This window comes from Panthera tigris, chromosome A1 (assembly GCF_018350195.1).
Source record: "Panthera tigris isolate Pti1 chromosome A1, P.tigris_Pti1_mat1.1, whole genome shotgun sequence".
In the NCBI taxonomy this organism is placed as follows: Eukaryota; Metazoa; Chordata; class Mammalia; order Carnivora; family Felidae; genus Panthera; species Panthera tigris.
Genome location: NC_056660.1, coordinates 138,095,306 through 138,156,253, shown reverse-complemented (window position 1 = coordinate 138,156,253; position 60,948 = coordinate 138,095,306). Strand labels below are relative to the sequence as shown.

The 60,948-nt window shown below is 43.0% G+C and overlaps 2 long non-coding RNA genes across 2 annotated transcripts; one reads left to right on the top strand and one right to left on the bottom strand.

Moving 5' to 3' along the window:
• Nucleotides 1-286: 286 nt before the first annotated feature.
• LOC122239414 lies at nt 287-31,658 on the bottom strand. Its single transcript, XR_006218475.1, has 3 exons — nt 31,565-31,658; nt 29,444-29,663; nt 287-1,363 (listed from the first exon to the last, which is right to left on the bottom strand). It is a non-coding gene; the product is annotated as an uncharacterized LOC122239414 (long non-coding RNA).
• Nucleotides 24,153-28,175, top strand: LOC122239418. The gene is made up of 3 exons (XR_006218476.1): nt 24,153-24,363; nt 27,372-27,666; nt 28,048-28,175. It is a non-coding gene; the product is annotated as an uncharacterized LOC122239418 (long non-coding RNA).
• Nucleotides 31,659-60,948: the final 29,290 nt, after the last annotated feature.

Here is a 60,948-nt window from a genome sequence, read left to right as displayed (position 1 = left end):
TTCTTTACGGGCCAATGAGCGTACAAATATGGCACGGTCAGAAAAATGTGAAAATTCTCAATTTTGCGTGAGTGATGCCTGTGACTCAGCCTCCCAGCCTTTCTTGGGGTGGCTCCAGCCCACTGACTGCTGGGCTGAGCTCGCAAGTCTGTGTCTAGATGGCGAGCCCAGCCCTTTCCTCGGTGTCTTCAGCGATGTCTTATGCTCATGCTGAAAAGGGCGAAGGTTGCTAGCTCAGCTTCCTCCTTCAACTCTCACATATTTAGATAATAAATATCCTAATCAATGGATGTTGATGTAGTATTTATTTTAGCATGATTACTGTATGGCCAAAGATTACCTTTGATACTGGCTCCTGTTTTGTTCCGTACATATTACTTTTCAGCTCAAGGTCGAGAACATTGGGGTCATTTTTTCCATCCGAGTTAGTGGGAAGGATGAACTTTCCATCGAAGACTCACTGGACGCCTACCTGGAAGTTCGTGAATCCACTTTTACAAGCAGGCTGTGCCTTTGGGCCTGAGTGTGGTGGGAAGGGACTATGCTTCTATTTTCCTTGATGTTTATTGCTCTGCATTAAAAAAAAAAAAAATGCCTCTTGACCCCTTTGACCAGAAAGTGGTGTTTCATTAAGACGGAGCACATATTGATTAGGCCAGCAGCAACCAGCTTAGGCCACACCAAATCGCTAGCTGCTCTGTGAGGGGACAAATGGCCTTACATCCCTTCCTGCTGGATATTCTCTCCCTGCCTACTTTACTCACCACTTCTGCTTCTATCCCCATTTGCTTGTTTGGTTCAGAAGAAGATGGCCACCCCACTTCTGTGAGACATGAATGGGAAGACCATGGAGGTGGCCAGGAAGCTAAAAATCACAGGGTAGCAAGTAGCATAGGGAGGCAGGGATATCAGAATGGTCTTGGGACCCCACATGGAAGACTGAGGTGTGAGGAAAGCTGAAATAAGTAAGTGCCGTGGTCCTTCCTTAGCTAAACTTTTGATCTGTGATGGGAGGGTGACCACGAGTTTCTGGGTGGTATGGAAAGGCCCATTCTGGAGGTTCCTTGGTATTATTTGCCCACTGCCGGAGACGATACCTAAGCTTTGGGGGTGTGTCTGCTAAGGAGTCCCTATGTAGGGGATGCTCTCTTTGGTGGCCAGATCCAACAAGGCACTGGTGTATCAGCCATATTGTCCTCCTCTCCCCCAGCTCAGAAAGGCTGAAGGAAAACAGCTCCTCAGGGTGTTTAAGCAGGTCTGATTCCATAAGGGTATGTGTTGGCCTTGCCTCAGACCGAGTCCTCTGGGAGCCAGAAGTCCTGAATGATGGTATTGTTGCATTTGAATACCTCTGAGAAGCTGTCTGAAAGAAAAGAAGAGATAAAGTTGAAATGTTAAACGTTTCCAACAAAAGCTATTAGGGGAGAATTTCCTGACTCAGCACTTGTTGACATTTTTTTGAGGGTTTCACAGACAACAGAAAGTTACTCTTTTTTTGCGTGTGGTTTTGTTGTTGTTGTTGTTGTTTAGGATTTTTTTTTTCCGTTTTTAAAGCTTATTGGTTTTCATTGATGAGAGGGTTGTGCAACCCAGTGCCCAAGGCACTGCCAGGAAATGCCAGTAATCAGTGGGTGAGTGCTCATTCTTGGTGCCAGAGAAAGCCTGAGCTGGCCTTTCCTTCAGCCTCTGCTGAAGTTTGACCCACCCTTATCTGAAGACACCAGAGCTGTTCTCCAGGTAGCTCTGAGTCTCACCTCTCAGGAATTCATTTCCTCCCTACTCCTGTGGAGCTCTGGCTTCTTAACCAACAGGCCGTGTGGCCCTAAACTTGTGTTATGGGATGAATTATGTCCCCTTCCCACATTCATATGTTGAAGTCCTAACTGCCAGTCCCTCAGATTGGGACTTTATTTGGACACAGGGTTTTGGGAAAGGAAAAAAATTGTCCCTGCCCTTCAAGATTTTCCTGGCTGGTCCAAGAATCAAATTGACATAAAACAGATTAACAGGAGAAAAGGAAATTTAATTAGGTATGTGCAGGAGCTCCATAAGAATATAAGGCCCACAGACAGTCAGGCAATTAAGGCTTAGAAGGAGAGAAGGGTGTAGGGATTTGGGAAGGAAGACGATCCACAGAAAGATGAAAAAGAGTAAATGTTTGGTGAACAAATGTTGGCTGGGCCGTACAGACACAATGGGGCAAAGAGAGGAATTCACAGACTTGGCTATGTTCCTCCCTGTCTACTGCCCCTAGTTCATGTTATACTGTACTTATATCTGTGGTGATAGCTCCCTTCCTGGAGCAGGACTTCTATCTATGTTCTTTCAGGCAGTTAGGAGGAAAGTCGAAGTTTCTTCCTGAGTATTTTGTTTCTTAAAAATAACCAGCCTAAAATAGTCCACATGACAGAGAGACATATTTGAGGGTGGCAAATTTTGCTCATCTACAGGGTCTTTATAAGAGGTAATCGAGTTAAAATGAAGTCGTGAGGGTGGGCCCTAATCCAATGTGACCGGTATCCTTATAAAAAGGGGAAGTTTGGAGACTGACCCACACACAGGGCAGAATCCGTGTGGAAGATAAATGCAGAGATCAGGAAGACAAATGCAAGATAAATGGTGTTTCTACATGCCAAGGAACGCCAAAGACTTCCACCACACTGCTAGAAGTGGGTGAGAGGCCCGGAATAGATTCTTCCTCACAGGCTGGGAAGAAAGTACGCTGCCATCTTTGACCCTGTTAGGTCAAAGGACGTTGACCTTGGACTTCTAGACTCCAGATCTGTGAGACAACAGACTTCTGTGGTTTAAGCCACCCGATCTGTGGCACTTGGATACAGCAGTCCTAGAAAACTAACGTTTTTCTCCATCTTCCTACTTATGGTTTTTCCCTCTGTCCCTCCTTTTCCCTCCCTCTTCTCCCCAACTCCTATTACATCATAATAAATTAGACCATGCTCTGGAATCAGACTGTGTTCAATTCAGAGCTCTGCCATTTACTAGTATTGTGTCCCTAGACTCTTGTCTGCCCGTGTTTCCTCGGCTGTAAAATGGAAATAATCATAGTAATACTGACTTCATAGAATAAATGGAAGAATTGACGGAAAGCCTGCTTTAAACATGAGAAGAGTCCAATCACTGTGCGGAATCCTAGTCTGAAGACTTCACGTCTTTTATCACTCCTGGGACTTTATACTGTGATCAGAGACATAAAACATTTGTGTGTGTTTGGGGGGGGGGGGGAGGGGAAACAGGCACCAAAAGCACATTTGTGGGGGAACAGTTCATGAAGCAAGGCTTTATGTGATGATGGGGTCACAGGATCTTTGTGCCGGCTCCATCAAGAAGTTCTTGATCACAAGACCCCACGGGTTGTGCTTTGAAAACAGACTGCTGCCCGGGCCCTTTCCCCAGACCGGCGACAGAGTTTCCGAACCTTAAGCGAATTGACTGATGAGCCTTCGGAGCTTCAGTTTCCTCATCCGCAAAATTAGGGTGACACGTGTAGCCCGGTTTCTGAGGGCTGGGGTGATAAGCCGTGGGCGTGTGCGGCTGGTTGTGGTGCTGTCACAGGGCAAACACTCAGTCACATGCGCTCCTCTTGGTGAATAAACGTTCAAATATTCTCCCTGGTAGCCTGTGCCCCAGCTTGACAACATGTCTGTGATTCCTGCCGGTTTGACAAACTCTGGCGTCTCTGTCTCGTAAAGGCTGTGGCACTTTCAGAGTGCTTAACACCGAGCGTGTGGGCCGGGGGGGTCGCCTGGCTAGAGGGTTTGTCCTCAGGAGCAAAAATGGGACAACAACCTGTGGGTCACTATTGAGGAGCTCCATTCTCTTTTTTTTTTTTTTTTAATTTTTTTTTTAACATTTATTTATTTTTGAGACAGAGAGAGAGCATGAACAGGGGAGGGTCAGAGAAAGGGGGAGACACAGAATCTGAAATAGGCTCCAGGCTCTGAGCTGTCAGCACAGAGCCCGACGCGGGGCTCGAACCCACGGACCGCAAGATCATGACCTGAGCCGAAGTTGGGCGCTTAACCGACTGAGCCACCCAGGCGCCCCGAGGCTCTCCATTCTTTAGCACGTTCCAAGGCAGCACAGAGTTCCGGATCTTAATTTTCGGTCTTGTTCCCCATCTCTTGTCTCCTTCTTCTTCCTCACTTTCTGGGCCTCCTTTTTTTTTTTTTTTTTTTTTTTTTTTTTTTTTTTGTCTCTTCATTCTCCAGCAACATGGCTAGAGGCTGAGAGAAAGACCTAGGCTCCAATTCTGACTCCTACCTACTCCGATCCTACCAGCTGTACAGTGGAAAGTGAGGCTCCCAGTGGCTCTCAGCTTCCTTGCCCTTATGAATGAGGAATTTCAAGTCGCACGTTAAATGCCTCTCTTTTGATATTGAAATGAAAGGCTGAGAAGCCCTGTTAACCTAGTGGACACTGCTCCGTCAGTGTCATTCACGATCACTCATGTGGCCTAACTCTGGTGGGGACATTTGAGGCCAAAAGGTGCTGCTCTTGGTGGCTGGGGCTCAGAGGCTATCTTTGGATAAGGTGGGTCAGCTCTGCTAAGGTGGCAAGGAGGGACTGAGCCTTCAGGAGGCTGGCTTTTGTGAGACTCCGGCTGAGGTATCTCTTTCCCAAGAATCTGAAGCGCTCAGTCCGGCACGGCCTGTGGATTCATGCTTTGAAAGAGATACAGCAACAACAGCTTGTTTGGGCCCACATCTTACTCCCGTATCTCCCACCGCTGGCCTGTGCCAGTACGATCAATTGTCCCTCTGTCTCGTTTGGTAACTTGGAAACTGTGCTGGGCATCTACGATAACCATTTTGGCTGGAACTAATGTCCTTTTGGAGGTGAGGAGGGAAAAAAGGAAAGCGATGTGACATAGACAAGGGACAGACGATTCCGTAAATGTTGGCAGGAGGGGACCAAGTTTTTAAAAGCAAGCCACTAGAAAGAGAATATTGTTCTACTTCATTCTTTTTTCTTCCTTCTCTGGGCTCACATTTCTAGGAGCTTTAATTTTCAAAACTTGAACAAGAAAGTGTATTATCTTAAATGTCTCCCATTAATCACCAAGTCCAGCCCAGTGGCGAGAGAAAGATGACTCATTTCCACAGTTGATTTCTTGGTAATGGTGGGTCAAGGCTTGCCCTTACATTTCCCCCTCCTGTCTAGCTAATGGGGAAAGCTTCCCCTTAGGAAGTACCCATCCTGGAGCAATTTTTCAAAGGAAAATTGCAGACGGGAATAGCCACTGACATGAAAATATTTCTCATAGGGAAACAAGGTGAGCAGGGTAGCACAGTGATTATAAATACGGCCTTACCTTAGAGACTTATAGGATTAAATTGGAGGACCAAATAAAGTGCAGAAAGTCTCATTTAGCAAGGTGGGATATGTTGAGTAGGTCTCAATAAGCAGTACATACTTACCATTCCCCTTCTATGTGCCAGACCCTGTGCTAAACATGTAACTTTTGGCATTATATGATCCTCATTATATTTTATGTGACAGGTGTCATTTCCCCCTAGTTTATAGAGAGGGAAAGCAAGATGCTAAGTGAGCTGTTTAAGGTCACTTATCTAGTAACCTATGGAATCAGCATCTTTTCCCATATTGTCACACTATGTTATTGTAGAATTATGTACCTTCTTCTACTCCAGTGGCTCTGGGATCCCTGGGAGCAGAATAGCAGACATCGACCCGTGAGGAAATTAATTGATCCTCCCTTCCCCGACAATGCTGACCAATATGGAGGTCTTCTCTAGAAACTTCTCTAGAAACCAATATGGAGGTCTTCTCTAGAAACTTCTCTAGAAACCAATATGGAGGTCTTCTCTAGAAACTTCTCTAGAAACCAATATGGAGGTCTTCTCTAGAAACTTCTCTAGAAACCAATATGGAGGTCTTCTCTAGAAACTTAGAGTTCTACAACACTGGTGAGTCAGAGTACAGGGGTTGCTTTTAGCCCCCCCAGGAAGCATTGCAGGGGTTAAGATGCTCTTTAAATGATTTTAAAGGGATGCCCTTTCTGGCCCTGGCGAATTTCATCTCATAAATGTCAGAGAAGCTGCTCTGTCACCCTGCAGGCCGTCTGTCCCGACTCCTTGTCAGTGCTGAGTCCTGGTGGGGCAGGGGGATGGGGTGTGGGTTCTACAGAGTGCCCGGTCCAGATGTGTGCGCCCTGGGGGCCTGGGGGAGGGCTCCCTGAATGTGGGGGTGGGAGGTAGTCCTGAAGGGCTACTTCAGACTCTGGGAATACAATGAGCAGTGAAAAGGCAAGTTCATTTTTATATGGGTGAAGAGAGCCATGCCTCTAAGAACGTTGGCAGAGATGCGAGTCTAGCGGTTTCTTGAAGTGACTGTGTTCCCAACTGGCAGAATCTAGAAAAACCCCATGGGGTTGGAACGGCCCAATCTGGTGACTCTTAAGCCAGGCTTTGGTCACCCTACAAGCCATTCTGTCTGCACGCGGTTGCATGGGGGTGAGGCTGCGAGGGGAGAGCGTGTTCGGGAACACCTTAATGATGTCAGGATGCTTTTCATTGCTCATTTATCACTTAACAGCTCAGATTTGTAATGTGCTACCCGCGTTCTCCCTTTAGCCCAGACAATGCATTCTTTCAACAGTGTGCGGCTCAGGGGGAAGAGCCCTGCTGAAAGCAAAGCGGGGATGCCTGCAGCCTGCCCCCTCGGGGAGGAGGGGCGTGTGGGGGGCAGGTGGGGACCAGATGCCTGGCTGCAGCCGGGCTGGGGGATGAGCACATGGAACAGCCACTTCTGGTTCCACTTATTCATTTCTCTGTGCTGAAAGGTGTCATATAAATGCTAAATAGGACAGAGAGAGATGGGGGCCTATCTATTTGCATTTTGTCTAATGTGAGCAGAGGCAGAGAGAAAAGCGGCTTAGCCGCGCGGCTGTTCACCTGCCCCGCCAGGCTAAAACATCTTCAGTTCCTTTCAATGCAGCCCACGGCAGTTCCGCTCCGGTGCCGCGGCAGACGTGGTGCGGGACACAAAGGGCCGCACGCCCTCTGTCCTCAGTGGGTTTACGAGACCGGTGGGGGGAGGCAAGTTTCACCGCAGGAACCATCCGAACACAATACAACCCAGCATGTGGCTAAGTGGGAAGTCACGGGAAACAGATGAGGTGCCGCGGGAGGCTGCGGAAAAGGGAGGACCACGCTTGCGGGCCGGGCGGGAAGCCTTCCTAGGGGCAAAAGGACTGGACTTGCCCGGTGACCGCTGGCCGGAGGGCAGATGGGCAGACGCGGCCGTGGAGATGGTCTGAGCATTCCGCAGGATCTCGTCATCTGCTGTTCTCCCGATACGTCCCCTCAATACCCCTTCTCTCTCGAATGCTGGGTCCTCCTCCTCTTTTAGGACTTGGCTCCCATGTGACGCTTCCAAGAGGTCTACCTCAGCCATTGTGGCAAAGTGGCAGCACTCTCCGCTGCACCACCCTCTCTCAGCGTCTCCTCCTTCTTCCTACCCCCACTTAACACAAGGGGCAATTAGGGATTTGTTCGCCACTGTCTCCCCCATTGGATCGCGCCATCACCCAGGAAGGGACTCCGCACATCAGTTTCACTCACCCTTGTATTCAGAGACCAGCACGGTGCCTACAGCCTGCGGGGCTCAGTAAATACCCGTCGAATGACAGAGTGACACTTGAGAAAAGTCTCCTTTAGCAGACGTATTTGTGGGCCAATTGAATCGGAGCTCTTGTTTTCCATACCGGGAGGAAAATCTATAGATTCCGTAGGTTTGGCATGCAGCCGGATGTCTTTCAGGAGGAAGGGTTTTCATTAAAACAACCACAACAAAGCAAGAAAAACAGAGCAATTGATGTAAGCATGCCAGTCAGGGCTGCGTGTTAAGAAGTAGGCTAAAAAGAAATAAAAATTTATGAAGAATTGCAATAGGGCCCTGCACAAACATGACCCACGATTATGCATAATTCAACGCATGGCATTTTAGTCTTGGACCCTGTCCCAGGTGGTTTATTCCTGGAGGAAGCAGGAGAATCTTGTGAAAACACAGCTTTACCTAAAACATGGTCCCAGCCATGGATCCAGGGAACAATGTCTCAGGGAGGCTCCAGGATAGTTGTAAGACAGGGATAGAGTTCTGATTTCATTCTCTGCTCAACTTGGGGCAGTGAAGAGATGAGTAGCCTGGATTATTCCCCTTTTTAAAACCAATTGTTTTGTTTGGTGAAGATGAAAAGAGCCATGTCAGCTCGAATACGGAACAAAAATTTTTAAAGGGAAATTTCCTTGGGTATACGGTGGCTGCTCTTTTATTTAAATTTAAACCGAGAAATACTTCATTTTAATTGTAGAAATTGGAGGCCACGAAATCAAAAATATCCTCAAGTTTCCTTAAATTATTAAAAATGGTCTCTCTTCCCTTTGGTAAAATTTTATTTGGGAAAAGACAGGGGTGGGGAAGGGAAGAGGGGGACGATGGAGGGAGGATGATCAGAAAATAGAGAGACTGAATTTTGAATGTTGGCTTTGTGCAATGAACATCATGCCATTTCTTATGCAACTTCAGCGGTAGAACCGGAAAGTTAGCATGTCTGTAGAGATTACTCCTCTCCACTCCCCCACCCCCACCTTCCACTGGCCCATGAAAGTCAAATTGTTGGGAGAAATACATTCTCATATTGAAAACAATATTCTGGTTGGCCTGTGGCTGATTGTCGAAGCTGCCATCCCGCGGTCTTTTGCAGGAGCTTTGAGATTCTACAGATCAGGTAATTTATGGTTTATAGAATACGAAAAATAAAGCTGTTGGTTTGAGTTAAAAAAAAATTTTTTTTTTATCAGGCCTGCCTACGATCTTCTTAACATTAACTGAGAAGAAGGCCGTGTTTTTAACCATTATGTTTGGGTTGAGGTGATGATCCAAAGTTACGCTCCATGAGATGCCGGTTCTTGGACTGGCCCCGCCCTTCCCAATCCCACCCCTCCCCCATCCTCCCCGCCCCCTACTCCCAGGCCTGAGGTGGGTTTCTCAGAGATGCTGCTACAGCCAATCTCAGGATGACTGTGAGGGATCTATTTCATCCTTGCTCATTTGTACTTCAGAGTGTTGTGTGCAGGACATCGATCCATCCTCACATTCTGTCTATGGTGTTTGTAACTGTTCCAGAAGAGAACTTTTCCCAAGTCAAATTCTACGCCATAAATATATAGAGACAGCCGAACCCTGAAAAGTACTATAAACTACAGGTCATTATATAGTTTGGATAGTCATTTACAAAAAGCAATGCAATTTAAAAATTTGTTCTCTAAGCTCTGAAACTGATTCCACACCCCCCCAACCCCCCCCCCCCAGCCCCGCCAGTCTTCTTTATACATTTGTCCTTTCAAAAACTGGGATATTTGGTCCATCTAAATTAATAAGAATGTTGATTATGAATGATGCATGGTCACTGGGATTTACTCAGAAGATGTTAGAGAATGGGTATCAACAGTGAGGTATCTCTATTGATGGAGAAATCAAGACTCATCCCTTTTTACTCACTGTACTTAGAATTTATTTTTCCTTTAACTGTACTCCAAATACCTAGATCCGTCTGCAGTGCAAGTGGGATCTCCAACATAGAAACCAAAGGCACCATATGCCTTCTAGCCTACCTTCCTAAAGAACCATAAGGCGCTTACCAAACTTGTAGGCTTGTGTTTCTCATCAGGACGATAAAAAATGTATAAGTAGATAGAATGTATTAGGCTCAGTGATGCATTATTTCTAAGCTAGAGAATTAAAATGAAAAAACTGAGAATAGAGAAATAGATCAGTGCAGTGGTATAGAAAACAAATGGCTCAGTGTATATATGGAACTTGGTTGTTTATGTTAGAAGTGGTACTAAAAAATCAGTGGGGAAAAGGTAACTTATTAAATTAATGGTGTTGGAATGATTTCCAAGTAGGAAAATTCAACTGTATTCCTTCCTCATATCATACAGAGAGGTAAATTCAAGAAATAAAATTATAAAACTATTAGAAGAAAACCTAGAATTTCTCTACTACCTCAAAAGTGAGAAGGCTTTCCTTAAAGTACCAGAAGTGCGTCCTATAAAGAAAAAGATTTATAGATTTGACAACATTGAATCGAAAACTCCTACATGACAGAAGACAAAGATAGGGTCAGAGGCAAGAAGTGATTGGAAGTGATTGGGGGAGGGTGGGAAGGGGCAGGGAATTTGCACCAGATATAATGGGCACAAGATTAATGTCCCAATTATATCAAGAAAAAAAGTGCATAAAAGAAAATAGAAGCCACTTTAAAAATGAGCAAAGAGAAAGGCAATTCAGATCAGACTAAACCTAAATAGCTAATAAATATATATACATGTTTATTATATTTATATATATAAAACCTTTTCTACCTTACTAGTAATCAGCAACATGCAAATAAAGACAAGGAGATACCACGTCACATCCAACAAACTGGCAAAATTAAGAAGACTAATGATAGACAGCATTTGTGAAGAATACACAAATTACATAAGTGTATTAGTATAGTTTATTAGTTCATTAGTTTAACAATCGAGAGCAATCACCAGTTTTTAGTAAAACCTTTGGTGCATATAATCTAAGACTTAGCATTTCTATATCTAGGTTCTCTTCTTGGTAGGGGTGAAGAATTGAAAACCTATGTTCCAGTCAATATAGAACAGGAGGGATTTTCAAAATACTTAGCCATAGAGTAGATACAGGCTCCAACCATTCAGAACAGACGCTGGCCATCGACCCGAGGAGAGTCCTACTAGGTGACGGCAGGGCTCTGAGGACAGTATTTGCACAACAGGTATGGCTGTACTGGTAGGGATGCATGAGCATTAAGCCCAAGTAATGTAGAGTAGAAGTCGAGGGTAGGGGTTCCAGAATCATCTCCTCTGGGGTTGAATTCCGGATCTGTTGCTTATCAGCTGTGAAACCTTGGATAAATTCCTTATCTGTGGCTGTAGTTTCCTCATTGTGTACAACAGGGGTTATAACAACCCATTTCTCATGGATTTGTTACAAAGATTAAGGGAGCTAATACATAAAAATCTCCTAGAATACTTCCCCACATGCTTATTGAGTAAGCACTCAATATATACAGTAGGAAAATGGAAACAAATAAATAGAAGGTACTGTATATTTATATAAGAGAATATCACATAGCAGTTAAAATGATTGAACTTTATGCACTAACCTAGATAGAGCTCAAAAAACATGTTGAGTGAAAAAAAAATCTGCAAAAACAATTTATTTATGGATGCAAATCGGAAGTTAAAATGGAAAGGTCTGGACCGGGAGGATACCCACCAAATGAATACCGATTATCTCTGGGGAGTCTGTAGGGTACCAAATGGATTTCAACTAATTTTTTTTTAATCTAAATGAAGAAAATTCTCAAAAAAAAGACAAAAATTCAACATTTGTTAATTCTGAGTTTGTGGCTAGACATTTGGAATATTCTCTGAACTTTTCTGTATTTCAAAATTTTTGAAAAGACATGAACAAAAGTAGGGCCAGGTGTCAGGAGATCTGAGTGCTAGGACCAATTTTCCTCTAATTGACTTTGAGCCAATTGACTTAAACCTTTCAAGATCTTAGTTTCCTCCTCTGAAAAATCAAGTTAAGAATACTATTTATTTCAAGGGAGAGGGGGTTGAGAATTAAATGATATTTGGGGGAAGTTCTATAAATGTTAAGGCTCTATTCACATGTTAAGTAAAATAAAATTGAGTTGTTGGCTTGATAATTCCTAAGACTTCCCTAACTCTAATGGCATAAAGCTAGTAGAGGTGTTTTGAGGAAGAAGCAAGATAATGTATACAAAGCTATTAGCCCAGGAGCTGACACATAGCTTGTAGCAGAGACTGCTGGATGCCTATTCAGCAAAGAGTGTTTCCTTTTCCTCACCAGTCGAGTCTGAATTTATTCTGGGTGGTGATGTGCCTGGATAAAGAAATACTTTGCCAAGTCTCCTATGAAAAGGAGTTGTTGATTGGGCTTCTCGAAATTTTTAAGAATGCTCCCTCAGCTGGGAGAAGTTTCTTTTTGCCCTTTTTCTACTTCCCTTTTCTGTCTCAGAAAGTAAAGATGATGGCTGACATTCCAACAGCCATCTTGAATCCTGGAGTGACCTTGAACATGTAAGACATATGCTCGGCCTGATGGAGAAGAAAGACAAAAAGTGTCTGAATCCCTGATGGCTGTGGAGCTGCCATTACAGCCTTGGGCTGCCCACTTGAGGACTTCTTTTACATGAGGGAAAAGAAATGTGTATATTATTAAGTCACTTATTTGAGTTTTTGTTAAAAGCAGCCGAACCTAATCCTACCTGATATATTTTTGTCATTCTGAAGCTGTTTGCTTTCCTCCAATGCATTTTGAATAGGTAAACTAATAAAGAGGAAAATAAGGGCACAACACCTGTCCCTCTGCTATATGGAAAGGACAGGAAGCCCTCAATCACTCTCCTTGTTCCTCACTCACCTGTCTCTTTGCAATGAAGGCTCTCAAGGGTGTGCCTCCAGAGGAGACAAAGCTCAGGGAAGACTGTGTCAGGCCCAGTGTACCTCAGCTGGGCACATTAGTTCCCACTAGACCATTCTTGGCCTGTTGGTGAGTGAGGAGGAACCCTTCTCCCAGGAGTCTGAGGTGGTCAGTGTTTTATTTGTTTTTCTAGGTCATACTCAAGGGTAAGACAATAGGAGACAAGATAGCTCTCCCTGGAAGTGTAAAGGTGAGGAGAGACTATGATTACAGGTTCATTTTTGTCAAATCTTACACTTCTGTGATCCAAAGCTTTCTGTGACCTGATTCTGGAAATGGCAATAATGTACCCTGTAGGGAGCTATAAAGGAATACTAATCAATATTAACCAATAGGCAAGACCTCAGCTATACTCAGGACATATGGAGAGCTAGATTATCATTTTTTAATATAGTAGGAAGAAGAAAGAGAGACACAAGATATTTCCCTAAGCGTTAGTAATAAAGAGGACATAAAAAAGATCCATCAGCTCTTTGGACATGTGTGTAATATGCAAGGTCTCCTGTGAGCAATTCTCTGGAACCAAATGCAATAGCTCCAGCATTTTTCCCCAAGCTACAGAGGTTGGTAAGCAAGTATACTGAAAAAGTAGGCAAAAAGACGGAAAGAGAGAAAGGCAGAGGGAGAGAGAAAGAGCGAGAAACAGTAAAGAAGGAAGGAAGGAAGAAAGAAAAGAAGGAAAGAAATGAGAAGTGACAAGAAGCAAAGCAAAGAAGAAAAGGTCCAGAAGCTCCGATAAACTTTCTCCATTTCCTTGAATCAAATGGAAGAGACATAGGTTTAGTGGTTCACTGATGTTCAAAGGGTGATTTCCCTGAATTGGGGAGAGAGCCCAGGAGAGGTGAAATTTATTCTAACTAGAGCAGTGGGACTAACTGCATCTGTACACAGGGGATTCTAAGTCATGTTCTTAGGGGTGCCACAGAATCTGAGGTGCTCACCTTCAGGAGGTAACTTGAGCCTTGTTCTTAGCCTTATCTGGGTTTTAATTCAGATGCTGCCATTTGTGCCATGGGCAGGCCCCTGAGCTTCTTGTCGTCTGTTTTCCCCCATTTCCAAATACTGGGATTAGAACCCCTCATGTGGGGAGCACCCGGGGGGCTCAGTTGGTTAAGCATCCGACTTTGGCTCAGGTCATTGATCTCATGGTTCGCGAGTTTGAGCCCCACATTGGGCTCTGTGCCGACAGCTCGGAGCCTGGAGCCTGCTTCGGATTCCGTCCCTCCCTCTCTCTCTGCCCCTCCCCAATTTGTGTTCTGCCTGTCTCCCTCAAAAATAAATGAACATTAAAAAACTTAAAGAAAAAAATGAACCCCTCATGTGAACAGTTGTTGTGAAGCATGAAGGCGCTGTTGTGAGTGGAAATGCCTGGTGGTGGGCTGGACACAGAGCAGCTTCTCAATAATGTGACTCCTGCCCAGTACCTTTCCTCCTTACTCTGGTCCTGTATTGGTGCACATGCCCTGGGCTGCCCCCACTGAGATGATCCCCGAGTCTGGACTCAATGGGCAGAGAATAACAGGCAGAGGCATATAAGGGTGAGGCCATGAGATTCCACCCTGATCTCCGCGACAGGGGATTGAAATGCGCGAAGAATTTAAAAACAGTTATTAAACCAGCTAAAATGGGCTTTGCTACCACCTTGGGCTCCCGATTCGAAATAATGTCACGATAAAATATCCTCCCTGAAAAAATCTTGTAATGATCTAAATTTGAAACAATAGCTGCGATTATTGTTGGTTAAGTTTTAATGCTATGTGTAAGCTTGAAATCAGCATGTTTTTATTACGTATTCTTTCATACACATTATACTTTATACGAAAGTAAATTCAGAGACTTCCTGGCTTTGTGGGAATAAGCTACATGCTTTTATTTCATGAACCAGTTCCTAATGGTTCAGAATCAGTTGAACTTATATATATCTGTTTCCCTACACCATCATACCACACATTCCTGTGTCACAACACTAGATTTGGGGCGCCTGGGTGACTCAGTTGAGTGACTCTTGATTTCGGTTCAGGTCAGGATCCCAGGGAGGTGGGATCAAGCCCTGAGTTGTGTTGGGCGTGAAGCCTGCTTAAGATTCTCTTTCTCTCGGGGCACGTGGGTGGCTCAGTTAAGTGTCTGACTCTCTATTTAGGCTTAGGTCATGATCTCTTGGTTTGTGAGATCCAGCCCCTTATCAGGTCCTGTACTATCAGCTTGAGATTCTCTCTGCCCCTCTCGTGGCTCACATTCTCTCTCTCTCTCTCTCTCTCTCTCTCTCTCTCAAAATAAGTAAATAAACTTAAAAAAAAAAAAAAGATTCCCTCTCTCCCTCTGCCCCTCCCCCACTCATGCACAAGTGCCCTCTCTCTCTCCGTCTCAAAAAAATTAAATTAAAAACACCCACTAGAGGGGCGCCTGGGTGGCTCAGTCAGTTAAGCATCTGACTTCGGCTCAGGTCATGATCTCACGGTCCGTGAGTTCGAGCCCTGCGTCGGGCTCTGTGCTGACAGCTCAGAGCCTGGAGCCCGTTTCAGATTCTGTGTCTCCCTCTCTCTCTGACCCTCCCCCATTCATGCTCTGTCTCTCTTTGTCTCAAAAATAAATAAACGTTAAAAAAAAAAAGAATTAAAAAAAAACACCCACTAGATTTGAAGTAAATAATAATTTCAGAAGATAAGAAAACAGTTTGAATTACCTCATTTCTGTCATTGTCTTTGAGCATTTTGAGTGTTATTTCTGTTTGAAATTTGAAACAAGGACACTGATAAACCTGTGGGGTATAATGTTTTTGTTAAGTGTAAATTTTAGTTTGTACCTGAAATATCTTACTGAATGTGAACAATATCTTTAAAATTGAAATGTGGTCTTTAACAAAATTTTTTTTAATGTTTATTTTATTCTTGAGAGAGAGAGGGAGAGACTGAGCGTGAGCAGGGGAGGGGCAGAGAGTGGGAGACACAGAATCCGAAGTAGGCTTCAGGCTCTGAGCTGTCAGCACAGAGCCCAACGCGGGACTCGAACTCACAGACTGCGAGATCATGGCCTGAGCCAAAGTCGGACACTCAACCAACTGGGCCACCCAGGTGCCCCAAAATGTGCTCTTTTAAAAGTATGATTGTTTTTAAATGAAAGAGTGAATCCAGTAAATAAAATGTCACCACAATGTTATCATTTCATAGTTAGCCAATTTGTACTTCTTGCAAACATTTTGATTTGATTAAAATTTATTTAGAAGCTAGTGAATGATTCTTTATGTAAAGTAATATTATCACATATTATAAAGAAAGGATCAAAGTTCAAACTGTAATTTGAATGTAAAATTCTTGGACAAAAAGTGCTTTTTCCTTTTATGTACATACAGTAAACTTTTTCTTTTCTTTTTCTTTTTTTTTTACTGGCAAATTATAAAGTATAATAAAGGAAAATTTTCACTGCCTGTGAGATTTTCACTGGCTTTTCTGGCAATGCTATTTTTAATTTTATTTCAAGATTTTGATGAAAATAATTCGGTTGAATGGAGGAAGGGATGTTAACAATGATCTGTTTGGGGGATTAAATACACCAGGTAAGGCCAGTGATCATGTCCTGAGCATGGAATACCCGAGGTGGCTGCTGGGGCCAAAAGCATAGGGCTTCCCAGCTGCTTGGAGAGAAAACTCTTTCTTGTTTCAGGGCACTGGTTTTTCACAGTCCTGTAGACTCTAACCTTAAGGAAAATAGCAGCAGCAGTAGTCAAAACAAATAGCTTCTCCAGGCATCAGGCAGATATTTCCATCATTTTCTTTCCCAAATGGCCCAGACTCAGACTTCCTTTAGTCTCTTTCAGACAATCTAACAGTCTCACCTTAAAACCCACCCACTCAGCCATCTATGCAGGAAGGAGTGGCCAAAGCATGACCCTTTCTCAGTGAAGTTCACTGATTGCTCCCTCTGGTCCTGTGCTGGGCTGTTTTTCTAATGCCCCCTTGACACTGAATTAAACTTTAATTCTATCTGGGGAGGAAGCTCTGGGTTGGGTTGTGTGGCCCTGCTGTACCATCCACGAGACCGTCTGGGAGTTAATTATGCTGTAACTCTTGCTGCTTGGAGCTCATTAATTCCCCACCTCCCCAGCCCCTTCCCTTCCAAGCTGTTTAGTTATTTGCAGCTGAAGCTGCTCATCACGCTGAAAGAGTCCCTAGGACTCAACTGCACCTCCAACAGTAACGGGAGCTCTTTCTGCCCCTGCTATCAATGCTCTGCTTTGCTGGAGATGGCTCTTTGGGTGATAGAAGCCTGGATTTGCATGCAGCCAGGTCAGCGCCCTCTGTCAAGCTGTCCTGGGCCAGGCTAAGGGGATGCATCGAGTCACTGGCAGCCGGCAGCTAATCTACCTCCTGCATACCATTAACATAGGTGAACACAAATCCACATCAAACCTGGCTCCTTTTTAAAAGGCCATGTTTACAGCCCATTAGTAGTCAGGGCGAGTGAGAACAAGGCTTTTGGTGGCAAATATGCAATCCATCATAGTAATTAAACGGGGTTAAGTACGTACAGCACTAACCTGGAGAGACACAAAGAGTGCTCTTTTGACATCCCAACTTAAAAAACTGAATAATGGCAAGGAAAAGTTCTTGTCTATGCCCCCCACCCCCATCGGTCTCTCTTTCAGTTTATCTCTGCTTCCAGCACCTCTCTCCATCTTTGTTTTCCTCTGTGTTCCGGGTCTCTTTGAATTTCACTCTCTCTATATCTCCGTCTCTCTTTGTTTTTCCAGCAGATTCCTTTCTCTTTTTATAAAATCCTTCTTCCTCGATATAACATTACAACATGTAATAACTTAAGTAAAGTCTTCCAGAAGTTAAAACAAAACAAAACAAAACAAAACTTCACCCCGCTGCCCCTGCTCTCAGCACCTTGTGCCTTATTTTAGGCATCCTGCCAATTCTAGCCAGAGTAAGGCACTTGCCATGTGGTTAGATTTTTCCTCAAGATTTCAGAGAAGTCCTGGTACCGCCTTCTATCTCACCTCCTTTGGTTCGGGTTTTTTGGCTCACAGGCAAAATTTCAAGCCACTCAGCTGATTATATCACCCATCCATCCCCAACTTGAACTTCCCCATAAAATATGGATCTCTGGTGCTTACAAAAGAAGTGACCAAAAGCGCATCTCCAGCCTGGAACATATAATTTCTACCTATACTCTGGAGCGTGTCATAGACCCTAGTGCTGATGTGCTGGGGTGGCAGGGATATTAGACTCATTTCACAGGGCCTTGTTTAATACACAAAGTAGTGCACACCAGTTTAGGATGGGAAAAGAAGAAGTGGACCATATCCAATTGCAGCCATGGTTGGGGGTTGGGGACTGGAGTAGACAGGACGTCATCACCTGTGATACACCTCTCTTCCCTCTAACATCGAGGAAGTTTATAAATTACTTCCCATTAAAAAAATAAAAAATTGCATGTGGTCATAATGTCAAGCAAAGCTGGATTACAGACCAGCTTTAAAATTTGCCTCTGTAGAAGAGATGACTCCGGGAAGGAGAAAGCAAACACTACGAACCGCATTTCTGAAGGTCCTGCTCCAGGCAGACGAAACAAAGCAAGAATTTAGCATCTTCAAAAAAATATATGCGGAATCAACTTATTTTCCATAAACACATATTTTATGCTACAGTAGCCGTGGTATACCCTTCTTCTAAACTGACAAGTTTTACATTGATTCAGGGGGCTTCCCTATTAATAAGTGACTGCAAGAGGGGTCCCTCTGTCCATTAAAATGGACTCTTTAATTAGGACGATGATGTCTGAATTTCTTGTGACATTTATTTTATTTCCTTAAGTTTATTTATTTTGAGAGAGAAAGAGAGAGAGAGAGGGAGAGGGAGAGAATACAGCCGGATGTGGGGCTGGAACTCATGAACTGTGAGATCATAACCTGAGCCTAAATCAAGAGTTGGATGCTTACCCGACTGAGCCATCCAGGAACCTCATGACATTTCTTAACCATGAGTGTCTGTCCTCAGTTTTTTTCCCCTTTACCTCTTTAAAAAGTTATTAAATATAGATACTTATAGAGAAGTGCACAAACTATTAACGTACAGTCTAACAAAGAATGAAGAGGAAACTGCCTTGATCCATTTCAAGGAATGGAACAGCATTACAACCCAGAAGTCCCCATACCCCCAACCCTCTCATCTTTCTGTGGAGGCTTCTTTGTTCTTGCATTTATGGGGATCACAGCTGCCCTTTTCTTTATAGTTTGATTATATGTATATATGTATCTATCTATCTATCTATCTATCTATATCATTAAATACTATAGTTTAATTTTGCCTGCCTTGAACTTTATATATAGAAAATCATAAGAGTATATATTATTTCATGTCTTGGCCTCTTTCAGTCCACATGTAGTATCCCACTGTATGAACGTACCACAATTTACCCACTCCCACTGGCTCTTTACTGCTATGAACATTTGTGTTTGTTTCCTGGTACACGTGTTTCTCTAGGATTTTTAATCTAGTCTTGATGATGCTTGATCTGGAAGTCTTAAAAGATCAGGAGGAGTTTTTAAGGCCCCCACAAGAAAAAGGACATTCCAGGCACAGGAAACAGGGTGTGGTAAAGCACAGAAGAGTGAAACCACATGATATGTTGGGGGAATCACAGTCCTGTATTATCGGGGTGTGACACAAGTAATTCCAAATAGAGTTCCCAGTATGAGCACGGCAGTAAGTGTTACAGGTGCATTTATAATCCAGGGTAATAGACACATGTCGAGTCTTCACGGTGTGAAGGGGGACCATGTAGTTTGACCCAGTTCTTGTAGGACCAAGATCAATTCTGGGCAGTCTTATATGCTAGGGATCATCAGATTTTAAATGGCAAACAACATTCATCTTGTAGCCAGGTCTGAGCTGGTAAGCAGGTGCCCAGAATACGACATTTTGAAGAGTCTGAGGCTCTGTCGGGCATCAGCCAGAAAGTCTTGACTGATGGTGTGGAGGTCATGTGTCACGGATGTGCTGACTTTTATTCAAATGCCCCTCTCTGCGGTAGTTCGGGCGCTGCGGAGGAGCGCTTCAGAACAGCTCATGCTGTTTCACATATTGTTACTTTACTGCATGTATAATGCTGCTCTATTCACCAGAGTTGCCATTATAAACGGCATCAGCCATCTGTGTGCCTGGAAAGAACAGCTACTGGGGCAAACTAAATTTGACCCCCTCCCCCGGCTTTCAAATGACAGGACTAGGAGGTACTGAATATCAAGGTCTTATTTAAGGAATAAAACGATAAGCTTTGAGCCTTGCGTGCTCTCATTAGAGCAACCGCATTTATTAAGAGGAGAACAAACAACAATTTATGTGTTGAGCCTCTCTCTCTGTCTCACTCTTAAACCAAAATGATCTCAACACTCTGGCCCACAAGCCGAAACGGTACAATGCATTTATAGCAGGTGGCTTGGTTCACTACTCTGACATTGTCAATTTTCGGGTATTAAAAACAAGCCCTCTGAATTCGAGCAAGGCTTTGCCTCAGGTAACCTGGTTATGGAACACGTGTGCCTTGGATTCGGTGACCAGGAAGAAACAGGTCTATATGCTAAATTAATATTATCAGTGGGTTATTGGCACACCTATGGAAGGCAAAGAAGTGGCAGCCACACAGGTGGACAGACCACAGTCACACGAGATGGTTGGTGCCTGGCAAACCTAAGGGATCTTTGACTTAATAGAGACAACAAACGAGACACTTGCAATGCCATATGAGCATGTCTAAGAGTAGCTCCTGGTCATGGTAGGAAAGAAAGGTCCCAAACATTTTAACACTGATATGCAGGCCCAAAAATCCCAGTAGAAACCATTCTTTGTTGTGTGAACTTGGATGCATTCTTCGTCATCACTGAATTTCACTTTGCTTGTGTGTACAATGAGAAAAATGCCTCATAGTGTTAAGTGAATCTAATCAAAGGAGATCATGTATATAAAAGTCACCTTTAAATTATAGAGCACTGAACAATATTAGGTATTATTATTATTATCTCATAAGGTTATTGCAACGTTCAAAAGAGATTATGTACAGGAAATCACTTGGAAAAATCTGTCTGGAAGGGTAGAAACATAAGGTGGTAGTTGCAGTAACAGTATCAGAGCTTTTAGTTACAGGGGGCTAGAGATACTGTGAGAAGTACGTTAAAGAGGGCAGAAGAGCATTGTGGAAATAAAAAGTTAAGAGCATTTTTTAAAATGGGATACGAGCCCTGGAATTTTCCAGAACAGAAGCATCGGTGTCAACAAAGCTGTACACAGGTTAAAAGTCATCATTCAGCTGAGTCCATGTGGCATCTTATATTTAATAGGCACTTTTGATCATAGGAAAGGGAGACTGACTCAGGTTACAAGGAAGAAATGGAGATTCATTGATGGCTACATGCAGGCAGAAATCTGTACCACACCTCATGGGAAACTACAAAGAGCCAAGTCTCATGGCAAATGGAATGTATAGCAGGAACCGGGAGGTTATGCAGGATGAAAAGCAACTCTAGGAAGTGGATTATCTTGTTGCCCTAGAGCGGCAGGAATTGTCTAATTTCTGCTGTTCGAGTCACTACACAACCGAGTAGCTCATCTTCTCTTCTGTATGTCCCTTGGTTTCTGCTTTCTAGTACTCCAGACTTACCTTCGCTCCTGCCTACCCAAGGTTTCTCTTGCCTGTGGCTTCTGCTCTTCTAGGTTTCTGCTGTCAGCTTCTGTTTCCTTTCCCACCTTCCAACTCATGAATCTCTCTCCCTCTCTCTCTCTCTCTCTCTCTTTTTCTTTTTCTAATTCACAGACTCTTCAGGCATGAGAATCTAAGAGGTTCCACTTGTCCCCATTGTCTTTACTGGCTGTGACTTTTGTATCAGGCCAGCTCAGACTGACTGCTCTTAGGTCAGGCATCTGTGCCTGGACCAGTTACCTGTGGTCTAGGAGGTAGAGTCACATGATAGGAATATAGTAATTTATGCTTCAAGAACCTATTAGCTCGGGCCTCTTAATGGGACCCTCTTGGATCAGTGTGAATCAGGGGTGTGTTGGTGGGCATGTATTCCAAAGCTTCAGTATGTACGTGAGGGAGCTAGGAGTTCTGCGGTTTACTTCTCATTACTAAGTCAATCGGAGCAGTGCGAGGAACTTTCTGTAAAGACAAACAAATGAAACGCCCCCTTCCCCATACAAAAATATGACGACAATAGTAAAGAAGGTGAAGAAGAAGGAGGAGGGAAAGAGAAGGAAGAACAACGTGAGGCTTCTGAGGTATCTTGTGGGATAAGCCTTTCTATGAAAGCCATTCTGGAAAGAGACAGGAAATGCGTGCTCTAAAGTGTTAGGAATGGTGTACTTGGCCAAAGCCAAGCATTATTTTGGATTCCGGTTATTTTACCTAAAGTAGAGTCTAAGTAGCTTCTTTGACATTGTTAAGAATCCCAGAATTTTGGAACAGAAAGAAAGCTCAAGGTAACCCCCTCCTCATGTTGCATGGCCTATCCCCTTCACTTAGAGAAATGGAAGTGAGCGTCTCCAAGGCTGAGTGGCTTGAGCAAACTGAGGGTGCCTCTGCTCTGGGACAGCAGAACAAAGGAGCGATTTCAACCGAGCGATTCTCTGCCCTAGAACTGCTAACTCTGGTCAGCTGGATTCCACTTGGGCCCCTGTAGAGATGAAAACATCATCGGCTTGAAAAAGTTACCCCTGCCGTTTGGAGCAGCTGGCCTGGAATTCTTGTCAATATCGCCCGTATAAAATAGAAATCTGCTTTTCCTGTAAGAGTGTGGCATATTTTCTATGATTTGCCTTCAGCTCTTGAGTGTTTACATGCCATTTCTGTATGTCCCATCCTCGCCTCCAATACTCAGCCTCAAAGTTGTTACCGGAAGTCTAGAAGAGGAAGCCATCTTGATTTCCGGGTGCTTGTGAAGGCTGTGGCCCCTCATAGCAAAAGCAAACCAAACAGCAATAGCAAAATGCCCCTGCTGGCTTAATCAAACTCTCAAATTTAATCACACAACAATGGCTATCCTGGGCGAACCTTTTTCTAAGTTTTGCATTCTGCCAAAAAAAAAATTTTATGTATATTATATAAATTATTTATAGTAAAAATTATTATATAAATTTACATATTATATAAATCTAAATATATATATATACGTATATGTGTATATATATACATATATATGTGTATGTGTATATATATATATATATATAATTGAATGTATTATAGCAGTAGCCAAGGTTCTCATTATTCTAAAGTGATAAACAAAACAACCACGATGTGTGTTAGGTATCTGCTGTTTTAACTGTGTGGCCTTGGGCAAGTTACCTAGTCTTCGTGATTTACTTTGTTTCTCATCTGAACACTGGGGTATTTATTTTCTTAGCACTGTGCCTGGCTTATAGGAAATGCGTAATAAACATTGCCTAGTAATATATACCATTTCAATTAGTCATCATAAGAAGTTTATGAGGAACACAGCTCATACGACATGAAGTAATTTGCTTAATTTCTAGAACATAGTAAGGATGGAGTTAGACTAGGGAACTAATTTTTTTACTGCAGTTAGGTGGTCTTTTTGCTTCAAACACCCCCTATAGTTAGGAGGATGTCCTGGAAAAGGTCTCAGTGCTGGAAGATTTCTTCCCAAAGTGGGCTGGGCAGGGGGAATGCCAGTGAACAATCTGGATCTGAGTCTCTTCACCCAGGATTCGGGAACCCCAGTGTAGTCCCTGCCTCAAGGCCCCTCTCGTACTCGGCACTTGAGGGCTTCCTGAATGCTCACCACCCCTCTGCTCTGACAGGTGGAAGGATCTGGGACTCTGGAGGTATTTGACGAGAGCCGTGCTCCTGCTCCACCTCTGCCTATGGTTTGGACTGTCCACCATGCCCTAAGGGGCCTCAACACTTCATGCCACACAATCTAGGCTCCTCACCTTGGAAAATCAACACGGTTGATTTTCCCTTTCTTCTTCGGGTAGTTAATGTGTGTGGAATCACTCAATGAGATTTACTGAGGGCCCCACACAAAACTTGATAGGCTTTTCTTAGGTGACGAAAAAAGGTGGCCTGACCGGGGAAAAGCCACACTGTTGGCCACCCAACACTTTGTGGACTAAAGTTCTGAAAAGTCCAAAGCATGGCACGGGCAGGAGTTTATTGGCACCTGGAAATAGGCCAATCGGCAGCTTGTTCTCAGAAGCCAGAGGCTGATCTGCCCGCATTTGGTGCCCTGGGAGAGAGGAGCGAAAACCTAAGTGAAAGGAAAACTGGGATTCGGAGAAACCAGGAGGAGTTTGGAACAGGACTTTTGTGTAGGTCATCTGGAAAGTGTGCCCCGTTAGGACTTACGCATAAAAATAGCCTCAAGAAGAGGATAGGGGCGGGCTGGGGTGGAGAAGTGTCTGTGTGCCCAGAAATCCACCCAAACGCACACATGGCCACATGCAAACACCTCAAACAAATGTGTCCCCAAGGACTTAGACTCCAGCTTATTATGTAATCGCTGAATTTGTGGGCTTGCTTGTCTAATTCAAGGAAAGATTTAGACTATTTCCACTATCCTTCCAGAGACCGTGGCTAAATGACCAGATGGGAAAAAGCCTACTGCCTGACCTAACTGCCAGCAGCCCATGAGTGTCCCAGACGGTGCAGATTTGTAGCAAAAGAATTATTATTACTCCTTTTCCTCCCATGAAGAAACAAAAGCCTCCACTCTTGACCTTGGCATTCCCTTGCTGCTGTCTTCTCTTCCGTGACACCTACGCTTGATTTTCTTTATCTGAGGTATTCCAGTGAATATTTGCTGAATTTTAATTTAGATTGAATGAAATTCAGAAGGCTGAAGCTTTCCGAATTTCAGACCTGCTGAGAAAGGTGTGTGTGTGTGTGTGTGTGTGTGTGTGAAAGAAAAGTTCTCAGCTTGTCTCATCACTGAAAGTCCTCCTGAGACCTCTGAGCTCAATTGGAGGAATAAGGCAGATTGGTTACCCTGTCTGATGGGTTTTATCAAAACGTGAGAAAACATAGTAATGAAAAATGGTGGGCTGAATTCCTTATCATTCAGGGAGGGGCTCTGTACAGGTAAACCAGCCCATAACTCACTTGCCTCACGACAGTTTTTATTGCTCTGTTTCAGTGCAGTTTTGAGGAGGGAGGAGAATTGCCCGAGACAACAGATGTGGGACTCTTTTCCTTCTCCCTGTCCTGCGGATAGGCCTAAGGCTCAGCCCAGTGACTCACTGTTGTGGTATTATATGGCTCAAGATTAAGTGTGTGCTGTGGAAAGTGTGGGGCAGGATTTATCAGTGAGAGTTCTTCCTTTGAAGTATCAGGGCAGGCTACTTTGCTGATGGTTTCTGGAACCTGGCCAAGCCCCAATATGCTGTGAAAATAGCCGTCTTAGGTTCTCTTGGCACATGAGCACATTTGCACTTGATTCTCAGACCTCCACTGCTTTCTGATGTTTTCTGAGGCGAGTGTTCTTGGGAATTAGGGCCCGGGGCCAGATTGTAACCCTGCCTGTTTGTGCCTCTTCACATGCCCCATCCAAACATGGTTTTGATGGCTCCAGATACGGGTTGTAACATCAACTTGAAAAAGACTATCCTTGAGTTCCAAAGTGCAGGCTGGCTTTGAGTCGCTTTTGGGCATTTAGGTATAAATTTCTCGATAACTCACATTTCCTGCTGCCCTGCCCCCCACTAACAAAATGTTGACGCTTAAGGGGTTTTACTGCAACATTGCTTTCCACCGCAATGTGTCTTTGCATTTCCAGCTTGAAACTAATGCAATATGCATGATGGAGAAAAACCTCAGCGATGTCATTACGACTCTACCAGTAAATTAAGAAGAAAAAAAATCTATCCTTCTCTGGTGAAAAATCCATCATCTATCTGCCTGCATCTTTCTCCTCCCACCTCTACCCATCATCATACTGTTATTAATTTTGAGAACAAAGGACATAAAAAGCTAATTATGTGAGATTCCCAGACACCCTTCCAGAGGTTAAAATATCAGCCACATTTCTCATCACCCAGCTATGTGTAATAAATAGCTTCCTTGTAAATGCAGATTTCCCAATAGACTCCCCACTTCAGGTTTCCCTCTAGCCTGGGAACCAGACTCTGTCCTTCATCTAAATCTTGCCAGCCTGTGTTGAAGAACCCATGTGTAACCTTGCTGAGCATTTATTTCTCTCACCTTTCTGAGAGGGCAGACCCTTTAATAAAAACAACTTGGTGTGACAGGGCTTGAATCTTAGAGAGGGCTCAGGCAGCTGTCGGGTCTGTATCCGTGGACCTCCTGCTTGAAAACATAATTGAATGTAGTTGCAGGCTGAGTTCTGTTGTGAGTTGAGTTGTGTCCCCGGCCTTCAAATTCACACATTCAAGTCCTAACCCCAGTACCTCGGAGTGTGACCTTCCTTGGAGATAGGATCTTTGCAGAAATAATCAAGCTAAAATGGAGTCATTAGGGCAGGTCCTAATTCAGTATGACTGGTATTCTTATTAAAAGGGGGAATTGGGGGACATTCACACACAGGGAGAATGCCATGTCCACATAAACTGGTCATGTACAAGTCAAAGAGACAGACCTGGAACAGATCATTGCCTACAGCCCTCAGAAGGAACCGACCCTGCTCATACCTTGACCTTGGGCTTCTAGCTTCCAGAACTGGGAGACCATACGTTTCTGTTTTCTAAGCCACTCAGTCTGTGGTACTTGGTTATGGTGGCCCTAGCAAACTAAAACAGGTCCCTTGGGTAGCAGACTGAGGAAGGGGTTAGCACGAAGGAGGTTTGTAAGGGAGTGCTCTGGGGATACATTCCTGTGGAAGAGAAAGAAGCAGACTGGGAAGGAGGAGACATCAAAGTGGGTTGTAGTCCCAGGGAAGGCCTCAGCTGACTCCATGGGAAGTTCAGATCTAGGATGGCCCTTCATAGTTGGAACATGGGTCTGGGCCTTTGTGGGCTCCTGTCGATCTATCATTGGGTGTGGGCTTCCTCTGGAAGGAGGTATGACCTTAGCTAAGACAGTTTTCTTCAGCTGAGGTAATCCGTGAAGAGGGCTGACAGTGGGAACGGTCTTTTGGGAGCAGTCCCAGCGGGTGGAGGCATGAGTCAGTCCTTCCTTCCTCCGGAAGGACCTGGGTGGCACTTCACAGCATCCACCATGACGCCCGTTATAATAGATTCGTTGACTGAACGATGGCTTGTCGAATTTCATGATTTTCAAAATGGAGTTTAGCTTTCTAAGCTGTGGTGCTTTGTTGAGTCCTCCTTTCCTCCTCTGCCTTAGAGATGAAGCAGGCTGTGGCTCCCTGTCCTGGAGCCTCTTCTGGGAGAGAGGTGGGCTGTGGGAGAGGTATCACTCAACATCTGGACAGAAAGACAGAAACTGCTCTGGATGCTTCAGACAGAGAGGGATGAATAGAGAAAAAAGCTTACAAATGTGTTGGAAGGTCTGGAGGGAGCGCGAAAGGAGGGAGATATTCCCCAGAGATCAGGAGGCTGGTTTTGCCTGGCGTTGGAACCTCGAAGCTCACACTCTCTGCCCAGCTGCTGCTGCCGTCACCACTGCTATCGGATCTTGCTGTTTGCTCTGAACAAGAACTCAGGACTCCGCATTTTGATGTTGGTGAGATGAGGCTGACACTGCCAGAGCTCAGATTTACCTGGAAGCTTCCGGACCCCATGGTTGCTGTTCCCATTACTACTGCTGTTAGTGGTGCCACTAATACCAGACAAAAAAGCCTCTTTTTCCCCCTATCTTCTAGTTTCCCTTGTTTCCAGGGGACAGGTTCCCAGTCTCCTGCCATTGAGAGGAAATCATGGAAGAAGGGGCAGGCATCTGGGACAGCAGACAATCATCCTCCGAGGGGCTAGTCTAAGAGACATCGGTCAGCGGATGGTCCCGGGAGGGCAAACCAATGACTGGAGCACTGCAGAGAAATGACCCCTCCCCAGGAGCAGTGTCCAGCTCTGGAATTTGACTGATCATCTGCTGCTGTCTACTTCCTGCTCCACATCCCTCTACTCCCTCTGAGAACAGAACTTGCCCAGGATATCTCATGCCTAGGCCAGCTTGGTAAAAAGGAGCTTTGTTTCTTTTCTTTTTTTTTTTTTAACGTTTATTTATTTTTGAGACAGAGAGAGAGCATGAATGGGGGAGGGTCAGAGAGAGGGAGACACAGAATCTGAAACAGGCTCCAGGCTCTGAGCTGTCAGCACAGAGCCGGATGTGGGGCTCGAACTCACGGACAGTGAAATCATGACCTGAGCTGAAGTCGGCCGCTTAACCGACTGAGCCACCCAGGCCCCCCGAGGAGCTTTGTTTCTAGAGATGTTAATTACGATCTGGTAGAAACGAAGTTTACCAGCGCTCAGCCAATATGCTCCTGACCATACCGTGTCATTGCTGCAGCAGTGGCAATGACCTTCCTTTTCCTTTCTTTCTGATTCCTGACAGGAATGCTGGGTCACCAATAAGCACAATGGGACATTGACCACAAAAGGGCCAACTGGATCAACTAAACTACCCAAGTACTTCAATACCCGGGAAAGCTGATGTCTCAGTTGAATTTATGGTTATTTGATTGAATTCACCAAATAAATGTTCTCTGGACATATTCATGTCTCTGGGACATTAATAAACTAATAGCATCTACCTTATCATGAATAAAACTTCTTGTGTTTATTATCTCTTAACTTTTTTGAAGTGATTTTGCATCATTTTCGCCCTTGTTTCAGCAGCCTTATGATACATCCTAAGCTGTCCTTCTTCATTCATCCATTTGTGCCTTCAGGAAATATTTACTGGGTCCAACTATGGGCAAGGGTTTGTGTTATGTATAGCAGCAGCAGCAGAAGAAGAAGAAGAAGAGGAGGAGGAGGAGGGGGAGGAGGGGGAGGAGGAGGAAGGGGAGGAAGAAGAGGAAGAAATATCCCTACTAAGGAATTTATCTTCACAAAGTAGGAGTCTGCTTTTGCAAATAAAGTACCTAAATTCAGAAAGAAAACTAGGCACTGATACCAAGACTTCAGATTGGCAAACCCAAGCCATTCGAAATAACTCCCTTCTTACTGAAAACTAACACGACACATTCAGTAAGCATTCAACTCTGAAGATTCTAGTTGATGTCTCTTGGTATCTCAAATGTCATCTGACTATAGATTGATACGCATTTGGTATCAGGTTGCCGTGATGCAATTTCATTTGTCCTCATGGAAGGTGACCGAGCAAGGCTTGGTGTTTTCCACATCGCTCAGCTTTGTAGATACAAAATAAGCAATATATTGTATTCCTTCTGCCTAAGCATGTGGTTGGTATAATTTTTTCCACGGACAGCTGAATTCAACAGCCTGTGCGTGGCGGTTCAAGATGAGTACGAAATGGTAGGCGATGAAAGCTGTTAGAGAAGATCCCTGGGGCTTCACTAGGCACTGCCACCGGAGCCAGTCAGATTACATGGCGAGGTCAAAGGTGCTGCCAGCTCTTACATACCAGATTCTTCTCTCCTGGGAATTTAACCCACAACCAGACCCCCCATCGCTCCTGAATTTAAGAGATGTGGTGAGAATTTTTATCCAACCAACACTGTAGTTAGTAACTTGTAACTACCACCAAGCATCTTGTTCTAGCCCCCTAGCAACTTCTTTAAATCACGGAATATTCAGGATATCTCCTCCAATCATACTCCTGGCTTAAAATAATAAGCAGAACCCGTTCTCCTCCCTTTGGAACTGCTACTACGCTCAGCAGAAGCACTGTTGTCATCATGGTTTCCTTTTGATGCAAGTGTTACAAAGGGGAGAGAGAGAGTGTGGTTGGAGGAGGCAAAGAATAAGAGGGAAAAGGGACTTACTTCGATATTCCTTGTCTGTAGGGTGCCAGCAAGATTTCCTCCTGCACGTTGGGGATGAAGGCCCATCTGGTGAAAGGTCATCCTTGGCAATAAAAGCTTTGTTCAATTCACTTAAAAATTGTGAAGTGTGTCCTGTGCGCCAGGCTTTTTTTTTTTTTTTTTTTCATTTTAGCTCCTAGAATTATCGACTAATTTTTCCCGATACATCTGGGATGTTTCCCTAAAATAGCAAAGAAGAGAAGACAATTTTGTGGTGCCACGGTTGTATATGGGCTTAATTTGAAACTATTAGTTTCATTAGTCTTTATATTCTAATTATATCTCTACATTTCACCCTGTAACACTTTGTTGCTCAAACAAGTTGGCTCAGAAAATAATTGCCATGTTCTTGCACAGCGAATATACAAAACAAAGGGCCATTGTGCCAGGGCTGGAAGGAGTGTTTTTTGATTGTTTCTCATTCCCTTCAGCGTTTTCAATAGGAGCCAGCCCTGAATGTTCAGTAAGGCCTCTGCGCAATTAATTGGGAGCCATCAAGCAAACCCTGCCAGGGTGTGGGCTTACCCGGACAGGCTTCTGACTAGTCATCTGCTTCTGTCAGGACTTAAGGACATTTATCAAAGTTGTATTAGGCTGTTGGAAAATCTGTTGTCTAATTCTCGGATGTTCTTTCCTTGGTAGAGGTACCTACATGTTGCCACCAGGACATTTGACTTTGTAACCATCCCCCTTCATCTTGTAAGTCAGAGGAATGCGGCAATAATGTAATATGTTGTGTTTGCAAGATGATGGAACTCTATAAGAGAGTTAATTTTTACAGAGCCACAGACTAGTAGGGAGCCTCCATTAGAACCACTTTGAAATGAAGAAAATATAACAGGAGAAAAGGAATTAAATCTCTTAGAATCTCTCCATTCATGATTTAGTTTTGATATGGAGTTCAAGAAGAATTAATTATCCCAGTGCACGTTGGCCATTTCTCAAGATACCTTCTCTCTATGAGGATCAACATAGGGCATCACCTCTCCATGGCCATCTTTGGAGACCCTAGGGTTCTGCTTCCAGATCAACAATCCATGATATTTCTCGAGCATCTGAAATGTGTCCAGCCTTGTATTTGATGATGTGGCAAAGAGACGGAAAACATTATTCTTAATCTTTAAAAACATCTCCAGTCTGGCTGGAGAGGTAAGGTTTATGCAAATGAATTAAGAAAACTATCAGATAGTATATAAACCAGTGCTACGTGTTCATGGGTCAGAGTTTCTTCTCTTGCCATCAGAACAGAGAAAGGGCAGAGAACATAAAGGCTCAGAATAACCAGGGAAGGCTTCTTGAAGGAGGAGAGGCTTGAACTGTAGAGAAAAGAAAGGTCTAACAGGTTCTTTAGATTTGTGAACTTCCAATTTCCTCAATGCCACAGTGGAACTTCATTTCTCCCATCAGCCAGAGTGAACCGTGGAATACAGAGAGTTTTTGCCTCTGTAGTGACAGGCAGAGAACACAAGGCCATGTTGAGATACAGATGATGGCAGGCTCCCTCCTAGTTGGTGACTCACACCTCCACCCCGGGGGTGCAAGGCTCAGATCCGTGACAGAAAAGTACAGGCTATGGGCTTTCCAGCTTTCTCCTGAATAGACGAAATCAGGACTATTGTATTTCAAGATGGGGAGATTTTCATGTAGCACAGAGGGCATTCTGATTGAGAGTCTGATCTGGCTAGAAAGGAAAGCTCGTATAAGAAAGCAGTAGGAACCAAGGTTTGCTGGGAAGGGTGGTAGCCTACTGCTAAAGGGTACCGAGGTTTGACAGGATGCAGTGATTAGGGGAGATTAGTACCTTTTGCTGGGCAGGCTAGTACATGGGCAAAGAAGCCTTTTAGATATACTTGAATGGAAGCGTCTTACTAAAAGGACTGGAGGCAGGGAGGAAGCCAGAGTCAGGGAGATGGCTTAGAATGCAGGTTGTAGGAGGGGGTAGAGACAGCAAAGTCAGAAAAAAAAAGGGCAATCAGCAAGATTTTGCAAGTAAGAGCCTTGACGACCAATGTACACAGTGGATGAGGGAGACTATGAACAAAAAGGAGGAGGGTATGGAGCAGGCCTTGATCTTAGCGTCACCTTGCAGCTTCCCAGTGCTCTGTCTTCAAAAGCGGTTTTCCCACCTTGCACACCTGCTGGGTGACAATTCATGTGCCACTCACGATCCCAAAGTAGTATTCTGAAAAAAAAAAAATCTTTAGGGGTGCCTGGGTGGCTCAGTCGGTTAAGCGTCCTACTCCAACTCAGGTTTGTGGGTTCGAGCCCCGCGTCTGGCTCTGTGCTGACAGCTCAGAGCCTGGAGCCCGCTTGGGATTCTGTGTCTCCCTCTCTCTCTGCCCCTTCCCTGCTCGTGTTCTGTCTCTCTCTCTTTCTCTCTCAAAAATAAATAAGCATTGAAAAGAGATTTAAAATTAAAAAAAAAACAAAAATCTTTAAAAATTTTTGGTAAAATACACATAACATAAAATGTACCGTCTTATCTGTTTTTTGAATGTACAGGTCAGTAACGCTCACTCACACTGTTGAGTACCTGATCTCCAGAACTGTTTTCCTATTGCAAAACTGAAACTCTCTAGCCATTGAGCTGCATTTCACTCTCCCACCAGCCCCTGGACACCACCTTTCTACGTTCTGCCTCTATGAATTTGACCATTCTCATATAGCATTTGTTTTTGTGACTGGTTTCTTTGACTTAATGTAATGTCGTCTAGATTCATCCATGTTGTAGCCTTTATCAGAATTCCCTTCCTTTTTAGGCTGAATATACTATTCTGCTGTAAGCATATGCCATATTTTGTTTATCCATTCATCCATTGATGGACACTTGAGTTATTTCCACCTTTTGGCTATTGTGAATAATGCTACTATGAACATGGTGTACAAATACCTTTTCAAGACACGGCTTTCAATTCTTTTGGATATATACCCAAAAGTAGAATTGCTGGATCATGTGGTAATCTTCCTTTCAATTTTTGAGGAAACTCCACACTGCTTTAGACAGCAGCTGCACCATTAAATTCCCACCAACAGTGCATAAGAGTTCCAATTTCTCGGGGCGCCTGGGTGGCTCAGTCGGTTAAGCATCCGACTTCAGCTCAGGTCATGATCTCGTAGTTTCTGAGTTCAAGCCTGGCGTCGGGCTCTGTGCTGACAGCTCAGAGCCTGGAGCCTGTTTCAGATTCTGGGTCTCTCCCTCTCCCTGCCCCTCCCCCATTCATTCTCTGTCTCTCAATGAGAAATAAATGTTAAAAAAAAATAAAAATAAATAAATAAAGAGTTCCAATTTCTCCATATCCTTGGCAACGCTTATTTTCAGTTTGTTTGCTTTAGCCATCCCAGAGGGTATGAGGTGGCCCATCGCTGTATATTGAGGATGTGCAGTTTCTTTCACTAGCTGTAACTCTCTTTCTTTGCCATTTAAGAAAGTGTAGTGGAATACATGGGTTTTTGAGTGACTTTGAAAGGCTAAGCAAATTTAGTCGGTTCTAATTCAGTTTTTGTAAGGGAACTCATTCCCACACTTTGGTATTCTCTTATGAGTAATAACTTACTTCTGATCTTCCTTATCCATGATTGAGACAGAGCAGTCATTTATGACATTATGTCATAATGACATTATGACATTTATGACATTATGACATCACACTGAGAATCACTCCTCACTGAATTCTTACACACCCAGTGCAAACAACACATTCTCTCCTAGATTGATGCTACATAAAGGAAGGGGAAAAGCAAAAAGAGCCAATCACGTAACAAGATTTTATTTCTTCCCAAGCGGTTTAGTCAGAGACACTTATCAGGAACAACATCCCTCTTCAGCTACAGAAACTCTGAAGAAGGTTTGGAACCCACATCAGAGCATCTATCACTCCTCTCATGTCACTATTTAGTAATTATATTTTGGGGGAGTGATACTTACCTGTCCAACTTGGCCATATAATAGCATCCAGAGAGAAAAAAAATTATAACAATAAAAAAAGTTTTTAATTTTTTCTGAGGTGTTATCCATTGGGATAGAATTTGTTTGATTTAATGGAAATTTATGTGGGTTTTTTTTTTTTTTGCTTTTTTTTTTTCCAGCAAGGAATTTACAACTGAAGAGTGCTATAGACAAATTAAATAGTATTCCAAATACACAGTGGCTTTTCTGGCCCTGCAAAGACTATGAAAAGTGCTAGACATAGCAAAAAGAAAAAAAATGGAATAGAAAAAAGATAGGCCTTTGGCCGGGGCATCTGGTGACAACTTTTTCCCAGCAATTTCTCCTCAAACCAAGGGGAAGAAAACAAGGTATGTAGGTAGGATGATGTCAGGCCAACAAGAATAGTCCGGTGGATTCTGTGTCTGCATGATTTCCAGTATTGCTCTACCTGACTGCTTTATCTGTAGTCATTGACCCCTTAGGTAATGACAATGGAATTGTTTTTTGTTTTTGTTTTTGTCTTCAGCTGTAGTTTGAGTTTTTAAGAAAGATTTGAGTTTTGAGTTTTTAAGAAACTCGAGGCTGAGTATTTTAAGGCAGACGATAGGGCTATGAGATCATGACACCCCTGGGAAACTCTTCCTCTACTTACCTAGGGAAGAGAACCTAGGGAACCTAGGGAAGTCAGAGATTCTGTGCTCAGTCTGTCCCAGTCTCCTGTGTGTGGAGCATTGCTAACCATCCAACTATGCAGACGGACTTCCTTCTAAAGGCTGCCTCACTGGCCCTCCCACACTCAGCTCTGGTTCAGATTATTTTCTAAGACTGCTTGACGTTTCTCTTTACCCCGTTTTTTCCTTTATTAAAAATGTAATTTTGCTTTTAGGAAACCACTTCTGAGAATAACAGTGAACATACACTTAAGAACTATGATCCTGGAGAAGTGATATAGGGTAGTAGTTAAGAAGATGGATTCTGGGTCAACCCATTTGAGCACCTGTGCTCAAATCCTGGGTCTCTCTCTCACAAACTGTGTGATCTTGGGCAGGTCACTAAACCCTCTGGGCCACAGGTTTCATATCTATAAAATAAGGAGAGTGATACTGTGCCCTGCCCCTTCCCCCCAGTACCCCCAGGGTTGTTGTGAGCACTAAATCATGAGAAGCACTCAGAAGAGCATGTACATGTATATGTGCCATGTAATTATTAGTTATTACTGCCCTCCTGGGCCCTCAGGTCCATTTCCTCCTGCCCAGCTTGCAAGGGGACAGTATAAAATCCAACTCTATGATCTGTACTTAATTCACACTTTTAATCTCTTCATATTCCACTGAGGTGAAGTCTGAAGGTTTATTTGCCCTTAAAGGCCTCTTCTCTACCTACTCCCGAGTTATTCTTCTCTTTCCTTTTATTTATTTTCCACTTTGGTTTTTTCTGTCTTCTTTTTTTTTTATGTACCCTCACACCAGAATATATTACAACCTTCCCCACCCCTCTATGCCCCAGGGTTTTGGAGGAAACAGAAGTTTAACTCCAGTATACACGCTTTTCTTTACCTGAAAACTGGAGAAATTAATTTAGCTTTATATTTGTTAAATCTGCTGTACTTTTTTTTTTTTTCATCTCTGGAAAAGGAGAGGAAAAAGTTGCTGCTTTGCAATTAGGGCAGTACACAGAGACACGCACAGCACACACATTCATGTATTTGTGTTATCCTCCTCTAGAGTTGGTCCAGTCTGAGAGCCAAAGGCAACTGTGGTGGCCCAAGAAGTTCTGGCAAGAGGAGACTGATGGCTCTTTCTGAGGGTGCTTTAGGGAATAATAGCACTACCTCTGACACAACCTTCCAGAACCTCCAGAACCTTCTCTGCTTCTCTGTGGGCTGCCTCTCCCTCCCCAGCCTCAGGGGTCTTTCAGGCTCTAACTTCCCTCCTAGCACCTCCCACGATTTCTTTGAGGTCCTACCGCTCAATGTGTCCCACGTGAGTATGAGTGTCAGTCCCGCGAGAAGCCCTACTTGCTGGCACTACCTCAGTCTCTGCCCACAGGCCTGGTGCCTGGCAACCACCCTTCCAAATATACCCAGATGGCCAGATAAGGCTTGATGACAACAGCCTGCAGTGCTGTAACAGGACTTCACCACGTGGAGACCACTGCTTCTACACCTTGGTGCCCATTTCATATGGGGACCCCACTCAGGCAGAAGATCTGTTCTGTGAAGCCGGGGGCAGCTGAGATGTGGTCCCAGAGAACAACAGTGGGACACTCACCTCTCCAGCTCACTGCTAAGGAAGGAAAGAGAGCCTGGGAGGGTTCTCTGGGGATTCCCAGGCGGGGTCAGTGCAGAAGCATTCCAATGAGTCAGCTTTCTGGTTGCAGACCAGGAGCCCTGCCTGGGAAATAAGCCCTTCAGTAGCGATATGACAATTGCTCCTTTCTGTCAAGCGGTGACTGTGTTGCCAGCACAACTGGGACACAAAACCTGTGCATATTTACACATCTTTGTTTAAAACCGGGCATGCCGCAGTTCGTTATTGATTTACGATAAATTGAACTCTGCCCTCATTTTTAAGAAGCAAGGACGTTAGATTCTCTATTTGCACCCTCAGAATGCAAGGTGGCACCTGAAATACTGGGTCCATATGATGCATCTCTTTGAAGCTTTAGTTCTAAATGCATAAGTCACCCAAGATCTTTGCCTTGGACTAACCATCCAGGTGATGTGCTAACTCTGTCTTTAGGAGATTACTGTAGAAAAGTTTAAGAAGTGCTCCTTGTGATTTGGAGACTGTTGACTTTGACTGTCTCTATAGCCATTCTTGGAAAAACAGTGATCTCTTGTGGACCCATGCCCAGCAAACTGGGAGACAGGGATTTGGAGAAAATGCTGATGAGATTCTAATCTGGTAAAATTTCCAACACACAGTTATGTAATCATAGTTATATTCCCACCATGCTGGTCAGTGTTGCTTTAATGTAATAAAAGAAATACAGATGGCCCAGAAATGGTGATGAGGTCAGCTTGCCCGTATGCCGAGAACCAGTGTTCTTCAACATGGTTCTCTCCAGATTTTAATTTTCTACACTAAGCAGAGCATATACATTCACATATGAATTATACTGCACAAATATGTGTTAATTTATGATTATATTGTGTCTGTGTGCAACCATACCATTCGGAGAACTTTCTAATGTGTGGTAAAATTGATTTCTTTGATCTTTATCTCTTTGTCAAGAGCCCAAGCAGGAAGGTTTGCACTGGGTACCAGGGAGCTGGTAACACTGGGTGGTTCACATACCACGTGACTGTTTCGTATTTTCACAAGCTCTAGATACTTCTTTCGGCCACCCAGATCAGCCAGTTACACACTGAGGTTCAGTTGTTGATTCTCACCTGCAGAGCAAGAAAAGAGGGCCCATGTCCGTTGTTCTCCATTGACTGGGAGGAGTGGCAGGCTCTTCATTGACAAGTTGGGCAAAGGCAGATGTGTTCTTATTTTTCACATGGGAACACTGCAGGCAGGTTTATGTTGCTGCAGATTATATGCGCAGTGGCGGCTTCTTCCCCATTCTTATGCACTGGGCCAAGCTACAGTCCTGAGCTTGTAGAGAAAGGACACATATGGGGCTTCCAATTTTTCAGTCATTTACCAGCGCATGACTTTGAGCAAGAGACTTAACTTCTTGGAGTACTGAAGAGGTGATGCTTATCTTTAAATGAGATCATGTGTGTGCTATGGACTAAGCACAGAGCCTGGCACATAGCAGGTGAACCAGAAGCTCGAAGACCTCCATAGTAGATAGCTGCAACGGTGATAACATTATTTTCTTTCCCCCAAAACAAGCATAAGAAATTCCCCAAAACTCAGAAATCCAGCCAAAGCAGAAGGTTGAATTCCAGCGAATTCTGAAGACAGGAGAGAGCGTCATCTACACAGACACCATGTGACTGGTCACCCCTCTTGGGCTATACCAATGAGACACGAGGCTAAGGCTTTAGCACAATTTCCCTCTAAAACGTCTGCTCATAAAGAATATGTCCATCTTCAAGTTGGTAGATAAGCTCAAGGGATTTTAACTTACCCTATGAAGTGTAGATAACACCAGTTTATCTTTTAAAGAAGATACACTGCTGCCTCCATATCATCAATAATGAGGCCCTTACCACCCGAGAGTGACTTTCTCCTGAACTCTGGCAGAGCCGTAGGCCCTACAGCCGTGATTCATCTTCTGTTTAGTAATTCGGCAACTCCCTTGGTTGTGCATTGCTGCCTCAGTGGAAGGAAGAGGCAGAGAAGAAGGGGACGGAGGGGAGGGTAATGGGATGCTGGGCTCATTGTTGTATTTCAGGAAATTGTTATCCTTCGTTACCCCTAGGGGTATGAGAATAACCCTATTTCTGCACCATATTTTATACTCAATTAATTCCTGGAGACATCACCAGAGATTGATATGTGCATACTGAATAAGCTTGGGATTTTTTTATTGTCGTTATTTGTTTAGATCATATTTTTTTGCAGACAACAGTACTATATTAAGTATTCATTGGGGGCATAGAATAGCTATCCTGAAACTATCATTCTTTATTTGATTCGGTTCATTAGTTCTTATCACAAATGCCATTGACAATGGGGACCAAGAGCTGAGGGTCCTACTTGAACCTATTTTTGTGTGTGAGATACTGAGATGTTTGCTCATTTTTAAGTTTCAACATTTTTATAAAAAATAAGGGTGAGAAATGATCATTGGACAGCCTGAAACCTTTGAGAACTCCTGATGTGAAGACACCATGGCCATATAAGACATGGCAATGGACACCTAAGTCCCCAGGCCCTGATTGGTTCAGGTGGCATCTGGCCATTTCAATACTTAGTTGGTTTCACTGCCTAATAATGTAGGAGTTTATGTGTTTTATAAATTCTTATTGGACAGTTGTTGATAGGTGGTATGGAATCCATACTGCATGTGCCAAAGAAGCAGACCAGGCCCCACTTGTGAGTTTCATGTTCCCCCTGGAGGGTCAGAGGTACTGAGTGAGTCAACCACTCATGCCATTTGGGCCCAGATCCCTCCCCTTTGTGTTGGCTGTTGGAAGGACTGAACTGATAGGCATTAGAAGTCTGCACAAAGACCAATAACCTCCTCTCTAGCTGTTCCTTAGTAATAGGTTTTTTTCTCCTTCGTTTCTTGGTCAGTTGATAAAGTCAAGTTTTTGTTAAAGTTCTTGAAGGACTCATCAGTGCCTGAAAAGCTCCAGCCAGTGCCTTCTTCCACATTACCCTATGCTTTGTGGGGATACTTTTCTTCCTTATCTGGAGGAGTTAGAAAGCAAGCAGGTTTTCCCTCTGAGTTTCTCTTGCTGTCATTCTGGGTTCTATTAAGGTACTGGGTTAGATTTCAGAGGAATTGTTTCATGCTTTGAGCAATTAGTACCTTTTTAAAATTCAGACATCTTTCAGACCCTGTCCCACAGATTCCTCTGAAATGCTTTTGTCAGGATGGTTTATCTGTCCTGGATCATGTTTTGCCAGCTGCTCAGGCCAGCAGCATAGAGGAAACACTTAGGCATATGGTTCAGATGCTTGCATTTTTATCTTAGTAAAATCTATGTGAAAAGACCTCAGACTTTAAAAAGTCAATCAGAGCATATGATGTCAGAATGTTTACTGTTTCTCTCCTGGGGCATTTTCTTGGCATCCCAGTCTGATCTAGGTGTGTCTAATTGTTCCAAAGGCACAGCTGTGTGAGTTTGATTTGCCTGAAGGAAAAAAAAAAAGTGCCATATCTTCCAACGTCATGGAACAATCTCTAACTTCCCTCTTCACTCTCACCTTTGAATTTCTATGAAAACTCCAGACTTTAAACTTTTTTGGCGGCTAAATATAAAGCATCATTTCCCAGTCAGCCCCAGAGACTGACTTTCAGTATCTTTGAACTTGCTCTGAAGAACAAGGGCCATTCAGAATTGGCCTCATCACTTGGACTTTTAAGCACATTCATAGCTCAGAGCTAAAAGGGAGGAAAAAAGAGAGAGAAGAAAGGAAATTTTTGCTGATTTTTCTCTTTGTAGATGCTTGTGTGACCCTTTCCTGTAGGGCTTTGTGGGGGTGTTGCAGCAAAAGATAGCTTTGCTTCAGACAGCAATTCTGTTGAAACACAACAGGCTCATTTTCCTGGAGCTGAAATAAGCATTTCAACATTGATGTTTAAGGCTCCCTCTGAGCCTGATCTCAGGGAAGCAGGAAGCTACTATTTTTAGTTGGGAAAAATATCAACATAAGATGAAGAGAATTGGGTCATGGCCAAGTCTCTACTGCTTCTTCAGGTTACTCAAGGTTAATAATGTCAAAGATACTTGCTAAGCAATGGGCATAGCCCTCTGGGCAATTTTCTGACATGATTAGGTACTCAAGTAATGTAACAAAGCTGGCAAAATCCAGTGAGTGTAAACACTTCTAGGAAGAACCTTCCTCTTGAGAACTTTCTGCTTGGAGTAGTATGCTATGGCCCCGCCCTGTTACCTCCTCATCTGCTGCAGAAAGAGTTCAAGGTGTGTGAGCCTGGGAGGCTCTGCTCCAAGAGTTGGAACGCCTATGGTTGTCAACTTTTCCCACAGCTGCCTGGCCCCGTCCTCCTGCTTCTGGAGAAGTCCTCCCTTCTTGCTTTGGAGATTGCCACCCAAACACTGCTCTGACAGTGACTCAGCCACCAAACCTCCCTCACTGACCCATTTGAACTGCTGTTATATTACTTATAAAGTAAATAGCCCATTCTCAATTATCAACACTCAGAAGAAAGCAGTGCCATAACACAAAAGACACACCCAACCAATTTCCAAAAGTTTTGTTTTTGAATTGCTATATTTTCTATTGGTAGGGTGTGATCTTTCTTAAGACCAGCATAAATCCTACCAAAGCAGCCTTTTCTCACCATTTTCACGAGACATTATTATCATTTTTGGCAGGTGTCAAGAGTCAAAGAAGGCCCTTAAAAAGGTTTATCTCAGGGGCACTGTGTCAGTTACAAGTAACAAAAACTTCAAAAAGGCTTAAGCAGAAAAGGGAATTTATTGATGAGATGTAGTCAGGGTATAGGAATGAGAGGCTTTGGGACTCAGTTGATGTAATCATGGCTACTATTGTCATCATCATATTTTGACTTGGTCTTTCATTTTGTTAGCTTAAAACTCTCAATTCCATGTGACAGCATGGAGTTAGGTTCAAATCCAGCAAGCAAGAACAATGACAGGACCTCCGTTAAACACCTCAGCAAAAATCTCAAGATACCTCACTGACCCTTAGGATCACGTGCCCTTCCTAAGCCAATAAGTATTGAGAAATGCAGCGGTCTGTTGGGCTGGCCCAAATGAGCCTGGGGTAGAAAATCATCTCCCCCAGAACTCCATGGACTGGAAGTAGGACATAAATAGGTTTCCAAAGGAAATAGGGACTGTTTCCACAAAAAGGGGAAGTGGAAACCGAGTGTGACAGAGAACACAAGCATGTCCACCATAGGCACGGGTACATCTCAGTAGCTATGCTCAAACGGTGCCGACTTCATGATGGACACTGGAAGTCTGGGTGAAAGGAACAAAAGAGGCAGACAGGTGCCAAGATGAATAAAACAGAATCTTTGTCAGTGAAGAACTCAGCATTTTGAATTTGGTTTGGGCCAGAGATAGCAAAGACATGGTTCAGGTGCTAACACATCTGCCTCTTGTGCCCATGGCAGACATCACCAAGGAGCCCTTCCTGTTGAGCCCGGATGTGGTTTTAGAATTCTTCACTCATTGCGCTCCTGGAAGCCGCTACAAATCAACGGATACCGGTGCCTGAGAAGATACTTATTTTGCAACATTAGACTGATACTTAGTGAGTTGGACCAGATGAACATTTACTTTCAGTATGGTTGGGTAAAGTGGGCTGGGTGTGAGCTGGAGGGGGAATACAGCTGGTCAGCAATTTATCACCAGCCGCTAGTTGTCTGGAAAACCCTGAGGCTGTGTGAGGATAACAGCAAGCTGATTATATTTCAAGGTCTGCAGATATCTAGCTTCCTTCAAATAGGTCAATGAGTATATCACACTCATTTCTTTTCAAAGCATTTTAAATAATACTAGAGGAAAATAAGAGTGGATAACTAAGCTTTTTTTTTTTTTTTTTTTTTACAATTTTGTTGAGTGAGATCTTTGAGGGGTGGGTGGAAATTCTTCTTTGACATAACTATAGCAGAATTAATCTAGCTCTCTACTCTCAATATTTAGAAATCACATTCAATTAGTTTAATGGGAGAGTAAAAGGCTAAATTTTCCACATAGTGATGCACGAAGCCAGGAAAAAGGATACACAATACAAAATCATGACTGGATACACAAACGTTTTGGAGGCACATGCTTTCTTTTTTTTTTATTTAAAAAAAAATTTTTTTTTTTTTAACATTTATTTATTGTTGAGACAGAGAGAGACAGAGCATGAACGGGGGAGGGTCAGAGAGAGAGGGAGACACAGAATCTGAACAGGCTCCAGGCTCTGAGCGGTCGGCACAGAGCCCGACGCGGGGCTCGAACTCACATACCGTGAGATCGTGACCTGAGCCGAAGTCGGACGCTTAACCGACTGAGCCACCCAGGTGCCCCGGCACATGCTTTCTTAAGGCTCTGAGGACAACCATGAAAGCAGGTTAACCGAGAGAATATGAAGTGATACCTTAAACGTGTCTAAAACATTAGAGGTAAGCAAGCACGTTTCAATTCATCTAGACAACAAATTAAATCAACAAACATTTATTGAGCTTTTACCAGGTACAAGTTATTCTGAAATGCTTTGTGAGATATAAGAGGATAAGCTCATCCCTTTCCAAAGAAGAGGTAGACAAAATGAAAGACATAAGATTTACAAAATGAAAACTTAAATCACAGCAAAGCATTTAAGAGTAAAAAAAAAAAAAAAAAAAAAAAAAATTGAAGAGACGTTAGTAGGCAGTCGGTGGTTAATTGCCAAGTGAATTATATGAATAATTACAGGAAAGTTTTAGGAAGGAGTGATTAGTTCAAGCTAGAGAATGAAGAACCTCATTAAGGAAGGGTGGAACTGACCTTAGCCTTGGGAGTCAGAGTCGGGTTAGGAAGGCAGTCCTGGTGCAGAAAGCAACCTACAAGAAAGCAAGATGGATAGAAGGAGCAAACCACATTTGGAAGAGAATGAGCAAATACACGTGTCTGGGGTTGACGTTTTGTGTAAAGGAGTGGGATGGAGAGGAGGTTGTAAAAATATATTGGGACCAATTGTGGAGGCCAAGCTGGTTTTAGGTGTAATCACGTAAGCAATGAGGAGTCATGGAAGGTTTCTGAGTGACAGAGTGGCAGGGTCAAGCTGTTTGGGGGAAGGACGATTTGACACAGAGGTGGGGGATAAAATGGAGGTTAACAGATACTGGCTGAGGAAACCATCAGGTAACTTTTTCAGTAATACTAGGAAAGTAAAAGGGGCCAAGTTAGTTGTGTTGGTGGTAGAACTATTATCACTTTGTGGAAATAAGAACATGATGTGGTCACCGATGAGACACTTTCTGTAGAGGAGAGAGGAGACATAACATTGAGATTTCAGTCTCAAGAGATTGGAATAGTGGAGGAATCTGAAGAGGAGACCATTCTGGGCTCAGAGGTGAAAAATAGGCCTCGAAGTGGAGGCTTAGGTGAAGGCCCAGTGACCAAGTGCGATGTCCAACACCTCACTGTGTTGATGGCCTGTGAGGTTTTGGTTGGAGTTTCAGGAGTCATCTGCATGGAGGAGATGTTTGGAATAATACTTATCATCCAGTTTGAATAATTATCCATACCTGGTCAGGCCTGTTTCATCCGCTCTCCACCAATTTATTTTCTGGAATGGGGGAGCATGCTGGCTGCCTTCTCCTATGTCTCACTGAGGGTCCACCCTTTTCTTTCTAGCAGAGAGCATGTTGTTTCACATTAAATTTGGGTTTTTTTCTTTTTTTTTCTTTTTTCTTTTTTTAAACGTTTATTTATTTTTGAGACAGAGAGAGACAGAGCATGAACGGGGGAGGGTCAGAGAAAGGGAGACACAGAATCTGAAACAGGCTCCAGGCTCTGAGCTGTCAGCACAGAGCCCAACGCGGGGCTCGAACTCACGGACCGCGAGATCATGACCTGAGCCGAAGTCGGCCGCTTAACCGACTGAGCCACCCAGGTGCCTCTCACATTAAATTTGGGATGAAAGTGATAAAGCTGAGGTTTGAGGAAGAAAAAACTCATTGTATCTGTTTGGAATTTTTAGACTACTTGTTTGTTAATTACAACAAAAGAAATTGGTTGATATATCCTATTCTTGGGCCTTCTCCAGCTTCAGTTCAGGATGTCCCTGAGCTTCAGACGCTATATTGCATGTGGTACGAGCTGCGCCTTGGAAATCCCTGTACTGCGTGCAGACAGCCATCCTGCCTTCTCCGTTAGCTCTGGCGCAGATCTGTGACAGACATCCGCATGCTGACAGTCACTCAAATAGGGACCGAAGTGTGGAAAACGGGCAGGAGCGAATAGCTCTGGTCTCTGTGGGAAGCAGGGGTCAGAGTAAATTGATCTCTGCTTGTCTTGCCTTTGGAGGTATCCAAAGCCATAAAGAGAGAGATCTACTCACAAGAGTCCACCTTCAGGACATTACCACCAATGCCTTCCACAACAAAACGGCAGTGGAAAGGGTTCCTAGAGAAAATTCTTTTTTTTTTTTTCTGGTACTTCCCCTCCTTGCCATACTCCTCTAAAATATAAGCCAACAACCCCAGCAGTGTGGGAAGTGGCCAGGTAGCAACGATTGGTTAAGAGCATCACTATGGTTGCTTCCCGAATCCATTGTGGAGTTTCACTTAGTGGCTGCCTTTCTATCCTTGTCTACCTCCCAGGAAACTCTTTGGACAAGACTGCCTTAACCTGATGGTAAAGAATGTGCAGGGCTCCAATAGAACATGCTGGAATTGGATCCTCCATGCCTGATGGGAGAGGTGGAGACTTGGTGGGCTGAGCTGACGTGTGATGACCACCTACGCTGAGGACTTTTGCTTCCGAACTTCCCAAAGTCCTCTATCAGCCGATGTACAGCCAGCTTCTGTGTGGCCCAGGTTTCTACCTACAGGGAAATAAATACAGGCAGGGCAGACCCCTGGGGTTTCAGTCCTCTGTCTCTCATCAGGCTAGGGTTCAAAGAGGAGAGCAGAAAAGAGCAGAGGTGAAGAGCTAGGGTATCAGTCACCAGCTTCAGTCTTATCTTTACCTTGCGTATAATATCGGAATAGGATAATATTCACCTCAGAAGGCTGGGATGGGACTCAAACATGGCGATGCATGTGAAGGGCGGGGCAAAGCATCTGGCACATGGTGAGTGTTTGATAAACATGAGCTCCCACTATGCTCTAAGCACCATTTTTCCAATGAAAGCATAAGGGTATTTTAGGTTGTCAGAATGTAACATTTGCCAGGCTTTTGAATACATGAAGTAACTGGCCAGGATTTGATTAGTGTTTCGATCCATACACACCTCTGGCTTAAGTTTCCAAAATCCAGTTGCCATTTTATGGCATCGATACCTCAGAGGCATCACCCTGCATGGAGCTGTGGGACAATGGTGGACTTTGTCCTGCCACAGATGTGCATGCCAGCGGTGGGAGACACATAAAGATGAAAAAAGGTTTTGGTAGAAGTTATGAAGAAGAAAACCCTCTTTTTACGGTTTGCAGTAAGGTAAGGGGAAACTGGATTGATTTTCCCATTAGACCATTTTATATTAAAATGCAGCCTCTTGGGGCACCTGGGTGACTCAGTGGGTGAGGCATCTGACTCATGATTTCGGCTCAGGTCATGATCTCATGGTTCATGAGATCGAGCCCTGCATCAAGCTCTGCGCTGACAGCATGGAGCCTGCTTGAGAATCTCCCTCTCTCCCTCTCTCTGCCCCTCCCCCCTTAAAAATAAATGAATAAACTTTAAGAAAAATAACATAAACTACAGTCTCTTAACCACAGACTAGTGGAAAACACAGTGCCCTCTCCACATGGATCTGAAACTCGTGGTTCTCTAATAGTCACTGCGGATGTCATATTACTCTTCCCGGCATCCTTCGCCTGACCACTGGCCTGTTGTGTTTGCCTCCTCTCTCCAGTCTGCTGCTTGTGGCCACCTTCGTCAGGGCTCTATTTTTCCTTGCACTCTGTGTCTCTCTTGGAACCATTTTCTAGAATGAAAGTCCTGTGTCCACCACTTACTAGCTGTACAAAGTTGGGGCAGATTCTCACACTTGTCCACTTTTCTCCTTCATAGAGTGGGACTGTGGACAGCCCCGCACTCATGGGACTGTTGTGAGCAAATGAGATGATGCACGTAAATGGCTGAACACAGAGCCTGGCACTCGTGGGCACTCAAGAAATATAGGCTGCTGCCATTGTTATCAGCAGCAGCAACAGCATTTCTATTACCATCATCAATTCCTGAGCAAAAGTCTTATCAACAGTCTTTCTCATGTTCCATGTTGTCTCCTGAATTTACATCTTTAGGTCATGCACTTGTCTAATATATTTTTCAGATGCCTGGGCCTCCAAAATGTCTACTCACCCAGTTCAGAACGTTATGTTTCGCGCCTGAGCACCTCGATGAGAAACGAAAAACTCAATCAAATGCTCAGGTATTCAACATATCACGTACCAGCCACTTAGGTTGTTCTAAATATCTGGAGGATTGACTGACATTTTTAGTCTGAAATCTGATGCCTGTCACCAGGCAACACTGCCTTATCCTGAATAAGGTTTCGAACAGACAAGGCACTTTCATATAACTGGTTTGTCATACAAAAGACATTTTGAAGAATCAAAACAATTTTCAAAATTGTTTTTTTTTTTTGCCAAGAATTGAGTAAATCACCATATATTCCTGCGAGATGAAGGATCAGATGAAGATTAGGATTGAGGTGAGGAGATCTCTTGCAAGTATTGGCATATATAGTTCCACGATTTTTTAAAAAGTTTCTTAAGGTATAATTTACATTCAATACAATTCACCAATTTTAACTATATGGTTTAATGAGTTTTGAAAGATACACACCATCATATCAAGATATAGGAAATATTTCCATCATCCCAGAAAAGTCCCTCATGGCTCTTTGTGGACAGTCCTATCTACTACTCCTAGCCCTTTCCAACCATTGGCCTCCTTCTATCACTGTAATTCTACCTTGCCCAGAATTTCATAGGAATGAAATCATATGGTATGTAGACTTTACTTCTGGCTTTTTTTTTCTTTTAGCATATTTTGAGATTCACCCATGTGGTTGCATGTATCAGTAGTCCATTCCTTTTTATTATTGACTAGTATTCCACGATACCCTAGTTTGTTTTTTCATTTACCAGTTGATAGACATTTGGGTGGTTTCCATTTTTTGGTTATTCTGGATAATGCTGTGATGAATAATTTCCTGTACAAGTAACAGCATGGACATGTTTTTATTTCAAATGAATGAATACCTAGGAGTGAGGAAGCTAGTTTGTATAGTAAGTGTATGTTTAACTTTTGATGAAACTGTCAATGTGTTTTTCAAAGTGGCTGAACCATTTTACGCTTTCAACAGCAGAGTAGGAGACTTTACATGGGTGATCTTCCTTATTTTAGCCATCCCAATGGGTTTATAGTCGTATCATGTGATTTAATTTTTCATTTCCCAAACCACTATGATGTTGAGCATCTTTACACATGGTTGTGGGCCATTTGTACATCTTCTTTGGTGAAGCGTCTCTTAAATCTTTTGCCTGTTTATTTTTTAACAGATTGTTTGTCTTATTATTAGATAATAAGAGTTATTTACATATCACTAATGTCCTTTAATAGACATATGTCCTGCAATTATTTTCCCCAATCTGTGACTTGCCTTTTCATTGTCTTAACAGTATCTTTTGGAAAGCAGATGTTTTTAATTTTGATGACGTTCAATTTATCACTTAAAAAAAGAGATTGTTCTTTTGGTATTCTACCTAAGAATCTGCTTACTCCAAGGTCATATTTTCTCTCATGTTTTCTTGCAGAACTTTATGTTGTTTTAACTCTTACATTTATACCTAAGATTACTTTGAGTTAATTATCTTCTAGGGTAAGGCCAAGGTTGAGATTCCTTTATTTGCACATGGATATTAATTTTTTATCCAGCAATATTTGCTGAAGACTATCCTTGAATTACCTTGACACACTTGATAATTTTAAGAACTGAATGTTTTATTTTATTTTTTTTTAGTTATGCCAAAGTGTCTCCTCCCAAAGGATGTGGCAAATTTTTGTGTACCATTTTTAAAAATTAGAATATTAGCAAAAAGTTACCCCAAGTACAAGGATATTTGTACAATATTGTTTATAATAGAAAAAACTGAAAACTAAATATCTACCAATAGAAAGCAAGTTAAATAAACTTGCGGCATATTCATAAAATATTGCAGCCCGTAAGAATTCTAATGTTGATCTACATGTATGACTAGAGGAAGATATTCACAATCTGCTTTAATGGAACACATATGGACCACAAACAGAATGCCTTATATTCTGTTTTTGCAAAAACAAAAACAATAAAAATTACCGTCATTTATGTAGGTAGAGAAAAGAAGAATATGAGGTAGTACACAGTGTGTTTATTTTTGGATGCTGGGATTCCAAACAATCTATTATTTTTTTACATTTCTCTTTCAGATGATATAGATTACCTTTAAGATCAGAGAAAAACATTCCTTTACAAAAAAGAATCATGGACTCTTGGTGCCGACTTTTAAGGATTCTGCATATATGTGGCTTAACATATCAATATGTGATATTCTCACCTGAAATGCTTTTTGAGGTGGAAAACCAGGTACCAGCTGAAATCTGGTTTGCTTAAGCTAGAGAGACCCACAAAAGGCTTACTGAAGAAAATGAGGCATTCGAAGCTTCATTTCCATTAAAATGCAAATTAGAATTAAGGTTACCCATATGGTGATGAATCTAATTTTCCCCCAATGCTCTTTCTAACCAAATAAGAGATAATTTCTATTTTTAAATTCTTTAATGATGTAATTGCTCACAGTTATAAGTATATGTAATACGCTCTATTTTTCTATCAATAGCACAAGATTGATGCATCTGATCACTCACATGGCCATATGGTGTGATGAGACACGACTCTACTTTTAAAAGTTTTATTTTCCCAGAATATATTCTGCCTTCAGCTGCATGTACATCATCACTCAGCTTTTTGGAAGGTGTCTCTCAGAACTTTGACTAAAGTCAGAACAGAGCTAGACTGGAGTGTTCCATGAAGATAAGGATCTGTAGCACCTAGCACTATACTGGACTCCCAACGGGCCCAGATAAAATGCCCGTTGAGAAAAGGAATTGGAAAAGAGCGTGACTCTTGGTTTAAGAACGAGGGTCATGTTTATACTTCGATGATCAAAGAAAAAATGTTTTAACTTCAGGGGTCCTTGCTTATGTCTTTTGTGATGTGAAAATTAGAATCCTTGGCATTATCTTACTTACCACATGACAAACCTTATTCCTCCTGGTTTTTTAATGTGAGGAAACTGACACCTGGATAGAAAGTGTCAGAATTGAGACTCTTCCCAGGTCTTCTCTTTAAAGTCCTGTGCACACATTTCCTTCCTCCTCCTCCTCTTCCTCCTCCTCCCTGCTAGTCCTCAGCCCCAGGTGTCCCTCATCTCCCACTCGAGGCTTACTCCAAGAAAATAGCCAAGAAGCCTCTAAATGTGAAACTGTATATACATACGGCACAATGGACCAAAATGTTTTATTCACATCTTAAGGAAAATAATCTGTAAAAAAATGTGTAGAATGACCCCAGAACCAAGTGAGGTGAATCTGGCCACTGCTAGCTATAGGCAACTCAGAAAGAGCTTATAGCATTAACCAATTAACTAATTCAGTGAGTACTGATTACATACCTACCATGTATTAGACACATGGTAAGTATATCACATTCTTGCTCATACTTAGTGCGCACAAATTTGTTAGTGATGGGAGACTAATTGGCATAAACACATGTTGAGTTATTAGATAAGAAACTTTTATATGTAGATAAGAAATCTCAGAGTTATTACATAGGAAAATACATGTAAAATAAGTGATATATTTACATGGTGCTTTTCAATTTTCAAATGATGTATTCATCTGGTTGGATTTGCACAATATCTAGGATGAGAGAAACAGGTGTTAGCCCATTTTCCAGACAAGGAAACTGAGGCTCAGGAGGCCAAGGACTGTCTCTAGCTAGTTAATATGTGACCTTACATTTTCTGAATCTTAGGTCCTCCTGTAATTTATTTTAAGGCTTTGTTTGGACAAGCTCATTTTTTTGTTTTAAGGGAGGTAGAACTATATCTGTTTGCCAAAATAGAAAAGCAAACTAATAACTAGCTTGGCAGAATCTCCTTTTCTTAGAATGGACATAGCAAGCTATAACACATAGTGTTTGAGGGCCATGGCAAAGCAGCCATGTTGTGATTACCCCCTCTCAGTGCGGTTGTGGGAAAGGCTGACACTGGCATAGCACATGGGATACATTCTTTCTTATTTTAAAAACCATATAAAACAACCCAAAGAATTGGGTTCAATCTGATCCTTGCAAACGCACACTCTGCTTATGAGTAGAAGGCACAAACCCAGATGCTTCAGCCCCATTTGAGAATGGCTTTGGGAGAGTGTCAAGAGTGCTGTCACGCTTTGAGCCCAAGCAGTGGCTCCTAGGAGGGACCAATCAGAACAGATTCCATGGTACCCATCACTGACCTAAGTTCATGGTGCTTGTGTTCTGTAATAGATGTCACAATGAAGGAGAAAAAGTGGTGGGAGGGGTGGGTTATTTGGGAACCAGAAAGGTCAGATAAGATGGCACCAGGTGTAAGTGTTGCTTACAGAGTTGAACAGTTTGGGGTGGGTGTGAGGATAGCTCTTTAGGAACCATTAATAAAGATAAATATTGTTCCTGGAGAAATGTTAATGTCAGGACATGGTGGCTATTAATGACATCATAACTAGACCCTGTGCCTCCTGCCATTGTTTTCTCTTTTTAAATTTTTGGTTATTTACCTCCTCTCTGATGCTTAAATTCCAGAATATAGATTCATTTTGGTGAGTTGAACAAACAACCCAATTGACTACAGTGAAATCAGGAACAAAAGCTCTTCTTTGAGAATGATTTATTTAGGGTACCAAGACCTGCTTGTCTTTATGACCTTGCTACCAATATTCTCCATTTGCTCATCAATCAACACTGTGGAAGAGATATGTGCCAGGCACTGTGCTGGGCACAGTGGGGGAAATGAGGTGAAGGAGAGCCAGCCCTCTGGCCCTTGATGGGCTTACAACTGAGCAGAACACACACATGACATAGGCTATCATGATGAAGGCTGTCAGCGGCTGAGCCCAGCGCAAAGACTCCTCCTGTGAAGAAAGAATAAGGTGGTATGGAATTTGAGCTGGAACTTAAAGAGTGGGGAAAATATGACAGTCTGAGGAATGAGCAGGGATTTTTGTACTGGCAGTGGTCAAAAAGGATGGAACCCTTTCTCAGGAGCAGTAAATTCCCTGGTTTGACTAGAGTCAAGGTCTAAGGAAGGAAATGGCAAGGCCTAAGAGTGACAGGTAAGCTGAAGCCAAATTATGACGGTTTCAGGTGTCAGGCTGAGGAACTTTTACCAAGCAGTGGGGGGTTAATGAAGGACTTTGGCTGAAGGCAGATGCAGACAAGACTGTGCTTTTTACTGATTAATCTAACCGGATTGAAATGGAGGAACATGGTGAGAGAGATCGGTGATGTGGGAGACTACTGCAGTAGACCAGATGGGATACCATGTGAGCCTGAGCTAAGAAAGGTGACGCATAGCTCGTGAGCTATTCAGAAATGAAAATCAGTGGGCCTCGGGGGCTGATTACATGTGGAAGATGAGGGACAAGGAAGAGTCACTGATCAGCCAAAAGAAGGGATACTGGAGGAGGAACATGTTTTAGGAAATGCACAGTGGTTTCAGCTTGGGACATATGTTGATTTGTTAGGGTGCCATAACAAAATGTCACACACTGCGTGGCTTAAACAACAGAATTTTTTCTTACAATTCTGGAAGCTAGAAGTTGAAGATCAAGGTGTTGGGGAGGTTTGGTTTCTCCTGAGGCCTCCCTCCTTGGCTGGTGGATGACTGTCTTCCAACTATGTCCTCAAACGGTCTTTCCTCTGTGCGTGCACCCCTGGTATCTCTCTGTATGTCCAAATTTTCTCACCTTCTAAGGACACCAGTCAGATTGGATTAGGGCTCACCCTAATGGCCTCATTTTAACTCAGTCACCTCTTGAAAGGCCCTATTTCCAAATATAGTCACATTGTGATGCAGGGCTCCAACATAAGAATTCGGGGAGGACAAAGTCAGCCCATAATACAACATGTGAAATTTAAGGTGCCTTTGGATATTCCAGGGAAGCTGTCCAGTAGATGATTTGCATTGTCAGTTGAAGCTCAGGGGATGGGTTCGGCTGAGAACGCAGAAGTGAGCAACATGAATCAAATACAGGGGCTGAGGTCAGGGGAGAAGATGAGAAGAGCTCGTTCTGGGGGGTCATGACAACAAAGACAATCATGAAGTAGCAGTAGCTGCCTTGTATTGTGTTTTCCATTTATCAACAATGGGCTAGGCCTTCTGCAAGCTTGGAACAATTCAGTCAAAGAGTGATTGTTGTTGGTATAATTCCGCCTTACTTTATAGAAAACAAAGCTGAAGCTGGGAAAGTGAAGTGGTTTTCTAAGGTCTGATAGCTCATAAGTAGCAAAACCAGCATATAGAATTCAAGTAGGTCTGCATTTAAAGATGTGTGCCTGGGCGCCTGGGTGGCTCAGTCGGTTAAGTGTCTGACTTTTGATTTTGGCTGTCATCATCTCATGGTTCATGGGATTGAGCCCTGCATTGGGCTCTGTGCTCACAGCACCGAGCCTGCTTGGGATTCTGTCTCTCCCTCTTTCTCTGCCCTTCCCTCCCCCATTCATGCTCTCTCTCAAAATAAAGAAACTTAAAAAACAAACAAACAAAAAAGATGGGTGCCTGACTGCCTCTAGGGAGAGCAAGTAGAAGGAAAAGAGAAGAAAGTCAGGGACAGAATCAATATTTAGAAGGAAGAGAGCAAGGCAGAGGGACAGGGAAAGGTTGGTCAGAGGACAGAAAAGCTAGGAAGAAATGGTGAGCTGGGAGCCGAAGGTGGTTGGGGGAGTATAGCCAACAATGCCGAAGGTGGCAGTAAGAGGAGAGGTAAAATATGTCGGAGGTGGGGACAGGGAGGTTGCTGGTAACCTTGATGAGAGCTGGTTTTCTGGGGTGTTGGAGGCAGATGATAGGTGGCATTGTGTTGAGGAGAGAGGGAGGTGACAAGAGGAGGCGGCAAGCCTTGTCATCATGGGAAGGAGCAGGGAGAAAGTACTCTGTTGGGAAGGGAAAGCAGAATCAAGGCAGAGTTATTTTTAGAATGGGACAGATAGATTGTAAAATCTTGTGGCGAGGGAAACATCCTTGAAGACAGGGGAAAAGAAAGACTTTTTCTTAAATTTTTATTTATTTAAAAAATTTTTTTTAATGTTTTTATTTTATTTTTGAGAGAGAGACAGAGTGCAAGCAGGAGAGGGGCAGAGAACGAGCGAGACAGAATCTGCAGCAACATCCAGGCTCTGAACTGTTAATGCAGAGCCCGACACAGGGCTCAAACTCACTGACTGAGAGATCATGAAGAAAGACTTTAAAGAGCAAAAGGCTCTGGAAGACATAGGGCTGGCAGGGTGGGATTTAAGGTTGAAAATGGCTTTTAAAAGGAACAGGGGCTCTTCCTCTGAGACAAGAAGGATCAGTTAAGGATGGGTGATGACAAAGAGTAGCCCCGAGTTTGGCTTGGAATAAAATAAATAGAATGGAAGTTTCTGAAGCAAGTTACCAGCAGAAACAATGAGCTCCTAAACCACAGCTATACCAATGAAGAAAAGGTTCTCTTTTCTCATCGTAAGAGAGTGGGCTGCTTCTTAAATTAGGGCAAAGCTGAACCAGAGAATGGACCCAAACTGCCTCCATTGAAGGAATTATTGTTCCCAAGTCAATAAATATTTGAACGTAGACACCAAGAAACATTTCCCATCAGCTAATATTGGTAGAGTGACCTCTCCGTGCAAAGCATGATACATTCTTCCGAGAGTGATTCTACAAAGTTTTCCCAACCTGGCTTTGTGTGTAAATTAATCCCATTCTTAACCTCTGATATATGTAGGAGCAAATGTAGAACCTGGATTAGAAATGGTTTCATGCTGGTCGCTGGTCTTCTCAACATTGTCTTTCTAGCTGTTTATGTTTGTTAGAGTTGGCCTGAGTAATATGCTAATCATACAATAAAGGGACTCAGCCTCTGGCCAATCTGGCTTGGCACAATGAGAGCCGACTAATTAGAAGGTAATTTAATGACCCTGCTTTTAAATCATCCATGTGATCTAACAGAGGATTCTGGGCTTTTCAAAGTGATAGGCATTGTTTGGGAGAAATGCAGGTATGAGTATTTAACAGAGTGGGAGTGAGAAGGATGGAGACCAGCTGTTCTAGGAACCTTTCCCAGGCTCCCACGAGAGTAGTCACCAGTGGTTGGAGCGTCGTTTTGGTCATGTTTGGAAGCTTGCTTTGTGGGCAATGAGAATGGCCAATTTCTCCTCAGAAAGTCTCCTGTTGTGGGAAGACCTTGGCCTAAGTGACCAGATCTAGTATGAAGTGGATGTCCAGATGGTGGAAAGCAGAGGAAGGTTTTACAGATGCCACAAATCATGTGGACCACACATAAAACCAAAAGGGAGCATGGTGAAGGCTGTCACCATTTTCCCCAGGGGCTGGCAATAGCTCACTGGTATATGCCTCCTGGAAGGCATCTGAAAGTTGCCTTCTTAAGTACTCAGAAGCAAATTAGTGCTGTGGAACTTGGCTCAAGGATTCCTGGGTCTGGTGTTCCAGCCTGTACCGTAATGTACAGGAAGCCTTCACAGCCAAAACCTGAGCTTCCAGACAAAACTTTAGACATACTTCCCTCATAGTCAGTTGTCACACACCTTTGGCAATAAGAAGGCATTTGTTTTATTTATTCATTTTTTTAAGTTAAAAAAATTTTTTTAAGTTTATTTTTGAGAGAGAGACAGAGAGAGTGAGTGGGGGAGGAACACAGAGAGATGGAGAGAGAGAATCCCAAGCAGGCTCCACGCTGTCAGCATGGAGCCCAATGTGGGGCTTGAACCCACGAACCATGAGATGATGACCTGAACCCAAACCAAGAGTCAGACGCTCAACTGACTGAGCCACCCAGGCACCCCAAGAAGGCATTTGCTTTAAAATGACAAATAATGCAAGAGGAATTTGAAGAACATTCAGCATGGTATTCTCTGGAAGGCAGGGCTGAGAATGCAGGTGCCTGGGAAAAACATGCTCCAAAATAAGATTCTTCAAGGCCAGTTATGGAATATAGAATACGTAGTTTGAAAGCAAAGTTCTATTTTTTTTTTTTTTAAGGAAAGACAGTAGAAGCATTGAACTACAGGAGATATTTGAGGCCATTATTCTCTCCCCAGTGAAAAGGAAGAAGAAACACATTGCATGCCCCTGTTAACCGCTTGGTCCAGACTAGCCCAGACTGGGACAGACGAGGAGCTCTGTCAGGGTTTGCCGAATGAATGAGCAAATGAACTTCTCTCTTTCTCTCTTTCTCCCTTTCATGCACACCCACTCATGGAGTTGTCTGCAGTAGCTACTTAGCAAGTGCTTTTGAAATGGATTACATTAAAACACAGGCTCAATATATCTGAAAGACATTTAAATGAAAATTAAAACCCTAAAGTCAATTAATATGTGTGTAGGTGGTAGCATGGCAGGGATAATGATTCCAGAAACTTAGACTAAGGAATGCTACCAAATACTGCCTGCAAAACGCACCTCCGAATTTCCCATCAGTCAAAGAAAAAAAAACCAAAAAGATGGATTCATGAGTTCTTATTTTTAAAAAGTATGCCATTTCACAAAGAGAGAAGTTTCCTGAGCATCAAGAGGAAGTTGGTATAAGGGTTATTATATGACAACCAGCTATAAATATGGCTACTTTTTACATTGATTCTTAATAAAAAGGCTCAACATTTACAGAGGTGTGAAGGAGTGCTAAGGGAACTTAGCAGTATAGTCTGGTCTGACTTGCAGGAGTGACTGGCATTTCTATAGGAGGCATTTCTTCCAGGTATTAACTTGGGATGGCTGGGGGGGGGGGGGGGCTCAAAGTCCCATGATAAACAGCACAACCATGGATGCTCACTTAATTCAAATATGGGGGTGGGCGGGGTGGGGGGGGGACCAGCAGTTTGAGAAGTTTCAATGATACCTTGAAATATTACTTGTTAAAACACACATGACATATTATGATGCATGGTATATAACCAAAAAAAAAATCACAGTAATATTTTTATGATGAAATCTCTAAAGAAATTTCTTTACTTAGCAGGACATGTCAGGCTATTACCCCCAGACCGTCTGATAATTATATTTGCTCTCTGCTGACACTAGGAATGATTTGAAAGCAAAATCTGAAAACTTTCTCAAATATGAGACTTTTAATAGGACCTATAAGGTTGACAATTCAAAATTAGGATCCCCAATAAGAATGTGAAAAGCAGACACTGTAGATTGAGAAAGGATGCCCGTGCCCTTGTCTCAAGCAGACAGGCAGGAAAAATGAGATTTTGTTGTTAAATGCATGCATCCCTCATCATTGCTTCTGAGCAAAGAGGCTTTATTCCAGCCAACACACAAATGCTGGCAAACCTAGACATGCCGAGATTGAGAAATAGATAAACTGTGAGTTATATTCACTATTCTAGTTTAAAATCTGTGTGGTTCTGTGAAGGGTTTTGCATTTGCCCATAATACTCTTTGCTGTCATTTTAATCTTCACATTAAAAATGGGTCTTTACATTTAATTACTTTGGGCCACTGCCAGGGTTGAAGAACAGAACTAAGGTTTCAAGCAAGGCAAAGACTCCTTCTGTTTTGTTTGGGGAAGAATTCTGTTTAAACCCAGGGATGCGAGGGCAGCAGATTCTGCTGCTTTTCATTACTGGGGCAGTCCCACATTTTTACAATTATTTGGTTCAGAACGTAACTGGTGTCCCTGCCCCAGGCATGTTGTTGGTGAGATCCTTGGAAAATGCCCCTTCCATATACAAAACTCTCCAATGGTTTCCCCTCACACACTTGGAATAAAACCCACAGTCTTGTCCATGGTCCACAAGGCCCCACAGGGTCTGGCTCCTGGCTGCCTCTCTCCTCCCTTTGCCACCCACGCCTAGTTGGCTCCTCTCCAGCCACAGTGGCCAACTGCTCCTCAGATGTGCCAAGTTCCCTCCCACTCCGGCTCTGCTCTCTACCCCAAGCACTCTCCCCAGCTACCCATATGTCTCCATCCCTCACCCGCAAGTACTGACTTAATTTTCACGTTCTCACTGTACATTTCCTCAACTGCCTTATTCCTTTAACCTTACCAAAGCTTGCTTTCTCCTCAAGGGATTGTTGCTAACATACAATCCATCTGTTTGGTGACTTGGTTCATTGCCTATCTTTTCCCACTACAGTGTAACCTCCGTAAGGGACGGGAGCTCTTCTGTTGTGTTCATTGTCATGCTTCCATTATCTAGAACAGTACCTGGCCCAGAGTATGTGCTCATTTTTTTTTCTCTGAAGGAATAAGTCAATACCTCATATCCTTGTTTATCTATGGATGATGACAGGCACTAACAATTCATTGATTTTTCTTAGTTATATTGAAATCATAGGTACTAATGTCAATTACAATAACAGATCAAAATTAAAATATTGAGGGCAGTTATGTGACTCTGAAATAATTCCTTCTGAAAGCAAAGGCAGAGCATGTGCCTCCTCAGCTCCAACAATCAGATACTCTCTACTGGACTCTCCAAAATTTTACGAATTGCTCGAGGGCCCTCATTATCATCTAAAATACTGTGACCTGCCCAAGGTCATAGTAAGTTATTGGCAATGTGATTACACCGGAATCCTGGTGTTGTGGTTCCCATGTTGGTGCTCTGGAGTAGTATATGAACGATTTCCCATGGAGTCTACTCACATGCCAGCTCTGCTCATGTTATTTTCTTGGCATAACAATAGTTATTATTTATTAAATCTATACTATGTCTGTGTTGCGTGGCGTTCCTAAATTTGATATGATTCTAACAGCAACTTTCATAAATGGCACTGTTACCCTCATTTTACTCCATAAAAAGGGGAATGGAGAGGTTGAGTAACTTGCTCAAGAACTCACAGCTAGTGAGTGCCAGAATCATGTTAACCTAGGTTTTTTGGCTTCAAAGCCTATGTTCTTTGTTATACCTTGCTGCCACTACACCCAGTACTAGGTTCTTGTCCATGACTCATCTACTAAGAAATTGTGACCTGGAGTGGTGGTCATTTAAAATTATTTCAGTGATGGAACCCTTCCCCCAACTAGGCAGGTTACAAAAGGCACTACCTCTTTAATCAACTGCTTTCTGAACCTCAGGGAGGTCAGGAGACAATTGTAGGGAAAATGTCCGGGAAGGTGGGCAGAGCTCCTTTAGAGCAGGATGAGCTCAAATTATTTCCATAGTCACCCAAAACCCCTTAATTTTCCACAGCTTTTCTACCTCTTTCCTTAGCTCATCCTCATCGTCCATGCACACACAGTATATTATTTATGTCACAATGATCTGGAAGTTTTTCTGAGAATCACATTTCATTTTCTGGCTATTTTTAAGGACTACACAATCATCTCTCTCATACAAGGTGCCTCTCTAAGCACTGGCAGACAGAGAACATCTCAAGCAGTGGTCACAAATGTTTAGAATCTCTAAAGGTCATATCTATTGCCTAATGAATGTTTGGTTTCTGATAATGGACTTGTGACAAACACCTATCATTTAAATACTAATCACTATGATTTACATTGAATTCTCATTGGCTGCCTTGCCACTTGATGTTCCAGAAAGTCCCTGCTGGGTAAAAGACATAGAATCATGTCTGGCATTGAGATGTTGAAAGGAAAACAGTACACTTTGTTCTTTTGGCGAGTTCCCATTTAACTGACAAATCTGTTGAGCTGGAGAAGTTTTGTTTAAGTAAGGAATAAGGAATGATTTAGTTCATGTGACAGTCTAAATATGTTATTTCCAAGATGGGCTGGGAAGGAGATGTCTGACCTCTTTTCTGTAAAGAAGGGGAGAACTGTAGCTTGGTGAGAAAAACATGAACTTTACAAGGAGAAAGAATTTTTAATTCCAGTGTCATTGTTCATTATTATTATTGCTGTTATAAGGAATGATAATACATCACACCTATAAGCCGTATTCTAGATGCTTGCCTGAATTACCTTATTTAATCACCACGACAGTTCTATGATGTATTATCATTAGGTATTATTAGTCATCTCCTTTTTATAAGTGAGAGGATTGAGGCTTAGATGGTGAATCAGTCAGGGTCCTGGCACAGGCAGCAGAATCGAATTCAGGTGGTTCCAATAAGGAACATTTAATAAAAAAGACTCATTATGGGGTGGAGCAGGGATAAGGGAACCGACAAAGGATGTTGAGGCACCAAAGACTGTAGACTGGGTAAACTATTACGATCCCTAGTGCTTAAAGGGCAAGAGGAGGAAACAGGGAGTGCTAGCATGTGCAGAAAGTCTGCCTGGTGGGAGCTGACATCACAGGGGAATGCTTCAACAGCCAGAAATGTGAGAGCACATCATGGAGGAAGCAGGGAGGAGCTTCTCTACTCTCTCTCTCTCCTTGCCCTGATCTCCTGCCTCTGCCTCCTGCTGACTAAACCCCATGGGAAGCCAGAGGGCAAGGGAGGATGCTGATGGTTTGCAGATCAGCTTTCCCCGGGCACAAGCAGCTTAGAGGGTGAGAATGAATTGAGGGTTGGACACTGAAGCAGCAGAATGGACCCTGCCCTAAATTCGGTTTTGGTGTTGAGACTGATGCTACATACATACACTAAGAGACTACGAAAAGGTTTAACTCTCATAATGAGGCTTTCTGGGAGAGCATGGCGGCCCCAGACAGGTACGAAAAGAGCTTGAGAGAACAGGGAAAGGAGACTGGCGTGGTATTTTTACGGTGGTTTGGGGCTTGGGCCAGAGTGAGAGTCCCCATGCATGGTCTAAATTTCCAACCAGCCCCAAAGAAGGGAGCATCCAGGCTTTCTTTTTTTATTTTTCTTTTTGATTTTTTAATTTAAATCCAAGTTAGTTAACATATAGTGTAATAATGGTTTCAGGAGTAGAATGTAGTGATTCATCACTTACATGTAATACTCAGTGCTAGTCCCTCTAGGATTTTGATGGTTTCCTGTCTTACATAAGGTTTTTCATCTATTTTGAGTTTATTTTTGTGTATGTTGTAGGAAAGTGGTCGAGGTTCATCCTTTTGCATGTCGCTGTCCAGTTTTCCCAACACCATTTGCTGACGAGACTGTCTTTTTTCATTGGATAATCTTTCCTGCTTTGTTGAAGATTAGTTGTCCATACGTGTTTAGGTCCTTTTCTGAGTTCTCTATTCTGTTCCATTGATGTAAGTGTCTGTTTTTGGTCCAGTCTTGATGATTACAGCTTTGTGATCCACCTTGAAATCCAGAATTGTGATGCTCCCAACTTTGGTTTTCTTTTTCAGGATTACTTTGGCTTTTTGTGGTCATTTCTGGTTCCATAGCACCCAAGATTTCTCATCAACTTGACTAAATGTGGGGCAGAAGAGGTAGAGTCTTAGAAGCTCAGAGAGATTCAGCATTGTGCCCTAAATCATTTAACTACTAAGTGATGGAGCTGGATTTTCAACCCAAGTCAGTCTTTAGCTAAAACTCATGCTATTTACTACCACATTAACTGAATTTGCTACCTTGAACAAATTACTTCACCCCCTGAGTCTTGGTTTTCTCATCCATAAAATGGAAATCATATCTCTGTTTCCGGTCCATGGCAGGTGTTCCATTAATGACAATTATTATTGTTAACCATTTTGTTTCTGTTGAACTTGTGTTTGTTGACACTACTTGCTTCTCCTATCTTGCCTATCTCCATCAGGATTGGATACCCTGGTGTTCTAGTGTCTCTTTGTGAAACATCTGGGACACAGCTACTTGCCTAAGAAGTATATCCTTAGGTACTGAACTATTGCCTTTTTCTCAAGATAAGGTTGAGAATAATCCTCTTCCCAAGTGGATCAAGAAACCACTTTAACATCCATTTTCCTGGTAAGCTTCAGAAAGGAAGCAGCAAAACTTTTAGTAATTCAGACACCACAGCAATGTGACCAAGGAGCTAGGAAGTGAAAGCGACATCACTCTGTTCTTGTCTATCACCTTTGAAATACTGTCTTTCTAAGGTCCTAGTGAGAAAAGGTTTGAGATGGACAATTTTTCC